General features: G+C 34.1%; 1 protein-coding gene and 1 long non-coding RNA gene across 2 annotated transcripts; one reads left to right on the top strand and one right to left on the bottom strand.

Moving 5' to 3' along the window:
* Nucleotides 1-32,849: 32,849 nt before the first annotated feature.
* Nucleotides 32,850-66,176, bottom strand: LOC129917729 (protein patched). Its single transcript, XM_055997810.1, has 7 exons — nucleotides 65,391-66,176; nucleotides 43,498-43,690; nucleotides 37,468-37,828; nucleotides 35,453-37,400; nucleotides 35,124-35,331; nucleotides 34,761-35,032; nucleotides 32,850-34,696 (listed from the first exon to the last, which is right to left on the bottom strand). The coding sequence occupies exons 1-7, from the start codon at nucleotides 65,526-65,528 to the stop codon at nucleotides 33,839-33,841; spliced, it is 3,978 nt and encodes a 1,325-aa protein (XP_055853785.1). The 5' UTR covers nucleotides 65,529-66,176; the 3' UTR covers nucleotides 32,850-33,838.
* On the top strand, nucleotides 63,827-65,343 carry LOC129917756 (uncharacterized). The gene is made up of 2 exons (XR_008772855.1): nucleotides 63,827-64,624; nucleotides 64,981-65,343. It is a non-coding gene; the product is annotated as an uncharacterized LOC129917756 (long non-coding RNA).
* Nucleotides 66,177-72,089: the final 5,913 nt, after the last annotated feature.

The raw sequence follows: 72,089 nt of genomic DNA, 5'->3' as shown, positions 1-72,089 counted from the left end.
AAATTAGTTCTAATTTTTTATTTTTTTTTTTTCAAAATTTTGATTTTGAAAATTAATTTTTCAAAAACTAGTTTAAAATTGAAATTGAATATTGTGTCTTACAGCTGTCAAAATTTGTCTTAGAATTGGCACCGAAATTTGCCTTAGAATTTGAAAAACGGATCCCATACATGACGATGTTTGACGGATTGTTTTGAAAAGCAGACAAAAAAAATAAAAATAATAAATAGAATTTATTTTGCGTGACGTGCGTGGGAAAACTATATATGTATTCACATTAGGGTGGAGTGATTTTATTTTTGTTTTTTTTTTATTTATTGGCATAGTAATAAAAAGTTGCGCTAATTATAAACGAACAAAACTGTATACTTAAAATTTTTTTTGAAACACAAAAAATTTAAATCAGTTGTTTAAATTAGTTTTTATTTTTTGTTTTCCATTTCATTTTCTTCTAAAAATGAAATCAAAGGTTTGACATTGGTATTGCATTTTATTTTGTTGCATTTTATCAAACAAATTGAATGAAATATGACCTACGGTGATTGCTGTCAAAATACAAATCATTTTGCGTATTCACTAACGTTTATAGTGAGCCTTAGCTTTCCTATAATTTCGACTGATAAGAAATTATTCTTTACCTTATCATTCAGACAGTAGTAAATAAGTAATATGACCAGTTTAAATTCGTTCAAGCTCAAGACTGCACTTTAATTTCATTGTCAAGTAAAATGTTCATGGTTTTGAAAATATTTGTATTCATAATTTTCTTTAACTTAAAAATTGTTTATTCGTCTAATGAAGTTACATCTTTAAATAGTTTCAATGAAACAGAAGAGATAACAAAAGCAATTCTCAATGATCGTTGTTTATTCGCGGAAAATCTTATTCGTCAAATACCAAATTACACCAGCAAAATTCCAAATATTATTCACAAAGTCTACGGTGATGGCGACTCGGGCAAAAAAATTAATTTTATTGTTAAATGTGTAAAATCTTTCACTAAAATCGATATCAGTTTCCAAGTTCTCAAAGCGTTGCGAAACGAAATGCAAACTCATGGTCATTCCAATCCTAACAATCTAATGCAGATTGCGAACGCTCTGCAAAGCGAAGTTCTAAATCAAACTAATGGAAACGACTCAAAACCAGAGGCCAAAATGATAGTAGACCAGATTTTATTGGAGAACTCTGTAAATGATCCAAATCTAACTGAACAAGTTATAAAAGAAATTCTTAATAATCGCTGTACTGTAGCGGAGGGTATTTTACTCAAAACATTAAATAACACCAACAAAATTCCAAATATTGTTCACAGAGTTTACGGTGATGGTGACTCAGGCAAAATAATTGATTTTATTATTCAATGTGTCAAAACTTTCACTAAAATCGACATCAGTTTCCAAGTCCTCAAAGCGTTGCGAAACGAAATGCAAACTCATGGTCATTCCAATCCTAACAACCTTATACAGATTGCGAACGCTCTGCAAAGCGAAGTTCTAAATCAAACTAATGGAAACGACTCAAAACCAGAGGCCAAAATGATAATAGACCAGATTTTATTGGAGAACTCTGTAAATGATCCAAATCTAACTGAACAGGTTATAAAAGAAATTCTTAATAATCGCTGTGCTGCAGCGGAAGGTATTTTACTCAAAACATTAAATAACACCAACAAAATTCCAAATATTGTTCACAGAGTTTACGGTGATGGTGACTCAGGCAAAAAAATTGATTTAATTATTCAATGTGTCAAAGCTTTTACAAAGATCGACATCAGTTTGCAAGTACTCAAGGCATTGCGAAACGAAATGCAAACTAATGGTCATTCCAATCCTTACAACCTTATGCAGATTGCGACAGCTCTGCAAAGTGAAGTTCTGAACCAAAGCAGAGGAAACGACTCAAAACCAGAGGCCAAAATGATAGTAGACCAGATTTTATTGGAGAACTCTGTAAATGATCCAAATCTAACTGAACAGGTTATAAAAGAAATTCTTAATAATCGCTGTACTGTAGCGGAGGGTATTTTACTCAAAACATTAAATAACACCAACAAAATTCCAAATATTGTTCACAGAGTTTACGGTGATGGTGACTCAGGCAAAATAATTGATTTTATTATTCAATGTGTCAAAACTTTCACTAAAATCGACATCAGTTTCCAAGTCCTCAAAGCGTTGCGAAACGAAATGCAAACTCATGGTCATTCCAATCCTAACAACCTTATACAGATTGCGAACGCTCTGCAAAGCGAAGTTCTAAATCAAACTAATGGAAACGACTCAAAACCAGAGGCCAAAATGATAATAGACCAGATTTTATTGGAGAACTCTGTAAATGATCCAAATCTAACTGAACAGGTTATAAAAGAAATTCTTAATAATCGCTGTGCTGCAGCGGAGGGTATTTTACTCAAAACATTAAATAACACCAACAAAATTCCAAATATTGTTCACAGAGTTTACGGTGATGGTGACTCAGGCAAAAAAATTGATTTAATTATTCAATGTGTCAAAGCTTTTACAAAGATAGACATCAGTTTGCAAGTACTCAAGGCATTGCGAAACGAAATGCAAACTAATGGTCATTCCAATCCTTACAACCTTATGCAGATTGCGACAGCTCTGCAAAGTGAAGTTCTGAACCAAAGCAGAGGAAACGACTCAAAACCAGAGGCCAAAATGATAGTAGACCAGATTTTATTGGAGAACTCTGTAAATGATCCAAATCTAACTGAACAGGTTATAAAAGAAATTCTTAATAATCGCTGTACTGTAGCGGAGGGTATTTTACTCAAAGCATTAAATTACACCAACAAAATTCCAAATATTGTTCACAGAGTTTACGGTGATGGTGACTCAGGCAAAAAAATTGATTTTATTATTCAATGTGTCAAAACTTTCACTAAAATCGACATCAGTTTCCAAGTCCTCAAAGCGTTGCGAAACGAAATGCAAACTCATGGTCATTCCAATCCTAACAACCTTATACAGATTGCGAACGCTCTGCAAAGCGAAGTTCTAAATCAAACTAATGGAAACGACTCAAAACCAGAGGCCAAAATGATAGTAGACCAGATTTTATTGGAAAACTCTGTAAATGATCCAAATCTAACTGAACAGGTTATAAAAGAAATTCTTAATAATCGCTGTGCTGCAGCGGAAGGTATTTTACTCAAAACATTGAATAACACCAACAAAATTCCAAATATTGTTCACAGAGTTTACGGTGATGGTGACTCAGGCAAAAAAATTGATTTAATTATTCAATGTGTCAAAGCTTTTACAAAGATCGACATCAGTTTGCAAGTACTCAAGGCGTTGAGAAACGAAATGCAAACTCATGGTCATTCCAATCCTTACAACCTTATGCAGATTGCGACAGCTCTGCAAAGTGAAGTTCTGAACCAAAGCAAAGGAAACGACTCAAAACCAGAGGCCAAAATGATAGTAGACCAGATTTTATTGGAAAACTCTGTAAATGATCCAAATCTAACTGAACAGGTTATAAAAGAAATTCTTAATAATCGCTGTGCTGCAGCGGAGGGTATTTTACTCAAAACATCTTACAACACCACCAGAATTCCAATTATTATTCACAGAGTCTACGGTGATGGCGACTCAGGCAACAAAATTGATTTGATTGTTAAATGTGTCAAGGCTTTCACTAAAATCAACATCAGTTTGCAAGTCCTCAAAGCGTTGCGAAACGAAATGCAATCACATAATCAGTCCAATCCTTTCAACCTAATGCAACTTGTGAACGCTTTTCAAAGTGAAGTTCTAAACCAAACTAATGGAAACGATTCAAAACCAGAGGCCAAAATGTTAGTAGATCAAGTTTTACTCGACATTGGAGAGAAAAACCTTGCCAAATACTATGGGGAGAGTTCAGCTAGTGAAGCAAATCTTAGTGAACAGATTATAAAAGAAATTCTCAATAACCATTGTGTCTTGGCGGAGGTGCTAATACTTAAAATATCAAACTACACCAGCAAAATTCCAAATATTATTCACAGAGTGTACGGTAATGGTGACTCAAGCAAAAATATTGATTTAATTCATAAATGTGTCGAATCTCTCAGCAAAATTGACATCAGTTTTCAAGTACTCAAGTCGTTGCTAAATGAAGTTAGAACTCATGGTCATTCCAATCCTTACAACTTAATGCAACTTGTGAACGCTGTCCAAAGGGAAGTTCTTAGTCAAACTAATGGAAACAATTTTAAACCACACGCCAGAGTTTTAGTTGATGAGACTTTATTTGATATCGGTGAGAAAAGCCTAAATATTCTTAAAACTGCAATGCTTTCCAACAACTATCGAGAAAATGTAGAAGTCGAAAAATTAACAACTGAAATTCAAGAGTTCAATGAAACTCTTTCCGATAGTATTATGAAAAGGTTGGTTAATGAGACTTTTGTTCAAATATCATCCATCGAAATTGCTGATAACATTTATCATGGAAGTTTGCTAATTCCACAAATTATCACAGGACTCCTAACCTTATTCGAGCGGCATGAGATAACCAAGGACATGAACAACGAGGCACTTATACGAATTGCTAAGTACATCAAGTTGCTAATAAAAATGACTAACTATCACAGGTTATCGAAGAAGAAAAAACTCGCTGTAAACAGTCTCATAGAAAGATTACCAATTTGTGCAAAAAACTTATTCTTCGCTCAAGGAATTTGTATTTGGAATCGGAACAAGCAAGAATATTTGTATGCTGCGGATGCTCAATTCTACTTCAGCCGAAGAAGTGTTTTTTCTTGTTCTTTAGACGAAATAAAAGACGATGGCATTTGGAAGGTTGAAGTTGAAGAATTTACTGATTTATTTTATTTTCAAAGCCAAGATTACACATTGGAGTATTTGTATACATCAACTGTTGATAGGTATCAAGGAACTGGCCATCGTTTAGTGGAAACTTGGATGGATTATGGATTTCTGGGAGAAACAAGTGCTTGGAATATTGAACTTGATGGAGACTTTTGTTATATCAGAAATGAGAATTTTAATGAATATATTTTCTTATCGGATGAGCAGCATGGTCTTCATAGACGATTTGTTTTCACTTCTCGATCAAATGGAACGCCAATTAATCGCTCGAATTTCCAATGGCAGATACGAAATTGTGAATAATTTTGACGAAATAAAATAGGTAAAATCACAGATTTTTTTTTATTTATAAGAGTTTTTTCAAGACATTTTTGTGGACTATCAAATACAATGAAAATTTTAGAGTTCTCTCAAAATTTAATTTTTAGTTTTTGACTTCTCTGTAGTTACTATTTTTATTTTTAATTAATTTAAGAAAAGAAAAAAAAATAAATAATGCTAACCTAATACTATGAAGTTTTTTTTTCTGCTGCCAGTTGAGTTATCCTGAGTGGGTGCTGCACCGACGCGACGCACAGTGGGCCCATATGGCCTTAGGCGTGTCAAAAATCTGTAACTTTGTTGTCTTTTGTGATAATTGCTTCAAATTTGGAATATAATGCCTTTGATATGTAACGAATCATTCAACTTACTTTTTTTTCAAATTAAAATCAAAGTTCAAAAAGTACGATTTTCGCTTGATTTGGGTATTTAAAAATATCTGTAACTTTTTTGTCTTCTGATATAATTAAACCAAATTTGGAACATATAATCTTTAATGTATCAGAAATCATTGAACGTATTTTTTTTTAAATGCAAATTATTTTGAAAAGTTAGGCAAAGTTCAAAAAGTACAATTTTGGCTCGACTATGGCGTTCCAAAAATTTGTCATTTCTTCGAGTCTGAAAATAATTAACTCAAATTAGGAATATATTACCTGAAATGTTTAATTATTTGACACACTGTTTTTTTAGCTAATATTTTTATTTAAGTATTAAACGTTTATTCAAAGCTAAAAAAAATACGATTTTGACTAGGCTAAACGTCTCAAAAATCTATAACTTTTGTATCTTAAAAGATTATTTCCTCAAATTTTGCAAAATAAGATAAAACTGTTTTTTAATTTTATAAAGGCCTTCCTTTCGTGTCTTAAAATTACTTAATTATTTTTATGAGTATAAAATAAAGAAAAAATACATTTCAATGTAGTTTGTTTGTGTTAAGTTATTTGAAACTAAAGCTATTTTATTGAAAAATTATAAGAAAAATATTGATTATACTCATTTTAAATAAAGTCGTTTGTAAGGCAAAGTGAAATAGTCGAAAAACTACGCTTTTGAGAAAAGATCAAAAAAAGAAATCACAAAAAAAAACTGGTTGTCAATTTTCACGAAAATCCTTCTTAATTAAATACTCTAAACGGCTCTTTTGAAAATCTTCGAGTAAAATCAAAATCAGTAAATAAAATAATCTCTATGTAACTTTTCCCATAGATGAAATTTTTTTCAACAATTACAATATTAAATTCTATAGGTCGTTTCAAATCAAAAGTCCCATGGAAAATTGAGCAAAAATAAAAAAAACTCATTCGCTTACTGGAAGGAAGCATTTATGAGGCAGCTGAACTTTTTCTAAAATTACGATAAAATAATGAAGAACAGTTCTTGATATCCCTATTTTAATTAATTGATCCGTCTGTGAGATTTACTGGGTTAGCCTCAGAAAGCGGAGGCAAGTCTCCCGGGCTTGCATCACTCCATATCCACGGACAATACAAAAAAACATACAATTATTTTATTATTTATCATTTGAAGGCAGTTGGGATAACTTTGCCGAAGATATTGTTGTAGGACTAGGTGAAGATGGACCAGAAATGTCCAGTTTAAATGATAGCAATTCATAACTTAAAATTCTATTCACATCTTTTCATTTGTATAATTGGGCAGTAAATATCTTATTTTTATTTTTCAATTATTTTGGAGTCGTCACCATAGAAATCATTAATAAACAAATTCAGAATTTTCGTTTGTTTATTTTTTTCTCTAGCATTTCTTTCATTCAAACAAGCATGATTTGTTGTTATTTTTGAGTTGATTTGTCGCAATGAGCCAATAAAATTGAGTTTTTTGTTTATTTGTTCTCAATTTTATTGGAAGGGAGAAAATAAACTCTGAGTCAGGACTTTTGATTTGAAACGACCTATAACATTTTTCTGCTATAGGTCGTTTCAAATCAAAAGTCCTGACTCAGAGTTTATTTTCTCCCTTCCAATAAAATTGAGAACAAATAAACAAAAAACTCAATTTTATTGGCTCATTGCGACAAGTCAACTCAAAAATAACAACAAATCAGGCTTGTTCGAATGAAAGAAATGCTAGAGAAAAAATAAACAAACGAAAAATCTGAATTTGTTTATTAATGATTTCTATGGTGACGACTCCAAAATAATTGAAAAATAAAAATAAGATATTTACTGCCCAATTATACAAATGAAAAGATGTGAATAGAATTTTAAGTTATGAATTGCTATCATATAAACTGGACATTTCTGGTCCATCTTCACCTAGTCTTATAAAAATATCTTCGGCAAAGTTATCCCAACTGCCTTTCAAATGATAAATAATTAAATAATTGTATGTTTTTTTTGTGTTGCCCGCCAATATGAAGTGATGCAAGCCCGGGATACTTGCCTCCGCATTCTGAAACTAACCCAGTGAATCTCACAGACGGATCAATTAATAAAATTAAAACTGTTCTTCTTTATATTATAGTAACTTTAGAAAAAGTTCAGCTGCCTCATAAATGCTTCCTTCCAGTAAGCGAATGAGTTCTTTTTATTTTTGCTCAATTTTCCATGGGACTTTTGATTTGAAACGACCTATACCTTAGACTTTTTCTAATAGTACAAATATCTTCAATTTCGGTTGCATATACTAAGTCTAAGAGCCCACAGCAAATTTTGGGAGTGGAGGTATAACCAAAATGTGAGTATGCTGTTTTATAGCCTTATGCGTTTTAATAACAAATTCAAAAGTCTGGCAGCTTTAAATCGCGGCTTTTATGATTTCCGAGGGGTTAAATATCGCGAGTTTTCCAATTAATGTGAGTAGGCTAAATTAACACAAAATCACATTCTGAATATAAGGACTGATGCTCTGTCATTCCCCCAAAGCCTGAAGACATCAATCTTGACAGTGCGATCAATAGAACTCAAAATATGTATTGAAACAGGTCAGGATGCACCAAAATACGTTTTTTTGTACTATGTCTTTCGACAGATATATCGTTCTCTATCAAAGAAAAGCAGATAAAAGCAGCCAATTCTTTTTGTATCTTTTAGTACATAAACCAAAGAACATAATTGTGAAAAAAGTAGACAGCGGAAACATAATAAAAATAAAAGCTTATTGTGTGAAAAAAATAATATTAATTAAAAACATATTTTTAAAAATTTTTATTTTCAGTAATATAAATAGCAGTTAAAATAAGCTTTCCAACGACATACAACACTTATATAATTTATTCAAATATAGTTTTGAAAACGTATCGTGAAGATTTGCTTTATTTTGTTATAGTACAGGAAAGTTAGTAAAAAAACAGGCATATTGTGGAACGAAATACAGGACGGCTGAATTTTTCAAATCTGAAAGAGGGGTATTAGAAAAGCTTAAGTCCTGGTTTTCGGGACGGCACCCCCCTGGCGAAATCCGCCATTTTGAAAAACGCAAACGCTCTATATCTCCAAAACTATAGGTTCTATAGAATTGGTTATCAGACCAAAGTTCTTGGAAATTTAATTATATTTTTCTTTGTAATACAATTATTTTTCTAAGCGGGCAATAGTTTTGAGGTTATGTTGTTTTTATTTGTTTTTCGGCTTTTTTTTTAAAGTTTTTATCATTCCCGGTAATAGTTACATAATTTCTTAAACAATAATAGTTATAGACCATCAAATTTCCAGTAATTTGGTATATTTTTTAAAATCATGCGATGTATGAGTCGAAAGTTATTGATTTGAAAACAATAGTTTTAGTACGGGAAAGTTAGTAAAAAAATAGGCATTTTGTGGAACGAAATATAGGAAGGCTGATTTTTTCAGATCTGAAAGAAGAACATTAGAAAAGCTTAAGTCCTGGTTTTCGGGACGCCAACCCCCTGGCGAAATCCACCATTTTGATAAACGCGAATTGGTCTATATCTACTTAACTATTGGTTTGACCGAATAAGTTACTTAACCAAAGTTAAAGGTAATATAAACATCTTTTCTTGTGCATTCACTATTTTTCAGCGAGAACAACACTTTTGAGGTTATGTCGTTTCATTTTTTATTTTTTCGGTTTTTTTAATTTTTCTCAGTCCTTATGATAGTTACATAATTGTTTAACATCATAAAAGGTGGATGTTTGACTTAAAACAAAATATGTATACCACAATATTGTAAGTTTTACCATTTTTTTTGTTTTTTTAATATTAAATTAATATTTAGAGGAAATTGTCCGAACACCTAAATAATGAAAAAAACACCTCCTCTCATATCAAATTTTTCTTGTTTTCGCATATCGTACACGATATAGCCTTTTTTCATACTTTATGCAATAAAATATATGTATATTGTTTGAAAATTTTGAAAGGGATTGCTCTTTAAGGTTCTGTATCTTTGGTTCGAAAAGACATATAATCTTCAAAAGTATACCAAATTAATGGAAATTCGATGCTCTACAACTTTTGGGATGATAAAAAATTATGTAACTATCATAGTGACTGAGAACAATTAAAAAAACCGAAAAAATAAAAAATAAAACGACATAACCTCAAAAGTGTTGTCCTCGCTGAAAAACAGTGAATGCACAAGAAAAGTTAATTATATTACCTACAACTTTGGTCAAGTAACTTATTCGGTCAAGCCAATAGTTAAGTAGATATAGACCAATTCGCGTTTTTCAAAATGGCGGATTTCGCCAGGGGGTTGGCGTCCCGAAAACCAGGACTTAAGCTTTTCTAATACCCTTCTTTCAGATTTGAAAAAATCAGCCGTCCTGTATTTCGTTCCACGAAAAAGTCTATCTTTCCTGTACTATTACTCAAACAAAGTTTTTTCAAGTGGAGACTTCAGATACAATTTTGTAATAGAGAAACTCATTTTAAAAATCAAATTTCAATGAAAACATAGATTGACTTTCCCTTGATTCATTTCCGTAAAGAAATTATAGTCCAGAAAATAAAGGAGTTTTACCCTACAAAAGGTCCGGTAGTTCTAAATTTTTGATATGTTTTTAGGTATGGTTAGTAGGTAAAAAAAAACAAAATTTCCACAACCACGCCCCCTCCGCCCCCTTCAGCATCAAGGCAAAACCATAGAAATCTGGCACTTTTCACTTTTTTGCCCATAACTTTCTTCTGGTGCATTTTATTGGAAAAAAGTTGTTGGTAGACTTGTAGAAAACATAATTTCCTACGAAAATGACCTTGGTAGTATTTTTATACAACCAAAGACAACGAAGTTATGAAGCTTCCAAAAACATGTAAAATTTCGGATTTTGCAATGTTTTCAGTTTCTTGTCACTTAACAGTGCTATAACTCTTTAACAATTGACTTTTACGCAAAAGTCTTCATAATCAATCTTATAGACAATTTAATTACCTAAAATAAAATGCGACCCATTTTGATTTTGTGAATCAAATAACCGAGTTAGGGCTAAAATAGTAAAAAAGTGTTTTTGATAGTTTTCGAAAATTTTTTAATTATCCATTAAATGAAGGATTTGTATCCCAAAAAAGGTCGGGTGGTTCTTATTTTATATTTTAATGGTAGATTGAAAAAAAAAATTCATAGCCACGCCCCCTCCGCCCCCTTAACCATACTCCAAAAACCAATTCTGCATTTTTTCAGTTTTATGAAGTTTCATATATGAGTTGATGAGTTGACAAGTACGATTGAAGGAGGTTCAGCTTTATTGCTATATACAATAGGGTAGTCCTTAGGAACAAAAATTGGGGACGACCCCTAAATGGTTCCAAATCAGGAATAAAATGCCCTAATTTTTTCAAGTTTTTATTCCTAACCCTTCCTGGCCATATTTAATTCACCCAACACTGGACACAGAATATCGCCCTTGCTATAGTAACTTCTTATCAAAAATTAAAATTTCATAAAACCCATTTTTGAGACGCAAATGGTCCTTTGGGAAATTTCTTTTTCCACAGCTCAAAATTGATTCTCCCGGCTTAAATTTTTTCCACTTTGCGGCAAATTAATAGATTTTTCATTTGGGCAAATGATTTTCCGCTTCGCGTTTGCCAAGTTATAACACAAACATTCACGTCTACCTGGCGACGTAACTTCCGTGAGCGGTCCACTTTGGATATCTAAAGGCCCCAATGTCGGCAGTTTTTTTAACTAGCAAGGCAAGTCAATGTCCTAGCAACTAGCTTGCCTGGCCTACTACTGAACTGTGTCTTGTCCTGTGGGACAATTAAAAACAACTAAAACCCACGGGGGTCAGTTCCGTGGGTATCACACTTTTTTCTTATTCTTGAATACTGAATGAACTTCTGCTTTTCAAGATTCTGTAAAATGTCAAATGTAAAACAGGAGAGTTTTTTTCTTTCTATTTAAGTTCTTCTTTTTGAAAGTGACTGAAAACAATTAGATTCTCACCTAGCTTTTGAACTAACTTCACTTTACTTAAGTGGATTTTGTTCGCACTGAGTGGGAACTTAATTCCCTGCACCTCCTGAGTAAAGCTGAGAATTGAATCAGACTTGATGGTATTAGTCAGGGATGGAAAATGACATTTTTTAATTGTACTGAAAATTTAATTTGTATTGTACTGAAAATGGATACAATTGTATTGAAATATATTTTTTTCACACGAGAAATTAATATAAAATTTAATCAAAATGTTTTATTTGCAAAAACTGTTAAATTTTGCATATACATTTAATTATTTTCTGCGAAATCGAGTAATATTTATTTAATTTCGGTATAAATAAATATGAGAAAAAGTACATATTCACAAAAGACTACAAGTATTAAAAAAATTGAAAAATAATTCAAAATCGTGGGGACTCAAAAATAAAAGTGCAATTTCGCAATGGCAATGGCTCAGTTTTGAACTTAAAATTAGTTTTAGAAAATTAAATATTCGGTAATTACCACAACTCTCTGAAAAGATATAGTGTTAACACTTTTCCAACATAAAGACGTGTTTTCTTTGAGTTTCATGAAATTAAATCTACACTAACATGCCTTTCCCTTTGAAAATTGTTTTCATTTTTTTTTTTTAATTGAATTACTGAAATTATAACAGAGTGAATTCAGTGTTTTGCATTTTGACTTTATTAGTCCCTAATTCGAACAGCATTTACAATATTTGCTGATGAATGTCGAAAAAAATAGAACAAATTGATCAAAATTGAATTTTTTAATACTTTCGATTTCCTGTTTTTTTTTTTTTTTTTTGAAATCTTAGATTGCAAAAGAATTTTTAAAATACAGATGAAAAAATTGTATCGAATTTAGACAAATTGTATTTTTGTACTCGAGCAAACCCATTTGTATTGAATTCGATACAATTGTATCGACTTTTCCATGCCTGGTATTAGTTGTTGAGTATAGGTAATTCAATTTTGAGTTCAAAAGGGAATGAACTAGCTGTTGAAAGCTCTATTAGTTTTATGTAGAAGAAGGTAAGAGTTTTGAGTTTTTTGCCTATAGAATTTCGTAGTTTTTCGGACACGACCCTAAGATAAAGAAACGTTTTCCAGAAAACCTTACTTTTTAGTCGAAAATATATTGTAAAAAATATTGAACACATTCATAGAGTGGTTTACCTAGATCCTTGGGACAAGTGCCCCCTTTTTCCCCTCTCTGCGTGCGCCTATAACCAGGATGATTCCGCACTGAAAAAAACTGCTTCTTTCTTCTTCAAAACCTATTAACTTTTATGTTAAAACAATTCTTAAATATTTTTTTAAAGAAACAAAAATATTACAATTTTCTATTTAACATTTTTATTAACAACCATCTTGAATTTTAAACATAATATCCACAATTCTCGATTTTCCATTGGAAGTCTGGATTATCTTTTCCGGTCGTTTCCACTCTTGAAGAAAATACATATCGATTCTGATCACTATTGACCAAATCTGCTGCATACAAATACTCATTGAAATAATCATTTTTTATATAGCAATGGTCTCCGTAAAGTTCTAAGCTCCAAGAAATTGATTTATCACTAACGCCCTCTTTAATTGTTGTCTGGATGTTGCGTTTTTCACTGTCATATTTATCGATCGGCGACGCATACAAATATTCCTTATAAAAAGCTTGATTTTTGAAATAAATTTCATTATCAATTATTACAGCCTTCCAGGTACCATTATTGGCTATTTTATTGATGTCACAAGTGAACACAGATCTTTTCTGGCTATTCATAATTGGCATTTTTGATGCTGAAAGATATTCCTCTTTTCCCTTATTTCGAATGCATATCTCTGCGGCAAAGTTCAAATTTTTAGCACAGGTTGGTAGCTTTTGGATAAGCATATTAACGCCATATTTGCATTTCTTAGAAATCTCGCGATAGTCCTTCATTGACTTGATCTTCGAAATATAAATGGCAATTCTGAGAACAGCTGGATTGTTCATGTCATTGTTGTCAATCAATTTCGAAAATAAAAACAGCAATGCAGAAGTAATCTGTTCGATTTTCGAACAACCATGCATTATGTTATCGGCCAATTGGATAGGAGAAACATATGAAAAACTTTCATTTATCATTCGTGTCATAACTTTTTCGGAGCTTATTTTGTCGAATTCGAAAATTTCATCTGATAGCTTTCGAACATCTGAATTATTCTGAAAGTTATTTTGGATCATGTATGATTTGAGAATATCAGCTACAGAGTTCTCGTTTTCAAGCTTAATTTCATTTATAGTTTTTCTAGCTCTTTGCCTTTCACTTTCAACATTTTGATAGAGTACTTCACTTTGTAGACTTTTTACTATAGCCATCAACTTGTAAGGATTTCGATGACCATTTTTTTTCATTTCAATGTGCAGTGCTTGAAGAACTAATAAACTAATAGCAATTTTTGTTTGTGCTTTTGAAAAATCAAGAATTAGATTTGCATTTTGTTCTAAATTATTGTAGACATTTCTCACAATGTCAGCTATCACTTCGGTTTCATTGTACGCGTATTTATTTATTCCCAGGATAATGTCTTGAGCAAGCAAGAATTGATTATTACGTATTTCTTCGATGGCACTCTTAGTTATGTCATTTTGTGATTGTCCTGAATTAAATACAGGAATTAAAATCAAAAAGAAAACAAAAATATACACTTTTGAGCACGATATAGAATTCATGTTAGCAATGCACTTTCATGGGCGAATTTCCACTTAAACTGATACCAAGTTAATAATAGGAAATTTAATTTTAATTTCTTATCAATCATCGATGACTTAATAAAATGATGCTTTCTTATCGTTAAGGGAATTGATCATGAAATATCAACTTTGACCTTACTAGAGCTGGAAATTCCAATATTAAAATGGTATTGCGAATTTTTTATACAAACAAACACATACTGAAACAAAAAAAATTGAAAAACAGTGAGAAATGGATTTGATGTTAATTTAAAAAATAATAACGTTTTTCGACATTTTGCTATCATTTTTGCGGGAACATGCAGGCGTTTGATGTAATTGCCTAAATGAGCAACGGCGGATCCAGGGGGGGGGGGGGCACGTGCCCCCCCCCCCAGAACTGGTTCATACTTTAAGCAAATCAAATGCGAATTTTATTGTTTGTTGCATCCCTTTACCACCTCACAAATAAATAAACGAATAACTAAACACGAAATTTTTTTTCAATAACATAATTGTGAAAAAAGTAGACAGCGGAAACATTTAAAACTCAATTCGAAATTAAAAAACTGCAAATAAAAGCTTATTGTGTGAAAAAAAATAATATTAATTAAAAACATATTTTTAAAAATTTTTATTTTCAGTATTATTAATAGCAGTTAAAATAAGCTTTCCAACGACATACAACACTTATATAATTTATTCAAATATAGTTTTGAAAACGTATCGTGAAGATTTGCTTTATTTTGTTACTCAAACAAAGTTTTTTCAAGTGGAGACTTCAGATACAATTTTGTAATAGAGAAACTCATTTTAAAAATCAAATTTCAATGAAAACATATAGATTGACTTTCCCTTGATTCATTTCCGTAAAGAAATTACCAAAAATTAAAATTTAATAAAAACCATTTTTGAGACGCAAATGGTCCTTTGAGCCCATTGTGCGACGACGCGACGGTCGGGAAATTTCTTTTTCCACAGCTCAAAATTGATTCTCCCGGCTTAAATTTTTTTTCCACTTCGCGGCAAATTAATAGATTTTTCATTTGGGCAAATGATTTTCCGCCTCGCGTTTGCCAAGTTATAACACAAACATACAAACATTCACGTCTACCTGGCGACGTAACTTCCGTGAGCGGTCCACTTTGGATATCTAAAGGCCCCAATGTCGGCAGTTTTTTTAACTAGCAAGGCAAGTCAAGGTCCTAGCAACTAGATTGCCTGGCCTACTTCGCGGGTCCTCAGTATTTTAAATCCCTTTTCGGGTCCTCTGTCCCGCTCACGTTACTTTCGCATAAGGTATAAAAAGACTCCAAAGAGGCGCTAACTACAACAGTTTTTTAACTGAACTGTGTCTTGTCCTGTGGGACAATTAAAATAAACTAAAATCCACGGGGGTCAGTTCCGTGGGTATCACACTTTTTTCTTATTCTTGAATACTGAATGAACTTCTGCTTTTCAAGATTCTGTAAAATGTCAAATGTAAAACAGGAGAGTTTTTTTCTTCGTATTTAAGTTTTTCTTTTTGAAAGTGACTGAAAACAATTATTCTCACCTAGCTTTTGAACTAACTTCACTTTACTTAAGTGGATTTTGTTCGCACTGAGTGGGAACTTAATTCCCTGCACCTCCTGAATAAAGCTGAAAATTGAATCAGACTTGATGGTATGAGTTGTTGAGTATAATTCAATTTTGAGTTCAAAAGGGAATGAACTAGCTGTTGAAAGCTCTATTAGTTTTATGTATAGAAGAAGGTAAGCGTTTTGAGTTTTTTGCCTATAGAATTTCGTAGTTTTTATGACATGACCCTAAGATAAAGAAACGTTTTTCAGGGCTAGATCGGGGCAAATCATGAAAACCAAACAAATTAAAGAAAACCTTTCTTTTTAGTCGAAAATATATTGTAAAAAATATTGAACACATTCATAGAGTGGTTTACCTAGAGCCATGGGGACAAGTTCCCCCCTTGCCTCTCCTTGCGTGCGCCTTTAACCAGGATGATTCCGCACTGAAAAAACTGCTTTCTTCTTCAAAGCCTATTAACTTTTATGTTAAAAAAAAATTCTTAAATTTTTTTTAAGGAAACAAAAATACTGCAATTTTCTATTTAACATTTTTATTCAAAATGATTAGATTTCAAATATAATATCCACAATTCTCGATCTTCCATTGGAAGTCTGGATTATCTTTTCCGGTCGTTTCCACTCTTGAAGAAAATACATATCGATTCTGATCACTATTGACCAAATCTGCTGCATACAAATACTCATTGAAATAATCATTTTTTATATAGCAATGGTCTCCGTAAAGTTCTAAGCTCCAAGAAATTGATTTATCACTAACGCCCTCTTTAATTGTTGTCTGGATGTTGCGTTTTTCACTGTCATATTTATCGATCGGCGACGCATACAAATATTCCTTATAAAAAGCTTGATTTTTGAAATAAATTTCATTATCAATTATTACAGCCTTCCAGGTACCATTATTGGCTATTTTATTGATGTCACAAGTGAACACAGATCTTTTCTGGCTATTCATAATTGGCATTTTTGATGCTGAAAGATATTCCTCTTTTCCCTTATTTCGAATGCATATTTCTGCGGCAAAGTTCAAGTTTTTAGCACACGTTGGTAACTTTTGGATAAGCATATTAACGCCATATTTGCATTTCTTAGAAATCTCGCGATAGTCCTTCATTGATTTGATCTTCGAAATATAAATGGCAATTCTGAGAACAGCTGGATTGTTCATGTCATTGTTGTCAATCAATTTCGAAAATAAAAACAGCAATGCAGAAGTAATCTGTTCGATTTTCGAACAACCATGCATTATGTTATCGGCCAATTGGATAGGAGAAACATATGAAAAACTTTCATTTATCATTCGTGTCATAACTTTTTCGGAGCTTATTTTGTCGAATTCGAAAATTTCATCTGATAGCTTTCGAACATCTGAATTATTCTGAAAGTTATTTTGGATCATGTATGATTTGAGAATATCAGCTACAGAGTTCTCGTTTTCAAGCTTAATTTCATTTATAGTTTTTCTAGCTCTTTGCCTTTCACTTTCAACATTTTGATAGAGTACTTCACTTTGTAGACTTTTTACTATAGCCATCAACTTGTAAGGATTTCGATGACCATTTTTTTTCATTTCAATGTGCAGTGCTTGAAGAACTAATAAACTAATAGCAATTTTTGTTTGTGCTTTTGAAAAATCAAGAATTAGATTTGCATTTTGTTCTAAATTATTGTAGACATTTCTCACAATGTCAGCTATCACTTCGGTTTCATTGTACGCGTATTTATTTATTCCCAGGATAATGTCTTGAGCAAGCAAGAATTGATTATTACGTATTTCTTCGATGGCACTCTTAGTTATGTCATTTTGTGATTGTCCTGAATTAAATACAGGAATTAAAATCAAAAAGAAAACAAAAATATACACTTTTGAGCACGATATAGAATTCATGTTAGCAATGCACTTTCATGGGCGAATTTCCACTTAAACTGATACCAAGTTAATAATAGGAAATTTAATTTTAATTTCTTATCAATCATCGATGACTTAATAAAATGATGCTTTCTTATCGTTAAGGGAATTGATCATGAAATATCAACTTTGACCTTACTAGAGCTGGAAATTCCAATATTAAAATGGTATTGCGAATGTTTTATACAAACAAACACATACTGAAACAAAAAAAATTGAAAAACAGTGAGAAATTGATTTGATGTTAATTTAAAAAATAATAACGTTTTTCGACATTTTGCTATCATTTTTGCGGGATGTAATTGCCTAAATGAGCAACGGCGGATCCAGGGGGGGGCACGGGGGCACGTGCCCCCCCCAGAACTGGTTCATACTTTAAGCAAATCAAATTAATAGAGTTGTTAAATTATATGAATAATTACAGAAAGTACTTGAGTGAAACTTTTGTCTGGAAATGCGAATTTTATTGTTTGTTGCATCCCTTTACCACCTCACAAATAAATAAACGAATAACTAAACACGAAATTTTTTTTCAATTTTCTAAGTGTTTTTTTTTTACTTCAAAGTGATTTTGGTGAAAAATTTTGATACCTATGGACATCAACAACCAAGGTATGAATGGTATTCTAAAAAAAAAAAATAATTGTATATTAGACTGGGCCAAAAAAAAAATATTTTTTTTTTTGAAAGTTACTTCGAAAATCTTGTTCAGGATGATGAAAAAAAAAATTGGTGAAAATTTGAGCCGTTAAAAAAATTTTAAGAGGTCTATCATCGGTTTTTTTTATTTTTATACATGATATGATGTTTTACAACAGAACTGCTAGACGATCAAAGTAAAAAAAATTTCTGTTCATTTTTTCTTATATAAAATTAAATTTCCTACAAAAAAGATCAAATTGAAAATTTTCGTCAGACGAGCCGTATTCGAGTAATTGAGCTTTTTAAATCGAAGTGTTTTTTCAATTTGCCTGTTTCACTTTGGAATTTTGTGATGAGCAAATAAGTGAATAGAAAAATAAAACCTCGACAGATTCTTATAGGAAATTTATTTCTCTACAAAAAAGGTCTCATAGTAATTTTCCCTTAATTGAGTTTTGAAGAAGTTATTCACGATTTAAATCGAGAAAAAAATTAAAAAATCAATTTTCAATTTCAAAATTTTCTAATTCACTGAAAATTCAATATTTTCAAATTAGCAAGATGTTTTCTTGTAGGGACTTAAACGTTCTATAAAAAGTTCCCTGGCAGCAAATTAATTGCTTTAACCGTTAAAAAGATATTCGTATCAAAATCAATGCCTACTGATTTCAATAGTTTTCTTATGACAAGTATGCATTGCGATTTGAATACGATTATCTTCTAAACATCACAAAATTCCAAAGTGAAACAGTCAAATTGAAAAAACACTTCGATTTAAAAAGCTTAATTACTCGAATACGGCTCGTCTGACTAAAATTTTCAATTTGATCTTTTTTGTAGGAAATTTAATTTTATATAAGAAAAAATGAACAGAAATTTTTTTTACTTTGATCTTCTAGCAGTTCTGTTGTAAAACAACATATCATGTATAAAAATAAAAAACACCGATGATAGACCTCTTAAAAAATTTTTTAACAGCTCAAATTTTCACCAAATTTTTTTTTCATCATCCTGAACAAGATTTTCGAAGTAACTTTAAAAAAAAATATTTTTTTTTGGCCCAGTCTATTGTATATGCAACTCTATTTTTTCATACAGAGGGGTTGAAGTGCACACTTAAAAAAATTGCAATTTTTTCGTTTTTTTTTTTTTAAACATTAGTGTTTTTAAAATAGCGCAAAATGCCACAACATTGCATAACCTATATATTATTGAACTGCTTGATATGTAGAATAATCTTGCATTTCCAGAGTTTGCCCAAGTATGCACCCCCGAAAATAAAGGCCCCTTGAAAAAAAAAACTCTTCAAAAGCGACTCTTACTTTTAGATTTTAATAAATATTATGTTTTTGAGAAAATTTCTCCAGGGATACCTTTAAAAATATGGGAAGAAATAGTATTCCAAATTTTAAAAGTATCGGTGCAATAGTTATGAGGTGAACCGGGTTTGAAAACATTAGTTGTGGGGAGAACGATTTAAAGTTTTGAACTCTGGACTAAAACGTTCGTAAGCAAAATATTTAAATTCTCATAACTTGGTCAATTTGACTCCAATAGACCAACAATTTGAACACAATATTTTTGAGATACAAAAATTTTAATGCAAATAAAAAAAAAAAAAAAACTGGGTCTCCCGGGAAAAAAGTAGCTATGTTTCAGTTTTTTTTTTAATTCTTTGGAACTTCAATATTTATTAGAATGTCTTTAGTAGTCTTTAGTATTTGACTAAAAACTACCAGATCATTAAATAATGGTATAAATATGTCCATAATATTGCAAAATTTTATACAAAATCAATTAAAAAATGAAAATATTTTTTTTTAGAAATTTCATCTTTAAAACTTATTTTCTCAAAAACCATTTAATGAAACAACTTGAGTCAAAAAATAAAATAAAGAATAAATTACTAATGTCGTTTTCTATTGACGAATCTCAGAATGAGAATTGTGAATCTGACAGCTGAAAGGGGGGGTGAAGAGGGGAAATAGTGGTAAAATCTCAGATTTCATGATCTATTTGCGTCCTGAGATTCAAAAAAATGACAAAAAAATGAATCTGAGATTCAAGAATCTGATTCTGGATTTTTATCAAGATTCACGCATACAAACACACGCACTTTCACACACACTCCTCTGTTTGACATTTGTCTGAACATTTGTTGTTGTTTTATTTTTTTTATACGCACAGATTTCGCACACAATTACAAAACTAGATTTCATATTCTATTTGCAGTGGAAAATCTCAGAATTTTACACAAAAATCTCAGAAGTCAATAGAAAACGACATAACTTTAAGAAAAGTAATAGCACAGGATTGTACGTACATTTTATGATTTTTAATATTTTTTTTTCTCCCGGCTAATCGGGAGGTAAGTGGGTAAGCACTTAAGTGGGTTTAGTAAAAATGCTAAGTCTATTCATTTGCATGTTGATAAACTAAGAAAACCTGCAATTGGGTGAAGCTAATCACGTGTGCGAGGTAGCGCAGTGCGTAGTGTACTGGCTTCTGAACTCGCTTGGTCTAGGTTCAATACTCAAGTGTGACGGAAGAAGTTTTTCAAATCAAATGAAAAAAATTACTAGACTAAGCACCACACACAAAATGGAATAAAAGGAGTCTGATGATCGGATTGGCATCCGTGAAACAGTACTGTAACTCTAGCCATAAACACTTGGTGGTAGCACCTTCAAGATGTTGTTGTTGTTCAAAGATTATAAAAAAGTAATTAGTCGTTAGGTAACAATACAAATGGGGTAGTGGGGAATTCCCATGGCGACAAGGCGACATGGCGACAAGGCGACATGGTGACAAGGCGACATGGCGACAAGGCGACAAGGCGACATGGCGACAAGGCGACATGGCGACATGGCGACATGGCGACATGGCGACAAGGCGACATGGCAACAAGGCAACATGGCGACAAGGCGACATGGCGACAAGGCGACATGTCGACAAGGCGACATGTCAACAAGATGTTGTTGTTGTTCAAAGATTATAAAAAAGTAATTAGTCGTTAGGTAACAATACAAATGGGGTAGTGGGGAATTCCCATGGCGACATGGTGACAAGGCGACATGGCGACAAGGTGACATGGCGACAAGGCGACATGGCGACAAGGCGACATGGCGACATGGCGACATGGCGACAAGGCGACATGGCGACAAGGCGACATGGCGACATGGCGACAAGGCGACATGGCGACAAGGCGACATGGCGACAAGGCAACATGGCGACATGGCGACATGGCGACAAGGCGACATGGCGACATGGTGACAAGGCGACATGGCGACAAGGCGACATGGCGACAAGGCGACATGGCGACATGGCGACAAGGCGACATGGTGACATGGCGACAAGGCGACATGGTGACATGGCGACATGGTGACATGGCGACATGGCGACAAGGCGACATGGCGACAAGGCGACAAGGCGACATGGCGACAAGGCGACAAAGGGACAAGGCGACAAGGCGACATGGCGACAAGGCGACATGGTGACATGGCGACAAGGCGACATGGCGACAAGGCGACATGGCGACAAGGCGATATAGCGACAAGGCGACATGGCGACAAGGCGACATGGCGACATGGCGACAAAGCGACATGGCGACAAGGCGACAAGGCGACAAGGCGACAAGGCGACATGGCGACAAGGCGACATGGCGACATGGCGACAAGGCGACATGGCGACAAGGCGACATGGCGACAAGGCGACATGGCGACAAGGCGACATGGCGACAAGGCGACAAGGCGACATGGCGACATGGTGACATGGCGACATGGCGACAAGGCGACATGGCGACAAGGCGACATGGCGACATGGCGACAAGGCGACATGGCGACATGGCTACAAGACGACATGGCGACATGGCGACATGGCGACAAGGCGACATGGCGACATGGCGACATGGCGACATGGCAACAAGGCGACATGGCGACATGGCGACATGGCGACAAGGCGACATGGCGACATGGCGACAAGGCGACAAGGCGACAAAGCGACAAGGCGACATGGCGACAAGGCGACATGGCGACAAGGCGACAAGGCGACATGGCGACAAGGCGACATGGCGACAAGGCGACATGGCGACAAGGCGACATGGCGACAAGGCGACATGGCGACAAGGCGACATGGCGACATGGCGACAAGGCGACATGGCGACATGGCGACAAGGCGACATGGCTACAAGGCGACAAGGCGACAAGGCGACATGGCGACAATGCGACAAGGCGACATGGCGACATGGTGACATGGCGACATGGCGACAAGGCGACATGGCGACAAAGCGACATGGCGACATGGCGACAAGGCGACATGACGACAAGGCGACATGGCGACAAGGCGACATGGCGACAAGGCGACATGGCGACATGGCGACATGGCGACAAGGCGACATGGCGACATGGCGACAAGGTGACATGGCGACATGGCGACAAGGTGACATGGCGACATGGCGACAAGGCGACTTGGCGACATGGCGACAAGGCGACATGGCGACAAGGCGACATGGCGACAAGGCGACAAGGCGACAAGGCGACATGGCGACAAGGCGACATGGCGACAAGGCGACAAGGCGACATGGCGACAAGGCGACACGGCAACAAGGCGACATGGCGACAAGGCGACATGGCGACAAGGCAACATGGCGACATGGCGACAAGGCGACAAGGCAACATGGCGACAAGGCGAAATGGCGACATGGCGACAAGGCGACATGGCGACATGGCGACAAGGCGACATGGCGACAAGGCGACATGGCGACAAGGCGACATGGCGACATGGCGACAAGTCGACATGGCGACAAGGCGACATGGCGACAAGGCGACATGGCGACAAGGCAACAAAGCGACATGGCGACAAGGCGACATGGCGACAAGGCGACATGGCGACAAGGCGACATGGCGACAAGGCGACATGGCGACATGGCCCCCCCCCCCCCCCCCAGAAAAAAATCCTGGATCCGCCACTGTAAATGAGCAAACTAGTGAAGATAGAAATTTGAAGGTTCTCAAAAGCTAAGACTCAATTGGTAATTTGTAAGATGAAGATCTACATTATAATGTATGTATATCATGATCTACAAACTTTATTTAAATTTCTTTTAACGTCAATTACATACTTGTGAAGCAAGTCGTGAAGCAAAACAAATTTGTATTTTTCGTTCACCCGTGAACGTCTTTATGAAACTTCCTGTAGGAAAAAGTGAATAGTGCTCCACGACCAGTGAAATAGTTTTCACATGCAAAATGTAGATACGGAAATCTCTTTCGGGATTTTCCATCGTAACGTAGATGAATTTTGTGCAAGTTTTTTTCGTACACTTTTCGAAATAATTTAAGTTTAAGCGTTTATTTTTAGTTTAAACTTGATAAAAAGTTTGGCTGGGTGAGTATGAATTTGGGAGTTAAGTTCGCAAACACTTGTTAAGACTTGACAAAGAGTTATCTGCCTTGAAAGAAGTTTTACGTTGCGATAAAGCTCATCTATTACTCATTTTCCTTTGAATAAAAACTTAAAATTTTTCAGGGAGTGCCCCTTTCACACAGGAGAAGCTATTAAAATTTTGAATTTTTACATGAGTAACAATCCTTAACCAAAAAGCTGCTGTTTCGCACTCCAAGTTGATTGAGTGCCACCTCAGACGAGGTCTACCTCCACTCCACCGTCCCTTTGAGTTGGAGTCAAAAACTTTCCGGGTCGTAGCATTGTTGTCCAGGCGCTGCACTTTTACTCTCTTGGCTAGGTTAGTATCCTTTCACATTCACAACTCTTAAAGTGTGTTGCTATATCCAATCCAAAAATCGGACGAAGGACTTTTCTCCCTAAACAAACCAAGATGTTTTCATCCACCTTGGTTAAAGTCGATTTGGTGACACACCGTTTTTATTTTCCACTTTGTGTCAAAAATAAACCAATGATGAGGTCTTGTAGTATTTACTGAGCACTGTTTGATGGCATCCTTATTTAAAAAAAAAAACAAATTTAAGCCTTGCTAAGAAAATAAATAACTGACGTGCCTTTAGTACTGTCTTGTATGAAGAACAAAATTTTAAAATGCGTTTTTCTTGAAAAGAGTTGAAATGAACCTGATTAGTGTCAGTTCTTTTGTTGTAAGAAAAATTATTTGTTCCAGGAGTACCAATCGCTTTAACTGATATCCATTAAAGTTTATCGTTTCATCAGTCTCATATTTTTCTACTCTTTGAGTCTAAGAAACATGTAAACTAAACGATGTTGCGGAAATCTAACCAAAATGCATATTTTTCCACTTGCTCTCATCCAAATTCGCGAACATAATATGAACACACTTCTAGTAACAAACTCTTCCGGTTTTGTTCGATGTCGATTTTAAGTTGCTCAATTCCGAAGTAACTATTATTATTTATCTTTTTATCTTGTGCATTAATTTGCAATATCCTAACATTTCATGGACATATTTTTCACCGCTAACAAGCCACACTTAACAAAATTAAAATAATTCTTAAAAAAAATCACCAAAACCGCAAAGAATGTATGACTGTTTCAAGTATTTAAAACCATATCTTACCAACGCATTCTTATGAAATTAATTCCAGTTAAACATGTAAATTCATTCTTAACTTTTTTACCTAGATGGGTATCCCCAACTCCAAGCTAACTACGTCACAACAGAACACACGATGCTATTTCAATTTTACAATGTTTATCTGATAAATTCTCTTCTGACTAAACGTCTAAACCAGTTCTTGATAGATTTAACACTGTCAGTTAAAAGTCCATAGAAGTCTTAATTATTCGCATTTTTATATCTTTTAACTAATTTAGGTATAATGAATATGATTTTAAACTTGGCCAATCAAGACGAAAATTTTTAGGCGCCGCTGTGATTGGAAAAACAGAAAACGTCATTTTTCTAGCAATAACAGAGTATGAGATGGTTATGTAAAATGGCTCAGTTTTATAAATAAAGTTCAATGCAGCAATGAGTTCTTCTTAAGTATCAAGTTAAAAGTCAGTGAGTTCGGTTTAAATTTTAACAACAAGCACAATGTTGTATTGTTCGTATATTTTTCTGTTCCTGTGCTGTATTCAGTTTTATATTGCCCCGGTTAATCCAAAAAAGATTCCTTCTTTAAGCCTTATTACCCAGCTACAAAACAATTTGATCCAATTGAATTCAGCTTCAAAACAAGAAGCTCCTTCACCAAGCCCATTGCTGGATTCTGTTCATCCTACTTCGGTTATTAAAGCACGGATATTGAAATTGCAAAAAGTTCGCGATGATTTTGAAAAAGAAATACAACCTACAACTCTGCAAACTCCGAAACAAACAGATCTAGCAGAAGTTATTGATAAGATTCGAAACCGAAGGTTTACCGAAGCTGAAGTTATTCTTCGAAAAATGAACCTCATCGACCGAATTCCAGAAATTGTTCATGAAGTTTATAACAGTTCGGAGAACAATATCGAGCTTTTGATCGATTTCGGAAGTGATCTGACTGAAATCGACCTGGCTTATGGTGTTTTCTTTGCATTGCGGAATGAAATGAAATCAAATGACCAACGGGATGTGTTCAAAATCATTTCTCTTGTAGATTCAATAGAAAGGCGATTGTTTGTTCTGAATGGATCACTGGAATGGAAAACTAAAGCTGAAGCTCTCACTAATGAGACAATTTCAGAAATTAAAAATTCCTCAATTGAAATTCTTAAACAAGCTATGATATCTGACAATTATCAAAATAACACCGAGGTTAAACTTTTAGCAGACTCTATTTCCGAGCTCAGTTGGAAACATGACATCTGGGATGAAACGATTCAAAAAGTTGTGAATGAAAGCTTCTCAGAAGTTTCAGCTGTTAAAATAGCTCAAAATCTTTACAGTCATAAATCGATTTCACAAGTCATCTCAGGTTTGCAAGGATTATTTAAAAAGCTTGAGGATGCCAAAAATTTGAATAATCCTGCTATACTTAATATTGCCGAATACCTAAAAAATTTGACAGAAATGAAAAATGCCAATTTGAGTAAACAAAAGAAAGAAGATATCGATTCAATGATCAAGAAGATGCCACTTTGTGCAAGAAATCTGTTTTTCGAGCCGTTTGTTTGCATTTGGAACAGGGGCAAATCAGAGTATTTGTATGTTGCAGGTCCAGAATACAACAGAAATGAAGACAAAAGGAGTGTTTTCACTAGAATCAATGGTGAACCAGTTGGTCCTGGAGTATGGATTGTTGAAAAATCGGGCGATGAATTTTTCTTTAGAAGTAAAGCCTACCATAATGAATATTTGTTTGCAACTTCAGGCACACATGATAAAGACAATCGTTTTGTTCACACTTGGACAGAAGGTGGCAAAGTTGGTAATAAGAGTTCCTGGGATATTGAGCTGGATGGCAATGATTGTTATATTCGAAATGTCAACTATAAAGAATATTTATTTGCATCGGACCGACAAAGTGGGGATAAGAGTAGGTACACGTTTACGTGGATTCCAAAAACATCTACTCAAGAACTGATGAATTTCAAATGGCAGATAAGAAGTTGTGATTTAAGTGAGATTTTAAAGAAAGGAGTTTGAAATTGTATATGAAAAAAAAAATTAGTTTAAAGATTATGCCAAAGTTTATACCATTAGTCATTTAATATAGGTTTTGTTTTTATATTTTCAAGTACAAATGCATTATGTATAAATTATTCAATAAAGTATTAATAGTAAACATTTTAATTTTATTCTAAACAGGAATTGTTTTTTTTTTTTATTATTTACAATGAGATTCGGATTTGAAACCATGAAAAAAAATATTAAATATAATTTATGATAATAAATGAAAGTTTCCCACCCGAGTAGAATGCTTTTTACGACGAAATCATAGTTACTGAAAAAATTGCAAGTCATATTCAGGTGTTAAATATTCACCACAACCTCTTTAAGAGTGGGTGTCCCCGAATGACGAACTCAGACTTCATGTAAATGAGTTTGTGTGTATTAGTGACCTTTCTTCGCCATACATCTCTCACGTTCAACGTCATCTCAACTCAGTTCTCTCTCGGTATCTTTATTTGCATTCTCTTTCCCTTTCTAGAGAACCAAAGTCATGAAATTAAAGTCTATTTAGGTAGAAAAAACAAATCAGCATCAAGGAAATAGCAAAAAAAAGGGTTGCAAGCCTTGCAAGTGTATATTGCGGTTTTGCTTTGCGCAACCGAATTCACTTGTGTTTTCGTTTTCCGTTGGTTTAACTCTATGTGCAAGAGTCATGGTAGGTATATTTATGAAGAAAAAAATGGTATGATATTCAGTGTTGAATTTTTCTATCTTTCTGCGCATCTATGTATGTACCTACATCACTTTTGCAAGTATTCGTAGGCGCAGGAATCTGATCGAAATTTAGATTTTTTTATTATAATGCGAATAACATTACAGACTGCCTGTCTTTCCAAATTTTGTTTTCATAGAAAAAAATATATCCATACAGTTGCTCAGAAGAATACGTAACATGCAACATCATAAATTTATGAAAGAGATAAATAAACCAGTTAAAAAAAAAAAAACAAGAATACAAAAAAAAAACTCGTTTATCCTATTCCATATACCTACCACGCAACACCAGATACCATACATTGCGAACTTGTGTTTTCGTTTTCCGTTGTATTGTAAGAAAACTATTATAGCAATTCTTGTTTTCTAACTTGATATTGGTAGAAAAAATAATGAAAAAAAAATAAAAAAAATATAACAAAAAATCTAAAAATTCTGGTTTCTTAGTACAGTTTATTGTTTTTGGGACTCCTTTAAAAGCGATTGGAGGGTTACAAAATAATATTTTCCAACAAAATATAGCTTTACTCCATAGTCAATAAACTAAGCTTTTAAATAAAATAAAAATCAAAATCATACTTTGAAAAACAAAGAAATTAAACCACTTTGTTTTAAAAAAGTTAAGAAAAAATGACTTTTTAACATTTTTTTGTTGTTTAAGACCTTAAAACTTAATATAAATTTCTTAAACTAATCAATGTGTTAGTATTTGAGTTGAGGTACTTATTTCTTTTTATTTCGATGAATTTTAACAATAATTGCAGAAGTTACACATGTTCAAACATTGTAACATAAGGAAAAATAGCTTCAGTTTCGATTAATTTTTTTCTATGAAAAATACATTTTTAGATTTTCAAAATAGTTTTACTCCGAAGTTTGATTCAACCTCAATCCAAAATAGAAATAAAAAAAATAAAAATTTTAGTCTAACTAAGAAACAAACCAATGTCTTACAGGTCGTTCTAAAACAACTAAAATTTTATCATGTTTTGTTCTCTCTTAATTACAAGTGCACAAATTTGGAAATTATGGGGATAAAGACATTTAGCCTTGTTTATTATCTAAATAATAAAATTTATTTCATTCAATTATCTTTAAAAATGTAAAAGTTATTCACCGATTTGTAAACGATAACCCGATTTTTACGTGGTCCACTCAGCCTTCCTCGCAGCGCAAAGTCGTCTATATTTTTGAAACGAACCTGGTGACTACGTAGCACTGTGGGATGAAATGGGACTCTAGTGCGCCAAAACCCATTTTCAAAAATAGTTTCGAAAATATTTAATATTTTCAAAGAACACTCTTAATACTTGAACTAAAAGAATTCTAGTACCCATTATTGGAAAACCCAACACACTTCTCCGTTATTCGTCGTATCATAGAGAATTTTTAATAATTTAAATTTCCAAGCCAAATTGGTCCATTTTCAATCAATCGATATTCCTCTTTTAATTAACAGATATGAGCTAAGATTTTTTCCCGCACTACTTAGTAATGTAAGGAATCAGTAATGATGAACAACAACTTTATATTTTTATTCGTTGCTTATAATTGACACAATTAAATTAAGTGCTTTTTTATCCACAAGTTTTGTTTTCAAAAGACCGCCAAAATTTTGCAAGCTCGAGCAAGCTCTTCTCTTTTCATTTTCTTGGTTGGCTAGTGTCTTAAGCTAAACTTGCCAAAAAATCACAGCCAATTCTAGCCAACTTGTCTAGTTATACGATATTTTGTGAGAGATTATCAATCGAAATGACGTTACATTTCTATTTTTCCCGACTGGTAAGTTGTCGTATTGTCTGCCATTTTATACCTATATGCCACGATTTGAATTATAACATAAATGCGTGATATTACCATTGTTTGTCAGCCGTTTAAACATTACTTAAGTCGCGAAAGCTTAATAGACTCTCAGTTCAGTTAAGCTTCCAAGTAAGTACAAGTGCGTGTTAAGTGTTTTATATTTTTAACGTAATAACCAAAATTCAAAAGTATCTCCTTTTTAAAAGTTATTACATTTTTTAACTTTTAAAATGACTTACGAACAAAAAGATAAATTTGTATTTCATTTACATAGGCGCAGGAACAACAAATAATGGGAACACAGCCCGGAGATTAAAAAAAATTAATTTGAGGCATTTGCTCGCGAGACCGCAAAATTATTTGTTAGGCTCTATCCATGGTTTTATCTTCCATCTAGCGTACATCAAATTTTATTGCATGGTGCTCATGTCATTCGCAATATGAGTTTGCCGTTGGGTAAATAAATAAGTAAATTTCATATAACCCAATAAAACTTATTTGGTTATTATATCTTTATTCACGGTCGAAGGTCAACTGTCAGAAGAAGCTGCAGAAGCATATAATAAAGAATATAGGCTAATGAGAAGAGACCACACCAGAAAAAATTCAAGAATAAATACCAACACGGATTTATTAAACATGCTTCTTGTATCTTCAGATCCTTATGTATCATCAATTCGGAAAACAACAATAAAAAAAAGAAAAAAACTTAAAATGATGAAGTGACTTCTTTTTCAAAATGAGGAAAATAATGAGAACTCAAATGTTAATACTGATAGTGATTCAGAAAAAAATATGAAAAAATAATCTTAAGATGTTTTTATTTCAAAAGGGCAGTATTATTATCTTTTCATTATGCAGTCAGTCCATAAATCTCTCTTACCCTGACAAATACCTATACTCTCCCATCTTCTTACCCCCTCATGCAAAGAATTAATTTAATTTGATATCATAAAAATCAAATCTTAAAACAATAAGAATACATTAACATATTTTGTATGACAGTTTTAAATTGCACCTACCGAGATTGATACTTCTCTTTCAACCGATCTTATTAACCCCTCAACCCTCTCACCCTTATTTTGTTTTCGATTTTCTGCATATACAAAATGTTAACAACGAATTTAAAAAGTAAATGCAGAAGAAAATAAGACCTTATATAGTATAGTCTTCTCAAACGAACTTTTGGCGCGCTAGAATCCCATTTCATCCCACAGTGCGTAGTCGACTCGTTCTGATTGGCTGAAAACAACTAAAAAATTAGTTAAAATTTCGCCTCCGACATTACGTTGTGTAAAAATTTCGACTTCAAAGTTAGTTGACATTTATCAGTCAGCTGTTTGATGGAAACAATTATATTTTGATTTTAATTTTTTGGTAGAATTGATGAAAAAACCATTTAAAATAAAATTAATTTTGCAGTATGTAAACAAAAATTACAATTACAAATTACAAGGAAAAAAACTATTTAAAACACTCAAAACACATTTTTTTTTATTTCATCTGTCAACTAGCTTTGTAGTGGAAATACGCATTCCTAAAGCTAATTGAAATTCGACTACGTAGTCACTAAATTCGTGAATGCGTCCATTGTCATTGCTTTGGTATGGCCGAGTAATCTTCAAATGGTTGAAGTTCCGTTGTTTTACTCATAAATCCAGATTATAAGGTATACAAACAAATAAATATTCAGTTTTAATACGTTCAACAGGCTCTGGAAATGGTACGAAGTCCCAAGAAAAAAGTTGTATTATTATTTTTCCGTCACACAGTATAAAAATTTGTACTAAATATAGGACAAAAACCTTATGACCACTAATTTTTATGACCAGTATTCGTTGTAATACTAGTATCGTCTAAAACGTTAAAGCCATCTTCTAATGAAGACCTTTTTTTAACGCTTGAGCCCCTAAAAGAATACATCTTGCTAATTAAAAAAAAAAAAAAACAATTTCTCATTGAACTAGAAAATTGAAAAAAGGTAAAAGATGTGTTTATAAATTTTTTAACCGTTTCGGACCCAGCGTTACTCTCATGTAAGATAATAATGCCTAGTTACTAGATTATTACAAAAAGTTAGTCAAATTTCATACCTTTAATTTTTTTTATCGAAAAAGGGACTTAAATTCACATTTTTATATGGTCAAAATTTTGAAAAAAAAGATATAAAAAATGTTAATGCAGAGTGTTTTGTTTATTTGCTTAGAAGAAGTAGCATACATTATAGTTTCATAAAAAGTTATTTTCTCAGTTCTCCGACTTTTTTTGGTGGTCATAGGCAGTGCGTCTTACTTACATGTAACATTTTTTAATATTGATTTTCATAGCTTGGGTTCGAAAGGGTTAATGGTCCGAATGAAATAGTTAGCTTAGTAAAAAAAAAGTACACAAGACCTTTTTTGTAGAGCAATATGATTCCTACCGCCCGCCCGTTTGATTATTAAAATTTTTCAATTTGTTTCAAAATTAACCACAAAAAACGAATTTTTGATGATTTTCTCAAACATTGGACCTCAAGAATCTTTTAAACAAAATTGTGACAGGACTTTTTCTGTAGAGCGTTCAATTTTCTTCAAGAATATGTAAAGAAATTTTCTAAGAAGTCGGTTGATAAAAAAAATGATTATTTTTAAATATAAGATATTGACGTAAAAATGGAAAACTGTGAAACAAAGGATCTTCCCATTAATATTAAGAGCTGAAATTTGGTGTGTATATTTTGGAGGTGTCTAGCAACTGATTTTATATTAAATCAAAAAACAGATATTCGATTTTTTTTTACCCACCCTAATGTATGTATATAGATGCTTTGAGCTGCAAGTGCAAGTACGTGCGATTTAGTAACAAAACTTCACTTTATTTTCTAAGGAATCTCACAAAACTAAAACTACTAACTTTGAAGAAAACTTTTTCATTGGTTTTAGGCTGCAGATATAGCCATACTCACAGACAATATTACGGAATCCACTTTTTTCGCATTCTCTATCATTGTAATGCAATGTCTGATTGCTATGTTGAGTTCGATTAATTTTACGAATCCTAAACTTGCCATATAGTACGTGTATTACGAGCGAAAATTGTGGTACAGTGTGGCGTATACGTACTTTTTTTTAATAAAAAAGCAAAAAATCTCCCGATCCATTTACAAGTGTACGAATAAAGTATTGCGAATAGTTTCAATTTTTCTTTTCAAAATAGTCTATTTTAACATGAAGTCATTGGAAACGTCCTAACTGCAAGACAAAATCGATTACCCCGCATTTAACCTCAGAAAAAGGCTAATTAAGGCCACCAAATATAAAAAACAAACATTAGTTCAAATAATAAAGAAAAATACCAATTTAATTAGTTTTTGATTCTTTTTATGTTTATTTATTCATTCTATTCCCAACATTCTTTGAGGTACAAGAGTTCGTTTTTTTTTTTGTGTTCTATTCCATTTCGTGAAGTTTTTAATTGTACATACTTTTATTTTCTTTTATTGTTATTTTTCTTCTAATTATAAATTTTTGTTTAACTCAAAGAAAACAAAACAGTGCTGCCAGATTGAGATTCTATTATTTCGTTCTATTCGTTTTATTTTATTTTTTTTTTTTTGTTTGTTTAATATTATACCGTGTGTAATAACATTTCAGTCTTTAATGAATACAATTAATTGTTTTGTTCAAATAAATTAATCTGATGAGTTTTTTTTTTCTTTTTTGTTAATTATATATGTGTGTGTGATTTTATTAAAAAAAAAAAAAAAACAAAGTTATGTGTGTGTGTGAGAGAGATGGAAAAAATAGTTTTAAAAAAACTGAAGGATACAATTAGGTATACATTTACATTAAACTAATAAAAATATTAATATATAATAATTAAAACTGATATTTTTTCACGTGGTGTATTGTAGTAGTTCGTCCTAATATAATAAATAAATAGGTTTTTCTTAAAACAATAACTTTTTTTTAATGATGTTTTTTTTTTGTTTGTAAAATATAATAATTGTAAAACTAAATACATAGTAAGTACATATACAAAAGAGATTTTTGTTTATCTTAAAGTTACGAATAGTTAACACTCTACAAGCACACTTATAATTAAATATAATTCAAAAAGACAAAATAGAAATAAAAACAGTGTTTTTAACTTAAATTTTTATAATCATTATTAATCTTATTATTATGTACATTTTTTTGTGTTAATATTTAATTTTCTTTTTTGTTTAATACTATACGTTCAAGGTAATTTTAAAAATATCAAAAATGTTTTTTTTTTTTTATTTTTTTGTTTAAATTCTATAAACTAAAATAAATAAGGATTTTATTAATAATAGTTAATTTTGGAAAATACTCTTAACGCTAGCTTGTGAAGTTATAACTTCTTAACGCTCGCCCGGGTGTGACAAGTTCCACTTTAATATTCGCCGTTGCTGTCACTTTTGTTGTATTCGAATCTGAGTGATGTGTCTCAACTGTCACTTCGGGTTGCACTACGATACTCTGTAGTTCAGGGTAATTTCCACCCATATTCATGTTTCCACCATAGTTGTTGTTCTTTGAAGGACCATGGTGTTGATTATGATTTTGATGCTGATGTTGATAGTGTTGCTGATGTTGTGGTTGCTGTTGTTGTTGTTGTTGTTGTTGTTGCGATGGATGTTGATAATGATAATTGTTGCTATTGTTACTGCTACTACCACTTCCTCCATTACCACCACCACTACTACAATTTTTCTGATTCCAATCATTGTTCATTGTTATCGATGAATTTGAAGACTTCCATGATGGTGGCTCTTCAGTGATTGTTGTCAATGATGGGTCATTGATATTCACATGTTTATGATGGTAGTGTGGTTTATTACAACGGGAACGTGATCCGTTTACAATGACAGTCTTATTGGCACCACTTCTCTTACTTCGTGACAATATCGGCGAGGGTGTTGAAATTCGATCCGGATGTTCGAGGGGTATCAATTCGGCTTCTGGACCAAGTATACTAAGGATAATCGGGAAGAAAACCAATCCATTGACGGCACCAACTGTCAGTACAACTAACAGTAGCCAAAAGAAGTGTCGTATGATAAATTCAAAGGGTGATGTTGAGAGCATGAATACAGCTAAAGCGGAAGTCATTATACCATGTACAAGTGGTCCCATTGAGACTTGCATTGACAAAAGTATACGTCTTTCACGACTGCCCACAGATGTCATGAAACCCTATAAAATTGAAAATAAATTATAAGAATGTGAACTGACAATAAATTTTAAAAAAACAACTTACCAGTGAGATCCTCACGGTAAAGCAGACAATTAATCCAACACCTAATATCAAAATCACAGCTGGAATAGCTGAGAGCTTGATGCCAAGTAGCGTCATTGCACCAAAAATCTGCACCAATGATGCCACAACATTAATCACCACCAATAAGGCGGCCCATGCTGATAGAAGCAAAGTTGCAACTAAGACAAATGCAGCAGCCAGTGAACAAAGTAAGATCAGTGCCAACGATGAACGCAAAGTCATGTATTGCTCCCAGAAGATGAATGGAATGCCTATAAAATAATAATATGATATGAAAAAGAGATCTTTATTAAAGACTTCCCTTTTTACAAGAGTGTAAAGGGGACTTTTTGAAACACTTACCCGATGGATAATTGGGTAGGCCTCTTGTTTCGAATTTTTCACTCAAATCACGAATGTGTCCAATGAGACTCTTGATTTCCGATGTATCTGTCAGACCGTGCAAGTAAAATGGCAGCTGTGTGTAGACAAGTGGTTGGCTCTTTGGAATTTTCAATTCGACTTCTAATGGCGAGTGTTCATAAGCACGTGGTTCGGGTCGTAATTTTCCCTAAAAACAAAAAGAAGAATAAGGAATAAAATAATGAGTCAATGATCAATATCAGAATCTATTGGAATCGGAAATGAGTCCCATCCAAAGATTCAAAGAATTTAGTTTATAAGACACTAACCTGTGAAGCTCCATAAGCAAACATATCATTAGTTGCCCATGCCGATAGATAGTTATAGAACGCCTTTGGATTGATAATTCCATCTCGATCAACCAAACGATTTTCAGCTACCAAAGTCTTATCAATCGGATTATCCACATAACCAGTCTGAACTAAAAGCTTATACGCCAATATAGCATCACCACTCGCATTACTAAACCATCGTTCCTGATTAATTCGCCCTTCTCGCCTCTCTCGATCGAATGTATCTTGCAAATTCTTCAACCAATCTCGAAACAGAGTTAACCAAAAATCCGGCAATCCACCATTATCATTCTTAATCACATGTGGAACTCGTACAAAAGCCTCATGATACTCATGCAATAGTGCTTGATTGTTAGGGTATTCAAAATTACCCTGTGTAACAGCGTACATGCTATAAAAGCCAAACATTGATGTTTGGGCATTAAGGAACTTATATTCGTTTGTGTCTTTGGGCACCAAGTCTATTAAATCTAGGCCATCTTGTAATTTTGTCGCCGAATAGAATCCAAAGATCAGGGTTCCTATGAAAACCATAACAGCCAGGAACTTTACCGAGCTCTTCATTAAAATCGGTGTATAGTGTTTGTAGGCGAATTTTGATAGTGAAAAACGCCACATTCGTTTTTCAGCACATGATAATAGTGCTTCCTCTTGATTAACCTGATTGGGAAGACTACCTCCAACTCCTAGGCCACGATTGTTACAATTTTTAATGGGAAAACCTAAATTTCGTGGATTTTCATAACGATTGTTATTTAAACTTGACGAAGCAGCTGATCTACCCGATATGGTAGCTAAAGGTTTCTCCTTCCATATGGGAAAGCAACAACATAAGATATCAGCTCTACCGGCCATTCTTCGACGAAGATCTAGAGAAATCATAGCGGGGAATACCAATAAAGCTGCTGCCAAGTTGAAGCACATAACAATTGCAGCTTGAAGACAAAATGACTTTAAAGCTGGGACGGGAATGAAAACTGCTGCGAAAAAACTGCCTGCCGTTGTAACTGCACTGAATAGAATGCTTGGTCCGACCTTTTTGAGGATGAATTTGGTCTCCTCTTTGCGATTACTTTCTGCATAGGCTGCAGTAAGCATAAATATATGATCTACTCCTAGACCAAGTGCTAGAAATGGAACAACTTGTGTTGTAGCTGCATTGAAGACTATTCCTAACAAAGCGCAGAGTCCGAGTCCAGCAGCAGTTGACATTCCAATGAGCAAGACTCCAGCAACTCCGACAGTACTTTGCCCTTTAACTGGTTCCTTCCAACGAAGAAGGGTACAAAAGGCATAGAAGACTGTCGCTGCAACTCCAATTACAATACTCAAGGGGCTAGCGTTTGAAAACTTGGCCAGGATATCATCCAATGAAGCCGAAGAGAACACATAGATGTCATAGGAATTTGATATCCTTGAGTTCTTTAACATATTGTCTACTTCACTGGAGAATTTTTTCTGCCAGGCATTTAAGACTTCAGCGGCTTTCTCTGGTGTCCAACTGATGTGATGGACTTTGTATTGATCATAGAATGAGTCATACATCTCTTTTTCGGTCATCAATTGAACAACTGTTTGAAGGCCTTTGGCTTTTTTCAAATGACCAGTTCGGTTCCTGATCACTCCCCCAACAATAAGTTCTTCTGGCCAGTGCATGTATTTCGTGGCATATCCATAGCACCCTCCAGTTAAAATAGAACCAACATCCGGAGGTGTTGTACTGTTCTTATTCGGTGCAGTATCAGGGCAATCGGGATTGTGTGGATTCAAACATGGTTTTTGTGTATAGCCTGAAGAAATTCCAGCTCGTTTCATATATTGTTCGACAACTTCAATAGGAAATGGATCTTTATCGTCTCTCTTCATTGATTGAAGGAAATTAAGTGGATTTAACCAAGCCCATTTGATTCGTTTTTCCATTCCACTAAAATGAAATAGAAAAAAAATGTTAAACAATTTCGAAAAAATGTAAGGAAAAATGGGTAACTTACGGTATTTGAACTGGAAAATCGGGACCCAATAGATGACTTCCCTCCCAAAAACAATCCAATGGAGTTATTATCGAACATGGTATTACATGATTGAAAATCTGCTCGACCAGATAGTGTTCCTCGAAGCTTGGTATTGTTGGAGTGTTGCACATATCTCGTAGCGTCCATTCCGTTTCGAACATATAAACTGCTACTGAAGTTGCTTTCTTTAAAACTTCCAAATGCGTTAGCAGGGCCTTCGGATGTAGTACGGACGCATTAGGATCATGCGCTGTTTGTATGATAAGCTGATGCGTTGATGATTCCACCTCACCGATGGCTTTTTGTGTATACGCGAGTTCATTTTCCAATCGGCCACCCTCTTTAAAAAAATACAAAAAATATTTAATATTAATATGTTAAGTTATAGGGAAGCAATTTAGTTTCTTTCAATTGCAAGTTGCCAGCAACTCGTGGCAAGTATTTGTTTGCAAAAACAAATAGCTATTGATACTTTATTACATCAATTTATGCTGTTTTCATTGATTAATTTCTACGTAGAAATTGCATAAATATTGCTTATTATAACCAAAAACTTGCTTCAAAATTGCAAAGAACAGTAGCAGTGTTTTGAAAAGCAACCGACTCACTTTGAATAGCAACTAATTTGCTCCAATAAGCAATTAACTATTTTTAAAAGCCAAGTAATATTACATACTTTGAAAAATAAGAAACTTGCTTAGAAAAACGAGTAACTTGCTTCGAAATGCATGTGGCGGATGGTTCTGGCAACACTGCGCCGGGCGAGAGTCGATAGAGTCGGACGAGAGTCGATAGAGGCCACCTGCAAATGGCCAATGAGGATGCAGGTGTAGCTTGGCTTAAACAAGAAACCGTTCGAGTTTCAGTTCTAATTTAATCGATCACCCGATCACATATCTATTCTTAAATAAATTAGTTTAAAATATTAAAGTTTTCTTTTAATCATTTTTTACAGCGTCTAAAGTGGTGACCCCGACGTGATGGCCGACGATGAACAAGTTGAAAACGGTGACAATCAAGCTCTTGATGTTGCTGCAAATTATTACGCTCGCCTACAAATGCCACCTTTTGTTGAGTCGGATGTGGATAATTGGTTTTATTTGTTGAATTTCTATTTCCGAGCATCAGGTATTGCACACGATGGTCGCAGATTCGATACGGTATGCTCACAATTGCCACTCGCAAGGCTAACCGAGCTCCGATCCATTATTGATGCAGCTCCGGATACCGAGAAGTACAAATACATTCGCACTGAACTCACAAATTACTTTGCCGATAGCCAGCAAAAACGACTTCGTCGAATACTTCACGATATGCCTCTCGGCGACAAAAAACCTAGCCAGCTCTACTACGAGATGGTTCAGACAGCTAAGGACTCATTAAGCGAAGCCGTCCTACTCGATTTATGGGCTTCCCGTCTGCCACAATCCGTTCATGCAGTCGTTGTCTTGGTAAAAGGGGGTGTGGATGAAAAAACTCGAATCGCCGACACCGTTATGGAAAACGTCGAATTACGACAGCTTAATGCGATTGTACCCTGCAGCTCACCACCAAAGCTCAGTGAACATCAAGCCCACACCTCCGCCGATGCGCCATCAACTTCGTCTGAAGCCGCTTATTTGGTGCAAGAATTTTCTAAATTGTTGACAAAGCACCAACGACCGTCACGACAACGTACGCTCACTTCACCACGCTCAGGTCAGCCTCGAATTTCCAGCCAGCGTAGACGCGATCATTCCATCGAGCAGTTCGACGACTGCTGGTTCCATCGACAATTTGGTAAAAGAGCCACTAATTGTCGTCAGCCTTGCCGAATCGGTAAAAATTTACCATCAGGTTCACGGCAACAGTTGTGACTCCGTCCAACGCCCTCGGATACCAACCACTATCAGAATACGTCATACTCGATTGAAAGACTCTGTCTACAAGAACAAAACACAAATTTATCGTTTCTGATCGACACTGGCGCTGAAGTTTCTTGTATTCCACCGTCCGCATCACACAAAAAGCTGCGTCCAACCAGAATGCAGCTGTTCGCAGTAAACAGATCGCCGATTAAAGTTTATGGAGAGGTAACTCATGAGCTTAATCTTGGTCTTCGCCGCCCATTCGTTTGGACTTTCATCGTCGCTGACGTCTCCTCTCCAATCATCGGCGCCGATTTTCTTCAGCATCATGACTTAATGGTAGACGTAAAAAGATCCCGGCTCATCGATTCACGCACCCATTTCGCTACAAAACCGCTTTTCGCTATAACCAGTAATCAACAATCACCGCAGCTCATAGATCGAAACTCGCCATTCGCCGACATAATTTTGACTTTTCCAAACATTACTCGTCTCGCACCTCCAGGTGCATCAACCAACTCTAAAGCTCTGCACTTCATTGAAACGAATGGCCCGCCATGCTCAGCTCGAGCACGTCGTTTACCACCAGACAAAATGGCTGCAGCAAAAAGGGAGTTCGAATTGCTCAGGCGTGCTGGGATATGCAGACCATCAAAATCCAATTGGTCCAGCCCACTTCACATGGTACGAAAAGCAGACGGTTCGTGGAGGCCATGTGGAGACTACAGGAGTCTCAACACAATAACAGTTCCCGACCGCTATCCGCTCCCGTACCTCCACGACTTCGCAAACATACTTCGAGGTAAGACTATCTTCTCAAAAATAGACTTACAGAAGGCTTTCCATCAGGTACCAATCAACCCTTCCGACATACCTAAAACTGCCATCATCACGCCTTTTGGGTTGTACGAATTCACCCATATGACGTTCGGATTACGTAACGCAGCCCAAACTCTTCAACGGCTAGTTCATGAAGTGCTGCGAGGTATTGAATTCGCGTTCCCATACATGGATGACATCTGCATCGCTTCATCCGACGTTAACGAACACCGCCAACACCTGGGTGAAGTCCTCAAGAGGCTTGCTAAACACAACTTGGCAATAAATTTGGCTAAATGCGTCTTCGGAAAGCCACAAATAGAATTCCTTGGCCATATGATTACGAAAGATGGAATCTCACCTCTTCCCTCGCGGGTCGAAGCTATTTTGCGCATTCCCCAGCCAGAGAATGTAAAACAACTAAAAGGCTTCATCGCAACGGTAAACTTTTACCGAAAGTTCATGCCACACGCAGCCGAAGCTCAGATTCCTCTTTTGGCAATGACACCGGGGAACCGTAAGAACGACAAAACGCCTTTGAAGTGGACCGAACATACAATCGAAGCATTCAACAACTGCCGCCAAATTCTCGCTCAAGCAGTGCGATTGTCACACCCTGCATCAGAGGCGGAACTTAGTTTGGTTACAGACGCATCGAACATAGCAGCTGGTGCGGCTCTCCATCAGTTGGTCGACAATGTATCCGAACCACTTGGTTTTTTTTCGAAAAAATTCTCTAAGACGCAACAAGGCTATTCTACCTATGATAGAGAACTAACTGCTATGTACATGGCTGTAAACCATTTCCGTGATTTGTTAGAGGGCCGTAAATTCCATATACAAACGGACCACAAACCTCTAATTTTCGCATTCCAACAACGACCAGAAAAATCTTCTCCACGACAAACCAATTACTTGTCATTCATTAGCGAATTCACCACCGATATTCGCTATATTAAGGGGGAGGATAACCATGCGGCAGACCTATTGTCGCGGATCGACTCTGTAAACGCTAATGATGATCTTTATGCAAAACTCGCTAAATCCCAGGAGAGCGACACCGAACTGCAAAATATTTTAAAAGGTAACGTTGTCCATTCAATGCAACTAACTCTGTTTTACTTTCCAAACATGCCACAACCGATTTACTGCGATGTATCACATAATAGAGTTCGTCCATTTATCACCAAAGATCTTCGAAAATCATTCTTCCATGCAACTCACGATCTTTCGCATCCCGGTCGCCGAGCTTCAGTTCGATTAATGACCGAGCGTTTCGTCTGGCCCAACATTCGCCAGAATTGTGCTTACCTGGCAAAGACATGCATACCTTGTCAAAGGACGAAAGTTCAACGTCATTCAAAGTCCGAGCTGCAACACTACCCGATACCCGATAAACGGTTTGCTTACATAAATATCGACATCCTAGGGCCCTTTCCGCCCTCCGAAGGATACCGCTACCTTTTAACAGTCATTGATCGCTACACTCGATGGCCCGAAGCATATCCAATGCCAGACATGTCGGCTATGAATTGCGCCAGTGCACTAATTTCAGGCTGGATTTCTCGGTTTGGGCCACCTCTGCAAATAACATCCGATCAAGGAAGACAATTCACCTCATCAGTCTTTGCGGAGCTATGTGTCTGTATGGGAACAAACCACACGATGACGACCTCATACCACCCACAGGCTAATGGAATCGTTGAACGATTCCATAGAACATTAAAAGCCGCAATAAATTGCAACGACTCTTCGCAATGGGTTAAACGCCTTCCACTTATACTACTAGGTCTTCGCGCGACGCTGAAGGAAGATATCAAAGCGACCCCAGCAGAGTTAGTGTACGGAACATCACTCAGACTGCCAGCTGACCTCCTGGTCCCAACGCTTGATGACCGCTCGCAATGCGATTTTATCAAAGACCTCCGATGTATGATGGAACAGACTAGGCCGCAGCAGACAGCTTGGCACACTACACATCGCCCTTTTGTTCATCAAGACTTAAGAACATCAACCTATGTATTCGTTCGCAATGATTCCGTCAAAGCATCAATAGTCCCTCCCTATGAAGGACCTTTCAAGGTAGAGGAACGCCACGACAAGTTTTTCGTTCTTCGTATTCGAGGCAGATCTACCAAAATTTCGATAGACCGCCTAAAGCCCGCATACCTCGAAAACGAGGAAAGCGACAGAATTCAACCTCCAGCGACAACCCCACGGGTTATCCCAGAACCAAGACAACAAACAACACCTCAACCATCTGCAACAACCACACCGGCTGTGCAAGATCCACCACAACGAATAACTTCTCAGCCATATCGCACTCTTAAAGGTCGCCGTATCCAGCTCCCAGCGCGCTACCTATAAGATGCGATAAGCCTTCTGGGGGGCCACTGTGGCGGATGGTTCTGGCAACACTGCGCCGGGCGAGAGTCGATAGAGTCGGACGAGAGTCGATAGAGGCCACCTGCAAATGGCCAATGAGGATGCAGGTGTAGCTTGGCTTAAACAAGAAACCGTTCGAGTTTCAGTTCTAATTTAATCGATCACCCGATCACATATCTATTCTTAAATAAATTAGTTTAAAATATTAAAGTTTTCTTTTAATCATTTTTTACAGCGTCTAAATGCATGTAACTTGCTCCGAAAAGCACGTAACCCTCTTCAAAGAGGAATAAACTTGTTCGGTAAAGCAACTAACATCGAGTAGCAACTAAATTGATTCGAAAAATTATTGACTGTTTCGAAAAGAAATTAATTTACTTCCAAAAGCAACTTATTGACTTCATATGTATAGTATTTACTTCAAAAAAGAACAAATTTCCACCGAAATGCAATTTATTTGCTTCTTAAAGCACCTTACTGGTTTCCAAAGCCAAGTTTGCTTCGAAAAACAACTGATTTGCTCGAAGAAACTTACTTCAAAATGTTAGTAACTTGCTTCTGAATGTTAGTAACTTGCTTCGAAATGTAGGTAACTCGCTTCGAAATGTTAGTTACTCGCTTCGAAATGTTAGTAGCGTATTTCGAAAAGAAAGTAAACTTGTTCTAAAAAGCAAATTGTTTCTAAAAGCAAAGTTAACTTGCTTCAAAAATCAAATAATTTTCTTCAGAACTGACTAACTTTTTCAAAAAACAACAAACTTGCTTCCAAGAGCAATTAACTTGCTGGGAAAGCAATTAACTTGCTGGGAACGCAATTAACTTGCTTCGAAAAACTAGTGAAAGCAAATTGTTTCTAAAGCAATTGTTTTTTAATAAAAAAAAAATTGCCTTGAGTTGCCTGGTATATAGATTAGTTGCAAAGACTAAATTGCTTTGTATAAACAATTTGACAACTTACCTTGTATCCATAGTTGATTTACTGTGGAATGCATCTGTGCACTTTTAAGGCCAACACAAAATGTACTGAGGACTAAAATTGCAACAAATAGCACTTTGCCGGCATGTTTTTGTACCGAATAGCCAAGGGATTGGAGGTGTGATTGAAATACTGAACGCAGGTATATCGCTGTACGACTTCCTCTCGCTTTTCCCTAAAAAAAAAAAAAAACAAAATAAACAAAAATTTAAATAACATTAATTAGAATAAGTTGTATTAGTAAGACATTAAAAGTCAAATCCCTACGGTAAAATTGATAACCTACAAACATAAAGCTATTCCAAGACAACCATAACCATTTGATGCTTTTTTTCCCATTCTAACATTCCTTTCCCATGCTTTTTTTCTATATAAACTTCAATCAGCGATCATCAATTCCATCGTGACACCTAATGAGGGTCACAAAACCAATTCACCTTTTTTTTTCTGAAAGAATTCTTCTAGTTTTACGATTAAGATATATAATTTTTTCTTCGAAAAAAAACACTCTACTATAGATACAATAATTCGATGATGTTATCAATTAAAAAAAGAAGTTCCGCGCCTGAAATTCCCTGAATACTTTCGATAAATTCTCTTTTGCATTCTTAACCTTTCAGAAAATCCCCCAAGATCATATATATGAATGCAAAAAAAAAAATTACCCAACAGCTTCCATGGAATTAAAGCCATAATATCTTTTAGAGATATACGTGTACTGATGTACAAGTATATTTATTACCCGAGAAAAGCCTACTACACTAGCCGCCCATGTGGTGGCTGTTTTTCGATGACCAACAAAACTCAAACCGATCGAACGAACGACGAAACGACCAACAGACAGACCAAACAGTATGATGGACCCATAAATGCCCAAGATTGGGTCCCATCATAAAATGAGACCTCACAAGCTCAATGCTCTTTTACAACTTTACCAACTTCTATATAACCATGGTATCGCGCAGGGCAACAACTCAATTTTCTCCGAACGCCCAATGTGCGCGCTCTTGTCTTTCGGTCATAAAACCTACCGTGCCTATCCCTCTGCCACACCATCACGCCATAGGCACCTTTATACCTTTTAAGCCAAATATCTTCAAAACAACAAAAACAAAAAACAAAAAAAAAATAAAGAAACAAAAAAACAAACGACCAAAAAGGTATTTCATTCCATACCTAGAGTAGGAAGGCCTGGAAAATAGATAAAAAACCAACTTAAATCTGAAATGAACCACAAAACTATCTGCAGAAGACATGGATGGATTTGCCAAGTCAGCGCCCTTTGGTTTTAGTAGATTACCTTGAGGGGCGTCCTTCCTCTAGAAAACAAAAGCTGATGAAAATGATAGATAAAAAGTTGTAAAATTCATAAAAGTTGAAGTTGTGAACAACTTTTTTATTCATTCATAAATATTTGCCGATTTATTTAAAAAAAAAATGTAAAGGGCTCAGAAACGTCAGGAACTTAAAAGAAAGAAATGTTTTCCGTCACTGTTAAAAAAATCCTTCTAATCTAGGCATTTAATTGAAAAGATGTCTTAGAAAGAGTCAAGTCATTTGCATTCAAAAAATATTTTTGAATATAAATTAAGAGAAAAACTAATGTCAGATTCATCAAAATCGGAACTTTGGCTTTTGCTAATATTTGCTTGACATCAAAAAAAAGTTCAATACAATTTGAAAAAAAAAAAATCACTAGGTTTTTTCAAATCGATAATGTCTCCTCTTAAATAAATTTGAAGATCTGTCTTTTTTGACAGTAAATTACTTTTCCAGCCACTTTGAATAAAAAAACAGTAAATTTGATATTGATGTTGGTCACGTTTGTATGAACGTCATTCAAGTAGTCGGGTTTACATTCAAAGATTTTTCCAATAACGATTTTTCTTTGTTGTGGGATTTCGTTTCACCGGATAGTTCTGTTCTTTAGTCGAGTGAAATGAGTCAGGGAAATTATTCTTGCAAACTTTTCCGTCAACTTTTCAACGAAACTGTCTAAATTGAAAAGATCTTTTTAACAGCTGATCATGATCAATTAGAGACCCGAAACACCCAAGTGTTTGTAAGTAAATTATTTTAAGGAAATGTCAATTTGTAATTAATATTCTGGTAGTTGCATTCTTTTGCGACATCATGCTTTCGTCGCAAGTTGCATGCCTTTTATTCTTAAACACCTTAATGTCTCATTTTGACAGTTCTCAAATGGGTGCAAACTATTAAAATATGATTGGAACGACACATGGTGTGATCCTACGCGATATTTTTTTTACATTGCCAGCGTTTGCTTGCGTTTCAGACCCAATTGGGTATGCGAAATGCGAGCTTAAAACTAACGAAAAAACTTGCAATCCTAACTATGTTTTTTTTTTCAAGCAAGTTTGAAAATTGTTGGATATAAGTTGTTGCAAATGCTGCAAAGCAGATTTGCTATGTTTATGCAAGTTTGCAAATAATAGGAAATTGTCGAAAATGGTATCGGAAATCCACTTGGTTATAGGAGTTGCTTGCAACGCGCTTACACACTACCTTAAGTATTTTGCAAACCTCTTTTTTCCAATAACATACCAAATCCACTTCTGTACTCAAGAAGTACATCCAGTATATCTTTTTGGTCTTGTTGTGCTTGCTATAGTTATAGTCTCTTATATAGCCTAGTCGAGTTCGCGGCATGGAGCATATTTTAGCATTTCCGTGTGTGTCTACGGATAATTAAGACATCAACCAGCATACTTTTCACAGCAGGCGGGCGGTCGGTCGGTGATGGCAGCGGCGGCTGCGATTGTGACTGCGACTGTTGTTGCGGCAACACAGCGCAGCGACGCGACCGGGTGGTGGAAAGGCCGCCCTTGCAGCACAGTTTTGTTGTTGCTGTAATTGTTGCCGATTTATGTTAAGATGTATGTATTTATGCGGATGTATCGGTAAACGCCCGCAGCTTGAACAACATCACAATCTACTTAGAGGAGAGGCTGATGGTCGTCGATACATGGCGACGGGTGAGCGAAGTTGCGGTGCGACGCATTGGAGGACGTATATGGATGGATGATGGTTGAAAATGGTTGGCCTACACCAAAATAGCTATAAATGCTTTTGTTCGAGTTTTCGTTTGAAATTCTTTTTTTCTTTATTTTTGTTGGAATTGTTATGATGCTGCGAAAAACCTTTTTTTCTTTCTTTCTCTTTGTAACATCTTTACTTCTAAGAATTTGTTTTAATCTTTCCTCATGTATTTCCACAAATCCGAAATTATAGGCCTGGCACGTTGTCGTCGACAACGACGACCGACAACGTCGTCGACGGACAGCTCAATTCAGCTGAACCGATCACACAACAGAATATAGCATTGTTTGGGATCATCAGGTAGGTCGTCTTCGTCATCTTCCTGCAATATTCTCCTCACTCTCTTTGGGTTGATCATCTCTCATTTGGTCTTCTGTCACAATTCTTTTCTTGAAAATTGTTTTTGTGTTTTTTTTTTCTGTTAATTTGTTCTTCCGAAAATTTGTCGGAATCGTCCATGTCGTCGGTGGTCTTTGTTATTAAGATATCGAAAAAGAATTTTGGTGGTTGTTAACACTTCATATATGTATGTAACCCAAAGAATGATACATTAGGGGCCAACTTATACTTGGTATTTTCAAGAAAAAGGAAATACCTTTGTTATTTGGCAAACGATTTTGTATAAATGCACCATGACGGAAGATACACTGACCGAACGTATACCTATTGACGATGTCGTCGTCGCCGTTTTTATCTTTCTTTACCTGGAGTTTCAGAAATTGATGTTTCAATAAACAGAAATTTCGGTATTCGATTATCCTCCGCACAGGTAGACGAACGACGAACGACAACAATGATTGCATATCGAATCTTTTTTCTTAGGAAGAAACCTTTTATTTATTTTTTTTTTTTTGTTTTATTTCTTTTTGCACAAGAAAACTTTGGTTTGGTACCATTAAATAACCGTAGATAATTTTTTAAGATGATGATGATGACATAAACGTCTAATATATATTTTTTTAATATCTCAATTTTCATGGGAAGAACCACTTTGAAGAATTGAGATATGTTAGAAAAAAATAAAAAAATTGGAACACGAATAAAAGAATTGAATTTTTTATATGGAGGAGGTACAATTTTCTAAGCAGATGGTTGAACAAAGCAACAGCTGCTATAAGGTTAACGAACTTCTATTGAGTTTTTTTTTAGATTTAAGGAACAACCGCAGAATTTTGATAGTACATATTTCTATCTTATCTCTCTTTACAAAACATGTTTTGAAATCGGTAAAACCCCATATCAAAAGTAATACCCCAAAATGTTTTTTTTTTTTGTAAAACTGTACGGCACTTGACATTATCGCTGGATGAGAACTATAGGGTTGTATGGCATTTCCATCCTACAACCTTGCAATATGTTAGAAAGTTTCCTAGTTCAAATTTCAAAATAAATGCTTTCCCAAATAAAAGTCAAAATATACACCGCAGCAACGTAGTTTTTGCCTGTCAAAATAAAAGAAGGTCTGTTTGGGTACTGCCTTAAACAGAAATATTTCTACTAATTTTTAACATTTTTAACCCAATTCCTGTTTGGGTGCCTTCTCTGGAACTGTGTATTTTTGTAAATTGTTTTTGACAAAAGTACAAATATTTCGGTTTTAAGAAGTATCCAAACAGACCTTGTAGATACTAGGCATCATTTTCTCTGGGCTTATATTCGACGATTTTTCCAGTGTTTTGTTTTTGATAGCTTGATCCATTGGAGGTGGTAGTTAACTCATGAGTAGATGATGCAATGCAGTACATTTACTTTATTCTTTTCTGCCCTAGTAGATGCGAATTGCATTGACTTCATTGAAATAGCGTTCCATAGGGATGTAAGCGAATCTGTCAAAGTCAAATCTGACAACCCCCACTTTGAAGAACATGACAGATACAAATTTTTAATTAAATAAAACACGGGTTTTTAATAAATTTTTCATATGAATTTATAAGCTAAATTTTTACTGACTGTTTAAAGACTCTTGTTTATATGCTTTCTAGTAGAAAAACGAATGTCAGTGTCTTCAAAGTGAACAGTTTGACGTTTGAGCACTTCTTGCTTAAAAGCCTTATTAGAAATCGCTAGTAATTTACTAGTATTACTTTGCGAACTCCCAAAGGAACAGGACTATTATTGGGCAGGTTCAGAAACCTTAGGAACTTAAATGTAAGTCAAGTTTCGAGTATATAATTGGTCAGCTGTCAAAAAAATCTTACCAATTTAGGCAATTTTATTGAAAAGTTGACTCTGAATTTCCTCACATTGCTGTTCCATGATATTTCATTTCACTGGAAAGTTCTGGCATTCATCTTATTCAAGATCGTAATAGAAAAAATCCTCGGCTTCTAAACAGAGGCGAGTGGAGCAAGTTGGGAAGATTTGTCTTGACTAGATTTTCAGTCATCTTTCCAATTTAATTGCCTGAATTGGAAGATTTTTTTTTGACAGCTTACCAGCGAAACTTGAATAACTTTTTAATCCGAACCTGCAAAGTGTTACAGGAGAACATTTCCTAACATCAATGTTATAGTACTCTTATCTTGTAAATTTTGACAGGCGAACTTTTCACATTGAACCGTGTATAGCCGTGTAATATTAAGACTGCAGATTAGCTATACCTAGGTCAACTTCTATAGAAGTGAAAGCTGATATAAAACATCATTAGGGTGCTTCTGAAGTACTTGATAAACTTACAAACACAAAAAGTTTTTGAGTGATTCACACATGACAGCAGGAGTAACAGAGCTTTTTGGAATAAGTAATAAGAAAAACCTAGAAAGCCTAAACGTCAAAAGTTCCGTCTTGAACAAAAAAAAAATCAGGACAACCCACTAAGCTGATACTGGCATGAAGAAACTTGTAATTCCAACACAATCGCCAAGAAGGGACAGGTCCAATAGTTATTTTATAAGTAATCTACAGAGAGCTTATAGGAGTATGTTTTTTCTCCTATAATAATCAAATACGGTGAAGCTACAATGATTTGAAGAAAAAAAAACTATAGACATCGATATATCATTCTAAATTAGACTTGGCGCCCATTCCATAAGCTTACTTTGCATAAAACCATCGCTAAAAGATCACTATAGACTATCATTCTTCTATAACGATGATATAGTATTTATATGAATAATATAATTTCATCCGAAAAAATACTTATGAAAAAAAAAAAAATATTATATGTTCCTCCATTCTGAAAACTATAAATTTACAAACCAAAAACCATTTTTTTCATCTCTCCAGAAAAAAAAGAGTGTGTGTACACATGTACACTCGACTGAAGTTATACTTCTCATTCAGTATACATATATAAATGAATTTCATTTGATATTTTTAATTTCTATTATTAAATTAATTAATCCACACTTCGTTTTTTACATTTTTATCAAGTGAACAATAAATTAATTCTTTCATCCTCCTTGCGTCCATGTAGTTTTCAATTTAATCTGTGAACTTTACTCATGTTGTGCGGTTCAGAACGTACTATATATGGTTAACGAAAGTAAATGATTGCGCATAAAATGTGCGATATGGTAATTTTATGAGAATTGTGTGTGCTTCAGCACTAGTAGTAGCAATATGCAACTTGCAGGGTTGCTACAAAGCTCAAAAGTGAGCTCAGCTCGCAGCTCAGCTCAAATTTTGAGCTAGCAAACTTTTGAGATATGTACCATAGCTCAGCTCATTTGAGCTGAGCTGAAAGTGAGCTGAGCTGATGGTTGAGCTGAGCTGTTGGGTGAGCTAAGGTAAAGTGAGCTGAGCTGAGCTGTGATGGGTGAGAGGATACATTGATTTTTATTTGGAAAGTATAATGAAATATGAAGATATTTTAAACTTTTATAAAACACCATAGCTTAAGATGTTTGGTTCTAGTTATTAATGGAATTATTTTAACACATAAATATTTTTATAAATAAGACAGATAATTTTTCGTGATCTTTTCTCTTGGTGTTTTTGATAGTAAATATATTTCTATTTTTTTAGTAAAATATTTCTTATTTTATCATAAAAAAAAAATTCCGGTACAATCCGGTTTTTCGACTTTTTTCAAAATTCCGAGAAAATCGGTTTTGAAAGTTGGGGTAAATTTTTTTTTTAGAAAAATCCCCGAATCTTTAAACGCTCCAGGAAGCTAAACCGCTTTAGAGCAATTTTTGGGAGTGATGCCAAATGATAGCTTGTGTCATGGGCCTACGCTTTGCACATTATCAGATTTTTAAAAAATCGCCTTCCATGTAAAACCGCCACATCATGCCTATTTTTTCAGAATCGTGCCTATATTTTTTTTTACTTTTAAGTTCTCCCGGTTTGAGAGCGCGTGGACCTACAGGGATGGGAATTGTACCCAAATGTAGGTTAAAGTCCCCGCTACCTTTTGGCATCAAAAAATTTTATTTTCATTTTCTTCAAAATTCCGCGATATAGGCGTTGGAACGCTTTGATCTAGAGACAGGGGAGTGGTGCCATATGAAAGCTTATATTCTCAGCTACCCGATAGTGGTATAATCCGGTTTTTCGATTTTTTTCAAAATTCCGAGAAAATCGCGTTTGAAAGTTGGGGTAAAATTTTTTTTCGAAAAATCCCCGAATCTTTGAACGCTCCTGGAAGCTAAACCGCTTGAGAGCAATTTTTGGGAGTGATGCCAAATGATAGCTTGTGTCATGGGCCTACGCTTTGCACATTGTCAGATTTTTAAAAAATCGCCTTCCATGTTAAACCGCCACATCATGTCTATTTTTTCAGAATCGTGCCTATTTTTTTTTTTACTTTTAAGTTCACCCGGTTTGAGAACGCGTGCACCTACAGGGATGGGAGTTGTACCCAAATGTAGGTTAGAGTCCTCGCTACCTTTTGGCATCAAAAAATTTTTTTTCATTTTTTTTCAAAATTCCGAGATATAGGCGTTGGAAGTTGGGGCGCTCACTTTCAGCTCAGCTCAAATGAGCTAAGCTATGGTACCTAGCTCAAATTTGAGCTGAGCTGTGAGCTGAGCTGAAATGTGAGCTTTTTGCAACCCTGGCAACTTGCCACATGGAAATTACCACATGCAACTTGCCACACGCAACTTGCCACATGCAACTTGCCACACGCAACTTGCCACATACAACTTGCCACATGCAACTTGCCACATACAACTTGCCACATGCAACTTACCACACGCAACTTGCCACATGCAGCTTGCCACATGCAACTTGCCACACGCAACTTGCCACATACAACTTGCCACATGCAACTTGCCACATGCAACTTGCCACACACAACTTGCCACATGCAACTTGCCACATGAAACATGTAACTTGCAACGTGTTGTGTGTTTTATGTTTGCCGTACTGCGGCGTACTGCATTTTTAAATACTAAAGTACTGCCTACTCTAAAGGTGAAACGACAGCCCAGGGTGATCGCGTCATAATCCCTTTGACATTCTTGTCAAAAAGTAAATTTTCATACCCACCCTCCCATAAGAAGTATAACTTCAAAAAAACTCGAAGACATTTTCAATTGGATGCCTTCCTTAATGCCAAAATCCATTTCAATAATAAAATGAATTATTTCCGTTTCTCCGAAAAATCAATTAATTTTTTTTCTTATATCCACAACCTACACGCTCACAATTATATATGATATGATCCACAAGCAAACTAAGAAAAAACATATAAAATTCCCTAAAAGCCCACTTGAAAGCATAAAAACCAATCAAATGACAGTTACTATTGATTGCCGAAGAATATAGAATCAACCAGAAAAAAAAAAACTTAAAACGAGCAAAATATAATAAAGTATTTTCAATGCCGTGTGTGGGGTGAATATAAAAATTCAAGAAAATCCAATAATATAAAAAATTTAAAAAAAAAAAATAAACAGAAAAAAAAAATACAAATATCTACATACTCTACAACTCCACTCAACGCATGACATTAAAATTGATAGCCATCTTCTTGGGTGGTACCCTCAGCGATTTTGATTGAACCTCTATAATCAACAACCAACAACAACTTCAACCAGAATTGGGACCACCCAAGAGAGCAATCTGAATGACTGACTGGCACACTCTGGCAGTATACTATACACATCTACTACAATCCTCGTGAGGTTTTGTTTTTTTGTTTTTAAATTTTTTTGACTTTTTTTTACCATTAAATGGTTTTGTATCGCAAAAAAAATACTTTTATCTATCTTTTTGACGCACATATGTGCACCATGGAACTATCATTAAAATAAAAACAATAGACAAAACGGACCCCCCACATGACATCTGTCAAAATATTTAGCGCACCGAATATGCCAAATGATCGCTGCTGCCAACCGTATGTTGTACACATGTTCTTAGCATACTAGTTCTCTTTAAAAACGCCAGAACGCATACACACGATCGCTTTGTACGCCCGCCACCATAGCGCTGCATGATCATTTATACAAATATATATTAGAAGCAAAGTTCTGTTTCTTTTTCATTTATTTTTATTATTATTTTTGCTGTGGGAAATAAACACGAACTAGGTACTACCGAATGGACGGGACCACCCAGGCTATACTCTAGAAAAGTGTATAGTCTTTTAAAACGTCTATCGTCGTCGTAGTCGACTGGCTCTGAAAGCGACCACCACCACCGCATGCCGCAATAAAAATTTAATTCAAAAACTTTACGACCGACTAAAGAAGAATTTCACATTATACTTTACAAACTAATTAGAATATAATGGGTTTATGGCTACGGCAAAAGAAGGGAAGAACAAAAAAAAAAATAACGCCAAATGTAAATGATAAATGACGTTTAACGTCATGTTGACATTAATGGCGACCTTACATAATTAAGACTAGAACTGTCAAACTTAAAGATGTCTATTTCGGTCGTTTTTTTTTTTGAATATAACTTAAAGTAGGCAAACAACAAAAATATAAATAGAGGAAGTAAAAAAAGGGACTCTATTACAATGAAATTTTATTAGACCTGATCTTCTGTCTCTGTCTATCTTTCTTTAATGTCTTAATGGTGATCGACCAAAAGGGACCACCAACATCGAAAAAAAAACAACATTTCAGTTCAGAGATATTAATTCTAGAGTGCTGAGGAGAGTTTGCAGCTGCTGCTGTTGTTCTTCGTTCATATAGAATCTTTTTAATACACCATGGAGTGTATATGCTGTAACAGAGAGCGCAGCATATGGGGATAATGATGATAATGGTCCCTGCGGAGGAAGATACAACAACATAATACCAAAATAAGAAATAAGAGAAAAATAAAAAAAAAAAGAAAAATCCATAAGATTGTACTGAAACAAATGTAAGAGTGAAAGAGAAGGAAATACAGGAGAGATCATTCCATCTTGTCAGGAAGAAATAAAATACAAATACGTTTAAAAAAAAAAAGAGGAGCAAAATTGCCTTGGATGGGTAGCATAGTAGCAGAAACTATAATGTTGGTCTTTCGGGACATCAACAACATCATTATGATGATCCCTCATTCTCATCATCATTAGGTTGGAATGGATATCACCTGTTGTTATTTTGGATTGGAGCAAAGGCGAGGCAGTGGTGAAGAGGATGGTACAGCGACACGGTGATGGAATGGAATATTCCGGAGAATAGCTACCATGCTTTTTCATCATCATGGGGCTTATTTGAAACTGAATTAGTTCAGAAACTATAAGGTAGTAGTGAGAAAATGAAAACGATCCCTGTTCTCAGAGATGTTATAGACAAAGTGACACTAAAGTTTTTGTTTGTTTTTTTTTTTTGTTGTTGTTCGTTTCTTTATTCACTATGTCACCAATTGTTTCCAAATGATTTGGTGCAAAACTGATCAGTTTCCTTAGGATTTTTTAATTTGATACTATAAATTAGGTGGCAGTGTTTATGAATTAGATATTCATTCACTAACATTATGAAATTGGTTGAAAAGAGAAAGAAGAACATTTTTCAAAAACGTCGCATCTGACAGATCACCTAGATTAGTTTGAAGGTAAAAAAAGCTATTGCTTATGATTTTTACTTCTCTTTAAAAAATGGTTGCACTGAACATTTTTTATAAACTTGGACTCAACTCCGCATTTCTTATCGGATCGAGTCGATGAAAAATTTCAACTTGACTATGGTTTAGACGAAGTTCAAAACGTGTTTAAAGGTATAACCGGTGAAAATTTCAACCTTGAAGCAAAACGGAGTTTGCGTTGGGCGCCATTTTTTATATCTAGAGTTTGTTTTTTCTTTCTCCATGTTTTGCACTTTGCCAATAAAATCTTATGAAAGACTTGACTTTCCTCCCTTTTGTCAAGTGCAATAAGAACAATTTTTGAAGTTACGCAATAATTTTCTCGGTGTTATTTCGTGGCACAGCCCAGGTTCAATTAATTATGGCAGCAAAATAAATAATTGTAAAATAAAAAACATTTGCGATGTATAAACAGTGAGGCTGGTAAAAAATGGCATCTACAAGAAGAACGAAATGATCAAGAAACTCACGTTGGGCGCCATTTAAGTTGTTATTTAATTTTTGTTTACTTTTTTTCGGAATCAATGGACACTGTAGGTGAAAATGTTTTGGCAGATACACCACAAAACCAAACGACAAGGGGATTCACGTTGGGCGCCATTTTTGAAACTGGAATTAATTTTTGGATCGATTTGTTTTTGAATCAAGTGGACACTTAAGATGTCTAAGAAGAGACAAAATAGAAAAACTAATACAGTTTTTTTGGATTTCTGAGATATTTTGAGCAACTGAGCAACTTGGGAAAAAACACACTCAGATAAAGAAACCCCATTAAATTGATCTGTCGATTTTACAGTTTTGCTAAAACATCTTGCCAAACTACTCTTGTTTCAACTCGCTAACTGGAACAATAATTTTGTAATTGCGAGGAGTTTTTTGCAAGATACAAAAACTAACTTTATATTTGCGTTTCTTTAAAAAAAACAGAAAAAAAGAACCAATAAACATATCAGTGCCATTTTTTTTTAAATCCCATTTTAAAGTAAATAATCTTCTTTTAAAATCATTTAAATGACCGAAATTTATATACATATCTCAAACTGTCTCCGTTTAATATATGCCAACTGAGTGACAGGTCAGAGCGGAAACTAGTGACAGTTAAATATAAAAAAAATCAACAAAAAAAAAAAACAAATTAAAAAAAAAAGTTCCATTCATTCTGAAAACATATCCTCAATTGAATACAATCGATTTCAATTCCCCCTTTTTTTTTCTCTGACGATACATTTTTATGTGTGCCTCGTTTTTTGAATATCAATTAAGTTGTATGCACTCTTCTTTAAACCCTATATAAAAATAGCAGGTACAACTACCAAGTTACCCAACTTTTTGATTCCCCTTTTATTTTTTTTTCTTTGACCTTGATTTATATTCGAATAAAAATGGAAGTGTATGCAAAAAGAATTTGTTAACACACTCTTCGGACATGATGCATTTGTATGTTTGTTTTTTTTTTTTATATATATGAAAAAAATAAGAAGAACAAAAAAATCTTCACAAATAAAAGCAAAAGGAACTTCTTAAAACGAGGAATTGCTCATCGTTATCGCTGTCATCATCATTGTCGTCTTCATTGCTGTCGTCGTCCGTCGCCGTTCCTGTTCTTATTGTTGTTGTTGTTGGTGTGATGTCGTCTTTGGAGTTGTCTCCCACATTGATAAACATCAAAAGCACAGACGCGCGCATCCTATATATTCGCTTCACACAACAAACAAAAACCCAACCCATATAAATTTTTTTTTATTATGGAATTCACTTTGATCTACGTGCAGAGAATACATAATTTCTCATTCAATAATTTGCAGTTAGAAAATGTAGAATAGCAGTAAGTTATAAACAAAGAATACAAAAAGGAATGAAGAAGAAGGAAATACCATAATTTTTACATGAAAGTGTGTGCAGGCTCAAGATAAAAAAAAAAAAAAAAAAAACATAAGAAACACTAAACTATTCAATATACAATAACATCACGCTTGTGCTCGGGTCTCGGTGCTGTGCATATCCGGTTTCCTGTTTCTCAAATCATTTAACCGCCGCGTTGCATTTATCGGAATAACCGCCCGCAAATTGATCAAATAATTACCGTCGTCGTCGGTCGTCGTCAACACGTGAACATCTTGCTACCGAGACAACCGAACGATGGGGACGACTCTATGTTTGCGGTCTTGAAGATTGGTTTCGTTTTATTTCTTTTGTTGTTTTTTTTTATTTTGTATTAAGACGAACCCACATCAACGTCCAGCAACAACAACAACAATCATGCCAAAGAGAAAAAAAGTATACGAGGGCAATATAAAGAATACCTAAAAAAAAAAACGGTTTTATTTCGACCTGCAAGAGATCTCTTTAGTTTTTATTTTCTTTATGTGTTTATGACCAATATTGACTTAAATTTTGGAACAGTAATTCGAGGAAAAAAAAGATCTTGAAATTCCTGTAAGTTGAGTTAACGTTGGGCGCCAGTGAACATTCTTAACAGAATTATATATTTACAATTATTATGTAACGAAAATAAATTCATTCATTAACTCCTGGCAACACTACTATCCTCAAAGACCCGTAATAAAGAAATTAAATTCGTTGAGGTAACAATCGCTTACGAAAAACGAAAGAAAAGATGAAAGAAAAAACAAGTTCAAAATGTTCATGGTGGGCAGATAGTTCAAAAGGAAAGATCGCGCAACACGACAAAAAGAAAAAAAAAACACACACACACAAAAAAAAACCTAACACGAAATGAAAATTTCATTGAATACCTAGTGATCAAGACAAAATATACCAACGACTAATGCAACGTGGTAGATCTAGTATACTATCACTATTTTCAAGCTCTAACCGCTGCCAAGAATCACCTTCATTTTATGTGCATTTTGGTATGTAGGAGTATTATAACTCTATAGAAAATTGTGGAGGCCGAAAGCAAGAAAATCATGCTGGTGATATACCACAGCGTTGTTAAGACCTCACTTTATATGTGTATAGTACCTATTCCTATATAAAGATCTATCTATTGTTTGTGAAAAAGAAAAAAAAAAAAAAAAAAAACAGACAAAAATAATATAGACCTCACGGCAAAACTAAGGAGAAGCTGGAATGCATTAAGGCGACGCTAACAACTTAATCCGGGTTCGGGCATTTGTATAGTACTGAATACTCTTGGTATACATTTATCTATATGCATAATGAGGGGGCATTTGAGATGGGAGTTCTTATAATATCTAGGTAAATTTTTTCTTTAAGAGGCATCTGAGACTTTTCGTTTGAAATTATATGTATAAAGGAAGTTCAATGGGCAAAGCATTTGGAAATTCAAAGATTTCATCGCACAAGCACAAGATGGTCTATAAATGGGTTTTATGGTTTTGCAGAAATGGAAAAGGTTACTGATGTTTCGATAAGTTGAGGTGGATTGAATGTATGGCTTTTGATTAATAACAAATTTTTGGGCATTTAAAATGAAGGTGTTGAGTTTATGGACAGCTTTATTTTAAAGAAGAATGTTTTCAATCATTGATCAGAACTTCAAATCAGTGAGAGCCTTTCAACAGAACTTAATTCAGTTTACGTAGTTGTCAAATATAATGTAGCTATCAAAGCTTGGTTCAGCTTGAATTAGATAGATAAGTGTCAATATTTTAAATGTCATTACACCTAACTTTACATTTTTTTTAACATGACATTTTTAAAAAAAAGAGTTCAAAATTTAATTTTTCATACAAATGTCATTTGATCCATGAAAATAGAATACAAAAACAATACAACACTGACAACTGTCAAATGTCAAAGCAATCAAATGTCAAACAAAATTTATGTGGAATTTAATTATGTAAACAAAATAAAAACGAATTCTATTCAAATTTATTTCACTACATTCGTAAAAAGTTTTATAGTGACACATATATCGTTGTAAAAATACAACTCTTAATTAAATGTCAATTTATGTTAATTCAATGTCAAAATCCATAAAAGTTTAGTTCGAAACTCATTTTTTATCACATACATATTCATGTTGAAGTCCAACTTCCTCATATTAAAAATACATACATTTACGAATACTATCAATTTTTGTAACCCAAAATATAGTCTGGTTCTGTTTGTTTTCATGATGACAACTAAATAATCATGCGCTTCTATTTGATGTCTCTCAATTATATAAACAAATAAACCAATGAAGTTTAATATAATTTATTGTTTATAGCGGTATAATTTTCTGTCACTTTTTAGATAAGAAAAAGATCTGTTTACTTTTTCAGAAAAAAAAAAGTCCGGTGATGATCTAGTCTTATATGGTGATTCACAATCACATAAGTGTTATAATGTGTTTTAAAATGTATAATTCAAAAAGAGATTTGTCTTTATCTTTATATTATATTTTTTTTTTTTTTTTCAATTATAAACACATTATAACAAAGACACCACGTTTTGAACTCGAGTTTAGTTGTTTGTTTATTAATCAAATATTTGTGTTTGAATTAAGTATACGTGTTTCTATGTATAAGAAAATTGTAATCGCATAGTTTAAGTAAGTATATGTATTGTTAGTTGCTTACTTATTATAGACATAGGAGTATATTGCGTAACTGGATATAACTTTGTTATATTTACAACAACAAACAACTGGTTTTGTTATCTTTAAGAACAGAGCTAGACCACCCAGTTTTTCTGTTTGCGGAAAAATTATACGTATTTTGTAAACATATAAAAAAAGGGGATTTTTTGTTTGACAGCTGAGTTATCAGTCAATAGATAGATTTTGCATATCAAGCAAAAACATTAAGTATGTGGTCTGAACATTTGAAATTGCGTTTTCAAAACAGCGATTTAAAGCTAACAAGGAACAACATAAATTTAATCTTTAATTTTGATTTCATTTCAATTGTGAATTGATAAAATTTAGATGCGCTACAGGTGTAATGTAATATACCAATTCCGAGAGCCACCGATTCCCAACTAACATTTCAGCTTCGGTTAAGGTATTACAAAAGCTACATTTCAGCTTCTTTTAAACTTTAGTAAGGTTGTTAGGCATGGAAAAAGGAGAACGTTATACAAGTTTGACCCTATATAAGGATCTTAAACGAAGCTTTACCGAAGCTCTACCGAAGCTTTGAGATTTGACAGAAAGCTTCGGAAGAGCTTGTATAGCTCTTTAATACATGTCTTATCGAAATTAAAAAACAAAATTACAAAAACAAAAAAGTATTCTTTTTTAACTGGTTTTAAATCATGAATTTTATCTTTTGATCTGATATTATATATAACATTCCATTAGTTTTTAGTATATCTATTAATAATAATTTTAAAAGTATATAATTTTTTTACCACACCCATGGAATCGAACTTCGTATCTGCTTGGTGGTAGTCCACCACTCTACCAACTCGGCCATCCTAGTATATTCATTAATGAAATCAAAAACTTAATCAGTTCAAATAGCAAATAAATGTCCGAGCTAAATTATTCAATGTCAAAACCAAAAAGTGTCCGAGCTAGATTATTTAATATCAAAACCAAAAATCGAATACAAAACTTAGTAATTTCTGTAAAGCTTCTATAAATTCATTAAACAGGCTTATAAGAAAAACAAGCTTTCTTCGTTTAAGTTTCTTCAATATTATTAAAACAACTTATTAGAAGTTGTTAAACAAGTCCGAACTTCTATAAGCACTTAAATTCTGAAGCAAGCTCAATACAAGCTGTATAAAAAGTAGAACCTGCGAGATTTCAATTTATAGAAGCTGTTGTGCTAGTTGGGTTACTACTTGATTTTTAATTCTACCCTCGACATTTATAAATACTTGCACCCATGAAATTATAGTTGTGTGATTTAGCCTGTTTAACTCTTTATAAACCAAGCCATAATGTTGGCAAACAACATAATTTTGACACATCATAACTGATTTTGTATTGACGTTGAAAATGTCTGTCATAATCGTTTTCTCTTTCAAAAATCGATAACTGTGCTAACTAAAGTTGAAAAAAAAAAAACAAATTTGCTCCCAATTTTGACGCAATAAGCAAATTTCCTAGTGGCAGGTTTTGAGCCGTGTGTGAATTGCGTTAAAATTTTCACCCACTTTATTCACCACGCAAGTGCCAAAATTTAACCAAAGTTAAAAATTTTAACGCAATTCACACACGGTCTTACTTTGTCAATAATGTAATATTCATGAAATTTTGACTTTATTTGTAAATACACGAATAAGTGAGTGGCCATGTATCACATGCGTTAAAAGTTTTCACCTTGGTTAAATATTGAGGCTGGCGTGGAGAATACAATGGGTTAAAATGTATTCTGCTGTAGAAAAGGATAAAATTTTAAACAAGGTGAAAATTTTAACCCAAATTTTACCGCAATTCACACAGCCATAAGTTGCATGAACCGAAAGGTGAATAGTGTGGTGAATAATTTTATGAGCGCTTTTAAGTAATAAGCGCTTCAAAAATACTGGCCTAAAACAGTATCGCATTTGAACTTTAGGCATGAGTTACATTCGACAATTTTTGAAATGACGATTTTTTGTTGTGAGAAGAAAAAGGAAAAGTTAAATCCTGCATTATGCATGTAAACATGACAACTTCAATACAAATATTAAAAGTTCCAATATCAACAATGTACAACTCCCACACGTTCTAGTTAAAAATGTTAAAGAGTTGCCAACAAAATCAAGCTACCATTTTACCACTCATTTCTTGTTTATTTGATTAATTTTCTGGTTTTGTGTTTATATTCATTCATTGTGACAGCTTAATGAATGAATTCCTTATGTCCAAGTCAAAAAATAAAAAACTATCGCAAACATTTTCTAATAAATCTCCATGCCACCCACATGCCAGAAAAATTTTAAACAGATAAGTTCTTTCCAACAAGATGGATTTCCCTTCGCGCGTCGCACTTTGAGTGATCTATTTGAAAACAACAGTCGCGATCGCCCCACAGAAGAGAAAGATTTAAAAAAAAAAAAAATAAATAGTAATTTCCCTCTCAGATCGTGTCGTCGGTCGGCCGTGTAATACATTTCTTTTGAAGACCCCCATTTCTTATTGAATTGTACATTATGAATGCGTAAGTTTATACGCTCAAGAGATCGTGAAAATCGCGCGCGCCACCACTACTACCCACCACCAAACAAAAAGCAACACAGTACACCAGAGCCAGAGAGAAAATAACAACAACGAGAAGTTATGGTGCCCCAATCACTCTATCTCATTCTTTCTTCTCTTGGAATGACAATTTGCTCCATGGGTGGTCGCCATCATCGTCGTTGCCGCCGTCGATGTTGCCTTCGCCGCCACCGCGTCGTTATCTTGTTTTCGTCTTTTTTTTTTTCTTCTCTCAATTGATGTTGTTGTTGCTGTCAGTGGTGTGTGGTGAAGATCCCCCCACGTTTACTTCTCGACTCTACCAATTTTTAAGTTTTCAATTTCGGTGTGCCAAAAGCGAGGGCATTTTCGTTTGATATGGACATTGGACATCTATCATTCCGGTTTTGTATTTTTTGTTATTATTTTTTCTCCTTGTTGTTGTTGTTAGATATTTGGGGTCGTATGGCGAGGTCTGGGTATATTATATTCACCTCTCTGGCGATCTTGGTCGTCATTACACCTAAACACACCTCACAACTTCAACTTACTCTAGGAGGTAACTCGTTTGTTGTCTTGTTGTTTTTGTTTGTATTTAACTTTTGTAAAAAAAAAAAATGGTGAGTGAACTGTGGTGGTGGTGGGTATAGGGTATTGTAGGTAGGTATCTTATCGCGGAATTTAATGACTCAATTTAAAATATAAAGACATTCAATATAGAAACATTATAAATAAACATGGTGCGGGATGAAATTGATGGTGATGACGATAACGATGAAGATGATCATGATCATGAAGAAAAAAAAAAAAGAAAAAAGAAGGTGAACATGCGGTGCATAAGAAGTGTGTCCAGACCACAAATTTTTAGTTTTGAATTTCATAGCACGTGAAAGGTTTTATTATTTTTTATGTTTTTTTGTAATCAATATCTACTTTGGGGTTTTTGGTTTGAACTTGACATTTTTTAAGGTGTTTTTTGCATAAGTTGATATTTGAGATTTTTTTTTTTGTTTGTGGTACCAACCTATATATTAAATCTTCTTCTTTGGTCATAACAAGTTGTCCTGGTTGGGTTTGGATGTTTATTGCCCGATAAAATGTGATCTTGGTAAGATAAAAAAAAAAAACAAAGATCTTATGCCAAGTATTTTTCTGCTTTCCAAACACTTTGAAAGCTTTTTTTGACATTTATGTAATCTATTCATTCTTTTCTTTGATATAATTTATCGTAGAACTTCTACCAAATTGTCGTGAAACGAGTTAATGAGCCAATCACAGCAGTAAAAGTCATGGCAAATCATTTTCAAAAACTATACAATAGGTATTACGACAGACGAAGTGGCAACAAAAAATTTGAAAGTTTTAGTCTGCCGAAAAGAGTTTAAACACTTTCAACTTTTGGGAGAGAAGAGTTGCTACCATACCAGTTGATAACAGTTTAACCTTAGATTAAATCAACTTTATGTGAGGCATAATTTAATGTCCTAAAACCTAAATTATCGTGAATCTAAAGTTTGACGCCTTAGCCTGTTTTTACTATAGAGCACAAATGAGATGATTTCGAAAATTAGGTCAGTTCAAATTTCAAATTTAATTTTTTTTTCTATGCGATTTTATCTCATCTGGGCTCAAGTAAAAACAGGGTATAAAAGTGTTTATATTTTTACATCTCAAACACTTCTATTTTACCTAAAACGGTTTTTCTGAACTTATTCAGAACTTATTTACCTAATTCTTATTTTATTTTTAAACATCTTTTCATTTTTTTTGTACATTCTCAGGTTTGTTCATTTACTACTTCTCTATTTCTAGTGATGCCAAATTAGTTTTTTTGCATCAGAAAGTAAAGTAGTCATTCTTGTACACTCTTGCTAAAAAATGATAAATACAGCGTAAAAAAAAAACGTTGAATTTTTGCGCGAAAAAATATCGTATTGAACATTACCAATTTTTGATTAGGTGTATAGAAGTATTGAAGAAAAACTATCTACCAAGTTGGTTGCAAAATATGCTAAAATACTTCAAATAGATACTAGGCAATATACAAAGTCAGAGTTAAAAAAAGAGACATTTAAGCCAGAAACGTTTTAAATGCGTTTTAAAATTCTACAATAAGAAGTTTTGAAAGATCTTTCCTGATATAGGCCAGGAGCAATTTGGAATTTTAAACAAAATTTTGATACTAGGCGATTTTAAAGCTATTTTTTTCAATTGATATTCCATATTTTCAAAGTGTTCTAAAGCATTTATTCCAACTCTGTTTAACTGGAAAAAATAAAGGCAAAATAATTCCCAGTAAATTTTTATTATTGAACTCTGTGCTAGATTTTTACTGACTGAACTTGAAGTCTCAAGCCGCCAAGAACTTTTGATCGACTAAACCGTTTCTTAAGGAATTTTTCTCATCAAGCTATTTAAAAATTATTTTTGAAATAGTAGGTGAAAATATGAAGTACTTTTGAAGTCAAGATATTTTTGTCCATCAAAGAAGTAGGTGCTTAGTGAAACCCAATGGAAAGTTTTACGAAAAATAGATTTGAAATATAAATTGGGCCGGTTCAGAGTTTGACATCTAAATAATCAGAGACGCAAAACTTGACTAGATATTTAGTCCCTAACTATTCTGAACCGGTAAATTCTAATCGATATTTTGCTAGAAATCGTTTGCCTTCAAAAGGATATTTTCCAAAGGATTTCCTCAGCCATATTAATATATTTCCTTGAAAATGAATTTCCGACAGTTGTGTTTAATGAACCATTCCATGGCAGATATTTGGGTATACAAGGGAACATAAGACATTAATAGAGAAATAGAGTGATAGAAAATAAGAAGAGTTACTGTTAACTGGGGTTATCATGAATAAACATTTTTTGTTTTGAGAGTTCCTCCTATCCAAATTTAGAAATGACGATGCAAATTTCCTTCTAAATTCATTGGTTTAAGATCAAATTGCGAAGACAGTTAAATATTTTCAGGAAAAGGAATTGAACATGGTAAGATAAATTGAAGGATTTTTTTTAATAGCAGCTGAAATGAAAGTACATTACTACGTCAGAAACAATACAATAAAGAATAAATTTAATTATATTCCAATCTAGGCTCGACAAAAAATATAAAAGAACCTTTGTTAAAAGCTTTTAAAGAAATTACTTATAGAAAATAAGTCATTTGTTGTGAATTGCAATTTCGTTCTATTGAGTTTCCTTCAGACTTTAATGTATCTAAAATCGACATGATAAAAATGAGATTTAAATGGTTGTTTTTACCGGCTGCTAAATATGTACTTTCAAGGCTTAACAACTTTAACTAGAAATTTTAATATTTTTTAATGGGATTATGGACTTATCAGTTAGATGCTGTTGGACTCTTCTAAGATCAAAATGTTAACAGATCATTACGACAACTTATGAGTTCAAAATCTACAAGACCTTTGTAAATGTATTAATGCTATCTTCTCCTTAAACGACAAGACGGCAACACTTGTATATAACATCTCTTGAAGTCTCCATTTCTCTTCTTATTTTTCGGAAGAAACTTCAAACAACTCAACACTGATTAAGTTTCAAGACTACTCTCAGCTATCATCAATCAACTGAATTCTCTGTCTGGGTCTGTGCGATAAAGCCAAAAAAAAAAATTGTTCACCTTAACACTTTCAAAATAAGAAGACAAATAAAAAAAAAATAAACCAGACAAAAACAGAAGAAAAAAACCAAATATACGCTGTGAAATGAAGATATCAATAAAAGAAGATCTTACCTTATCTATTTGATCGAGTGCAACATGTGCATCCACCCAGCTCGTCCTTATATAAAGATCCGAGAATAATTTCTCGTCGACAACGTCTCCATGTGTGTCGGGAACTCTGGGCAAAGTATCCATTGTGGGCACAACCATTTTTTCTCTCTCTTTCTCTTTAAAATTTAATTTATGTATTTAAATTCTCTTTTTTTTTAATTTTGTATTATTTTTTTGCCCCGTGCAAGATGTGTGTAGACACTATCTTCTTTTTTTTCTTCTTTTTTGTTTTGCTTAAAAAATATTATTAACTTAAATATTTTTTTTGTTATGGTTTAATATTCACTGTTTTCATTGTGCACTAATTTTAAATTTATCTTTATTACAAGAATAAAATTGAATAAATTTTTTTAAATTTAAATTTAAAAAAAAATTACATTTTATTCTTCGAAATTGAAATTTTTCATCTTTCACATTTTGTATTAATTGCTTCACTCACGTTTATTTTACTTTTCTTTATTTTGTATTTTTTTTTTTTTTTTTAATTTTTTTAAGTATTGTTGTGTGCTGCTTACTTTATGTGATAGATCGAAATAAACCGCGTCATTTTATTTAAAATCGATTTCAATTATATTTTAACAAATTTTTGTATCTTTTACGAAAATAAGAAAAATAAAAGCATTATATCTTTGAGATACTTTTATGGGAACAGAGAAGTAACCGAATCACGGAGCAAACAACGATAACGGTGTTACTCAAGCAAGGATCAACGACAATCTGGTCGTAGTCGTTGCGGCGGCTGTGATCTAGAGAGTTGAAGATACATTTTTAAAATTCACACAGATACTATACTATCTATAGGAGTTTATGAGAGAATTTGGATGTGTTAGTGCACATATACATTTGTATTTATTAACGGCCATTTTGATTTGTTTATGTATTGAAGTAAGATTGAGTGATTGTGTTGGTTAACATTTCAATTAATGCTCCAGGGTTCACCGAAATGTGTGATGGAGCAGGCAGCGCGCATGTTGCAGAGGCTCGCCTCGATTTCTGGTAGTTGGTAGCGCTAAAGAAGCATATACACAGAGTGAATTGAAATTGAAATGTCTTCTTGTCTATTTCAGGGGGAGATTTTGAGTGTAGCTGTGTGTATGGATTTTGTTTTTATATTACGTGCAGCATACAAGGGAAAAAAAAACGAGAGAATTAAATCGAGATAAAGAGCGCGAAAATTTAAATTCTACAGTTGTGACCAAAAATAAATACATCTTTTTTTTTTTTATTTTATATTTATGCGTCGGTAATATTTTTTGGTATTATTAACTAACTAACCATACACATAATTTAAACTTAGGTTTAACATCAATAAGTTACACAGGCTATATCTAGGTAGGTACACAGCGCATTGTTAAAGAATTGATGTCTTTCAAGTGACCTTGAATTATTTACGAATAGGTAAGATAAATTCTAGTTCTTTTTAGCAAACACAACATACCTATAAAATATCTTGGGCTTGGGTTAAGGGTTAAGGCGGAGGTTTTTTGTTTTTATTTGGTTTACCAATGTTTTTCCTTGCGTTTGAAATATGGTGACAAGACAAACAACTTAAAAGAGAAAAGAAAATAATGTATTGGCGACGCATTTTTTATTGAAAAAAATAATTTTATTAATTAATAATTAATTTTTCGGGTAGGCCAATAATTCGAAAATATGTTTGATTTGGGTGAATTTTGCGACTTGTAGAGAAAATAATGAACCATCATTTTCATTATGTTTCAATATGTTAAGGATCAGATAACAAGTATTATATTTATTTAATTCGTTAAATACTAACGTTACGTTACATCTTAATATTAAATTTATATACTAAAAAAACATTTAAAAAACATTAAATACAATATAACATAATATGTACATTAAAATGGTACATTGAAGAAACTTTGTTTGAAATTCTTACTCTTAAAATTAACATTAAATTAAGAAATTATAAAATAGTATCTGTTGATTTAAGGGACTATTTAAACCATAATTTGTTCTGCTAAATATTGAACATAAGATAATTTGTCTACGTAAATTAGCTTGACTCTAGCTGAAATTTAGACGATCCAGAGCTAATGGAGATGTTGTTGACCCATTTATTAATTTTAAAATAAAACATAACTGTAAATATTGCCTATGGCACGTTAATAACGGAAGATTGATTAACCTTAATCTATTTGCGTACGGGGGTAGTGATGTATATCCTGGAGACCAGGGGAGAAAAAGTAGACAAAAACGCATGAACCTTCTTTGGATGCTCTGAAGGCGGTCTTTGTGAACTGAGTAGTATGGTGTCCATATTAGACAGCCGTATTCTAGAACTGGTCTCACAAAAGACACGTTTAGTAATTTTACGACGTAAAAGGATCCTGGAACTCACGAGCAAATCGTTTAATAAATCCTAAAATTCTATTTGCTTTTTTTACGATAAAATTTTAGTGATCAATGAATGTCAGTTTTTGGTCAAGAGTAATTCAGTTGAGATGTGTCCAACATATAGTCATATGTTATAGAGATCTTTTTGCGTGTAAAACACATTGTTTTACATTTATATAAATTTAATAAAAGACTGTTTTCATTACACCATTCTCTGAATGAATACAGATCACTTTGAAGATCAAAACAATTTTTTGTTGATGTTATTTTCTTAAAAATTTTTACATCGTCAGCATATACCTAAGTATAGATGAGTTTTTCAAAATTGAAGGCAAGTCATTTATACATATATAATATAAATAACAATGGACCGAGGTGGCTGCCTTGGGGAACACCAGAGTTAATAAATAATTGATTAGAAAGTTCATTTCTGAAATTCACACTATAAATTCTATTTCCTAAATAAGATGAAATCCATAATAAAAACGATTCGTTAAAACTTAGAATTCTTAGTAAATACAAGTGTTTTGTGACAAAGCTTATCGAACGCTTTGCTAAAATCAGTGAACACAACATCAACTTGTTTATAATCCTCAAAGGCATCGAGGCAAAACGTGATAAAGTGGAACAAATTAGTAACTGTTGATTTATTTTGAATGAAACCATGTTGATTGTCACAGATTATGGTTAAAAGACAAGACTTCACATATAATGGACTCGAACATTTTTGGGATGACAGAAAGTTTTGCAATAGGACGATAAATTGGTAATTTCATTCTTAGACCCTTTTTTGTGAACTGGCACTAACCTAACCTATCAAAAATAAAAACATAGTAGAGCCTCCGAACGCTACAAATATTTTATCAGAGAACAGCTTCGTCGGTTTTTTAATCAGTATGGAAAATACTTAAAATTAAAAAACAGCACAAAACGATTAAGCATCGTCTGATCAAAAAGTTTGAATGACCTAAAACAAGTTTGTTGCACTATACCTACACAATTGCCTTCAAAATTAAATATCTCCTACCGTGACGACTATTTTGTCGGCCAACTTTGCGCACACTTGCTGGTCAACCCGCCTAAGCCGATAGAAAATCTACGTTTCAAATGGAAGTTGACATAACAAAAAATACCCGTATAAAATTTGAAAAAGTGCCAAAAGAATCAAATGCATTTATAGAATTTATGTCTGCATTTTTTTCCAAAGGGTGAAGTAAGGCTTTACTTTTCCCGCGGACTTTTCATTTATTTCCATTCATTATGTTTGCGATTTTATTTTTACCGAAAAAAAAACGTCATCTCTCTGACAATTTTCATAGCATTCAAAAACCAAAAAATTAATGGATTTGTTCAGTGAAATAAAGGAAAGTGCACTATAACATAATATCAAATCTAAAACTAGAACAATGGTCGACATATCCATCATAACATCCATACACTGTGATGACTCAACTAAAAAAGAAGTTTAAAAAATGTATTCAAACAAAATAACCATGCAAATTAAGCAATTTGGTAAACATAACAAGACGATCGCAAATTTCACACTGACTACCAACTTAACCAATTTCAATCTACCTATTCTCAAATTATTTAAGCAAACAATATCCAAGCCATATAGTTATTTTAGCAGCTACTGTCTTGTTATTGTTTTCATTTGTTCTTCTTTTCCATGGCTCTTCTTAAATTGTATTTCGTTATTCTCGCATCAACCACTATAAAGTGCTCTTGTATTTATTATTATTTTTTTTTTTTTTGAAATCGGGCTCTACAATTGCACAATCTCGAAAAATCCATCGGATTGAAAAATCTCATAATGAAATTTGGTCACGCAAATGCTCTCATATACAAACACAATCAATTTTGTTATTATTATATTCTCTCTCAAATAAACACATTTTTCGGAGAGAATTAGAAAGAGAAAAGTAAAAACAAGAGAGTAATCAACATTTGAACAACAGTAAACTCGCGTTCTATATTCATATACAATTTAAATTTTACAATTGTTCACTAATACAACTCTAAGAACTGCGATCACACTTTTTATTACGATCACTTTGTGTGTTTGTGTGTGTTTATGATTTGAATGGCGAGGTTGAAGTTGGACACACACCAAACCACACAGCGAGCGTTGGGGGACCACACACGTGGCTTCCGCAACGCTACACAACAATGTTTATCGTTTGGGAGTCTTACCGCCCGCAGCCGCCGACGCCATTCCGTTATGCCCGCTACCGTCTAACCAACCAACAAGCGAATAGCCTCAAAATCGTCATCGCCCGCGTGACAGTGACAGAGCCATATAATGTGAAGGATGCAATTGTATTGTGAGCCAACAGATGCAACGGCAGCGGTGCGGTGGCGACGAGCGGGCGACAATGATCAACCATCAGAACCCCACTTCCAGCAAGACCTTCTGGTAAAATGGTTAATGTAGCGATTGATCGTGTACACACATTTATTTGCTGCAATAAAATTCCTCAACACCAATGGACTCAATATACCCCCAGACTCGCCGAATAAATTGTTACCCCCGTGCGTTCATTTCGAATCTTGGACTCTGACTTGAAAGCTTTTCCGTACGAATATAATATTTGAGCTCAATAGCCAGGAGCGTATTTTTAAACCCGCGCGAGTCTAGGGCGCTTACATAAGTGCACGATAAAGCCAGTTTCATCAATGTCAACCAGCTAAGTGCGTCCAATTCTTGAGATGGTCAAAATTTGAAATAAACGTCAAGTAGTACCTAACAAATAATACTTTCCAGTCACAGCAAGCCTTAAACTTGTCTTTATTATCTCTCTTTTGCCATTTTTAATCTTTATACACAAAAAGTGTAACCAAACAAACCTAAAAAAAACGACTATTTTACATTTCTGAGCACTGGATACCAAAGAGGTCACTATTTGACTTTTGAAATAAATATAATTGTAAAAACAAAAATTTTTACTATTAAAAAGTACCTATAATTTTTATTTTTAATTTATTTTAGTTTTAAAATTTAATAAAAAGACAACACCACAAAATTTATTTGACGTTTAATTCTAACCTCGAAGAAAGATTCATCAACGTATGAGCTGTCACATTGATTGACTTTGACAGATTCAGAAATAACCATATTAGGACATAATATGTACATTGCATTTATGTTCTATGACAGTTAAATGAACACCATTCAAAAATCAGGTGTGTTCATTTCGCATTCATTTTACATTAAGAGTCGAATCATAAAGTAGGTTTTTCGACGAATTTTTGGCCTAAAATTTTGGAAATTGGAACAAATCGCTCCCGATGATAGATCCATACAACCTATTTAAAACCGTAGCTTTGCAATTTTTATCTGAAATCGGCGGTAAAGCTAGGGTTCAACCCTGGTTAAAAGTTCATACTTGTTCAAATAGACATGTAACATACTTGAAAAAGATTTCCACCACTGCTAGTCCTTGAAAATCGATAAGTAATAAAGTAAGTTAACTTAAACCAAGGCTAAACCACGTTTATTCAACTGATCCTTTATATTGCAAAGTAATGCTCGTAATGCTTGTTGGACCAAATCTTCACACTGAGGAAAATACTGGAAAAGTCCAATGGATTCCAAATTGAGACTCATAATCCTTTCATAGAATTTCATATGGCAATGGATTTTCGAAACCCGTAACCAAAATCACTTGACGAAATCTTACTTTAATTGGCGCCCAATCAAAGATCTTATAAGTACATCCCTGAAAATAATTCTACTGCCGATGGAGCAATATTTATTACCGCGCCAAGGCTTTCCAGAGTCAAAAAATTGTACTGCGAGCTGTCGGTAAGGAAGATAAAGAAAAAGGCAAGGTAGGTAGGTAGTTTGGTAGATTTAAGTGTGGGTGTGGTAGGCTGAAGAAACGGTGACCAGTCAATCCGAATCTTAATGTCTTAATTTATTTTCATTGTTCGTTCGGTGGAACTTTTATTGTGCATTAGGTAATTGTCTACCTTTACCGCTGGCTTATTCGGGCTACCTACCTGCAATTTGATATCAATTTTGTATTTTTTTTTTCTCATTTTTGGTTTATTATTTTTTTGTTTCAATTTTTTTTTTTGTTTGCTTATATTATTACGCCTTTGGTATGATTTGCAATGTTTTTTTGTGTGTTTCTTTAGGTCTAAAATTTGTTTTTTGGAAAGAAAATCATACACAAAAAAATAAAGGGGGGCTAAAACCAAATCAGAGGGGATCGAAAAAAAGGAGATAAATTTCTGCCATAAACACAGTGTGTCCCAGGAGAAACGACTATATTGCGGGTAGAGGAGAAGAGAAGACAG

The sequence above is a fragment of the Episyrphus balteatus genome, chromosome 4 (assembly GCF_945859705.1).
Source record: "Episyrphus balteatus chromosome 4, idEpiBalt1.1, whole genome shotgun sequence".
Taxonomy (NCBI): domain Eukaryota; kingdom Metazoa; phylum Arthropoda; class Insecta; order Diptera; family Syrphidae; genus Episyrphus; species Episyrphus balteatus.
The sequence above is the reverse complement of the archived record's forward strand: the minus strand, read 5'-3'. Positions and strand labels throughout refer to the sequence as shown.

What these genes read in the sequence shown, in the direction of transcription:
- LOC129917729 (XM_055997810.1), bottom strand. Translation starts at nt 65,528, where the DNA reads ATGGTTGTGCCCACAATGGATACTTTGCCCAGAGTTCCCGACACACAT. An exon ending in TTGCTTATGGAGCTTCACAG is followed by an intron (nt 35,332 to 35,452) that starts GTTAGTGTCTTA and finishes TTTTGTTTTTAG; the next exon opens with GGAAAATTACGACCCGAACC. An exon ending in TTACCGTGAGGATCTCACTG is followed by an intron (nt 34,697 to 34,760) that starts GTAAGTTGTTTT and finishes TCAATTTTATAG; the next exon opens with GGTTTCATGACATCTGTGGG.